Raw genomic sequence first — 63599 nt, 5'->3', positions numbered from 1 at the left:
AGGGTCTGAGGACAGAGGCTCTAAGGACAGAGGGTCTGAGGACAGAGGGTCTGAGGACAGAGGGTCTGAGGACAGAGGGTCTGAGGACAGAGGCTCTAAGGACAGAGGGTCTGAGGACAGAGGGTCTAAGGACAGAGGGTCTGAGGACAGAGGGTCTGAGGACAGAGGCTCTGAGGACAGAGGGTCTGAGGACAGAGGGTCTAAGGACAGAGGGTCTGAGGACAGAGGGTCTGAGGACAGAGGCTCTAAGGACAGAGGGTCTGAGGACAGAGGGTCTAAGGACAGAGGGTCTGAGGACAGAGGGTCTGAGGACAGAGGCTCTAAGGACAGAGGGTCTGAGGACAGAGGGTCTGAGGACAGAGGGTCTAAGGACAGAGGGTCTGAGGACAGAGGCTCTAAGGACAGAGGGTCTGAGGACAGAGGGTCTGAGGACAGAGGGTCTGAGGACAGAGGGTCTAAGGACAGAGGGTCTGAGGACAGAGGCTCTGAGGACAGAGGGTCTGAGGACAGAGGGTCTGAGGACAGAGGGTCTAAGGACAGAGGGTCTAAGGACAGAGGGTCTGAGGACAGAGTGTCTGAGGACAGAGGGTCTGAGGACAGAGGGTCTGAGGACAGAGGGTCTGAGGACAGAGGGTCTGAGGACAGATGGTCTGAGGACAGAGGGTCTAAGGACAGAGGGTCTAAGGACAGAGGCTCTAAGGACAGAGGGTCTGAGGACAGAGGCTCTAAGGACAGAGGGTCTGAGGACAGAGGGTCTGAGGACAGAGGGTCTGAGGACAGAGGGTCTAAGGACAGAGGGTCTGAGGACAGAGGGTCTGAGGACAGAAGGTCTGAGGACAGAGGGTCTAAGGACAGAGGGTCTGAGGACAGAGGGTCTGAGGACAGAGGCTCTAAGGACAGAGGGTCTAAGGACAGAGGGTCTGAGGACAGAGGCTCTGAGGACAGAGGGTCTGAGGACAGAGGGTCTGAGGACAGAGGCTCTAAGGACAGAGGGTCTGAGGACAGAGGGTCTGAGGACAGAGGGTCTGAGGACAGAGGGTCTGAGGACAGAGGGTCTGAGGACAGAGGGTCTAAGGACAGAGGGTCTGAGGACAGAGGGTCTGAGGACAGAGGGTCTGAGGACAGAGGGTCTAAGGACAGAGGGTCTGAGGACAGAGGGTCTGAGGACAGAGGGTCTGAGGACAGAGGGTCTGAGGACAGAGGGTCTAAGGACAGAGGGTCTGAGGACAGAGGCTCTAAGGACAGAGGGTCTGAGGACAGAGGGTCTGAGGACAGAGGGTCTAAGGACAGAGGGTCTAAGGACAGAGGGTCTGAGGACAGAGTGTCTGAGGACAGAGGGTCTAAGGACAGAGGGTCTGAGGACAGAGGGTCTGAGGACAGAGGGTCTGAGGACAGAGGGTCTAAGGACAGAGGGTCTAAGGACAGAGGCTCTAAGGACAGAGGGTCTGAGGACAGAGGCTCTAAGGACAGAGGGTCTGAGGACAGAGGGTCTGAGGACAGAGGGTCTGAGGACAGAGGGTCTGAGGACAGAGGCTCTAAGGACAGAGGGTCTGAGGACAGAGGGTCTAAGGACAGAGGGTCTGAGGACAGAGGGTCTGAGGACAGAGGCTCTAAGGACAGAGGGTCTGAGGACAGAGGGTCTAAGGACAGAGGGTCTGAGGACAGAGGGTCTGAGGACAGAGGCTCTAAGGACAGAGGGTCTGAGGACAGAGGGTCTAAGGACAGAGGGTCTGAGGACAGAGGGTCTGAGGACAAAGGCTCTAAGGACAGAGGGTCTGAGGACAGAGGGTCTGAGGACAGAGGGTCTGAGGACAGAGGCTCTAAGGACAGAGGGTCTGAGGACAGAGGGTCTGAGGACAGAGGGTCTAAGGACAGAGGGTCTGAGGACAGAGGGTCTGAGGACAGAGGGTCTGAGGACAGAGGGTCTGAGGACAGAGGGTGTGAGGACAGAGGGTCTGAGGACAGAGGCTCTGAGGACAGAGGGTCTGAGGACAGAGGGTCTGAGGACAGAGGGTCTGAGGACAGAGGGTCTAAGGACAGAGGGTCTGAGGACAGAGGGTCTGAGGACAGAGGGTCTGAGGACAGAGGGTCTAAGGACAGAGGGTCTGAGGACAGAGGGTCTGAGGACAGAGGGTCTGAGGACAGAGGGTCTGAGGACAGAGGGTCTGAGGACAGAGGCTCTAAGGACAGAGGCTCTAAGGACAGAGGGTCTGAGGACAGAGGCTCTAAGGACAGAGGGTCTGAGGACAGAGGGTCTAAGGACAGAGGGTCTGAGGACAGAGGGTCTGAGGACAGAAGGTCTGAGGACAGAGGGTCTAAGGACAGAGGGTCTGAGGACAGAGGGTCTGAGGACAGAGGCTCTAAGGACAGAGGGTCTGAGGACAGAGGGTCTGAGGACAGAGGCTCTGAGGACAGAGGGTCTGAGGACAGAGGGTCTGAGGACAGAGGGTCTGAGGACAGAGGGTCTGAGGACAGAGGGTCTGAGGACAGAGGGTCTGAGGACAGAGGGTCTAAGGACAGAGGGTCTGAGGACAGAGGGTCTGAGGACAGAGGGTCTGAGGACAGAGGGTCTGAGGACAGAGGGTCTGAGGACAGAGGGTCTAAGGACAGAGGGTCTGAGGACAGAGGCTCTAAGGACAGAGGGTCTGAGGACAGAGGGTCTGAGGACAGAGGGTCTAAGGACAGAGGGTCTAAGGACAGAGGGTCTGAGGACAGAGTGTCTGAGGACAGAGGGTCTAAGGACAGAGGGTCTGAGGACAGAGGGTCTGAGGACAGAGGGTCTGAGGACAGAGGGTCTGAGGACAGAGGGTCTAAGGACAGAGGGTCTAAGGACAGAGGCTCTAAGGACAGAGGGTCTGAGGACAGAGGCTCTAAGGACAGAGGGTCTGAGGACAGAGGGTCTGAGGACAGAGGGTCTGAGGACAGAGGGTCTGAGGACAGAGGCCCTGAGGACAGAGGGTCTGAGGACAGAGGGTCTAAGGACAGAGGGTCTGAGGACAGAGGGTCTGAGGACAGAGGCCCTAAGGACAGAGGGTCTGAGGACAGAGGGTCTGAGGACAGAGGGTCTGAGGACAGAGGGTCTGAGGACAGAGGCTCTAAGGACAGAGGGTCTGAGGACAGAGGGTCTAAGGACAGAGGGTCTGAGGACAGAGGGTCTGAGGACAGAGGCTCTAAGGACAGAGGGTCTGAGGACAGAGGGTCTGAGGACAGAGGGTCTGAGGACAGAGGCTCTAAGGACAGAGGGTCTGAGGACAGAGGGTCTGAGGACAGAGGGTCTAAGGACAGAGGGTCTGAGGACAGAGGGTCTGAGGACAGAGGGTCTAAGGACAGAGGGTCTGAGGACAGAGGGTCTGAGGACAGAGGGTCTAAGGACAGAGGGTCTGAGGACAGAGGGTCTGAGGACAGAGGGTGTGAGGACAGAGGGTCTGAGGACAGAGGCTCTGAGGACAGAGGGTCTAAGGACAGAGGGTCTGAGGACAGAGGGTCTGAGGACAGAGGGTCTAAGGACAGAGGGTCTGAGGACAGAGGGTCTGAGGACAGAGGCTCTAAGGACAGAGGGTCTGAGGACAGAGGGTCTAAGGACAGAGGGTCTGAGGACAGAGGGTCTGAGGACAGAGGCTCTAAGGACAGAGGGTCTGAGGACAGAGGGTCTGAGGACAGAGGGTCTGAGGACAGAGGCTCTAAGGACAGAGGGTCTGAGGACAGAGGGTCTGAGGACAGAGGGTCTAAGGACAGAGGGTCTGAGGACAGAGGGTCTGAGGACAGAGGGTCTGAGGACAGAGGGTCTAAGGACAGAGGGTCTGAGGACAGAGGGTCTGAGGACAGAGGGTCTAAGGACAGAGGGTCTGAGGACAGAGGGTCTGAGGACAGAGGGTGTGAGGACAGAGGGTCTGAGGACAGAGGCTCTGAGGACAGAGGGTCTAAGGACAGAGGGTCTGAGGACAGAGGGTCTGAGGACAGAGGGTCTAAGGACAGAGGGTCTGAGGACAGAGGGTCTGAGGACAGAGGGTCTGAGGACAGAGGGTCTGAGGACAGAGGGTGTGAGGACAGAGGGTCTGAGGACAGAGGCTCTGAGGACAGAGGGTCTAAGGACAGAGGGTCTGAGGACAGAGGGTCTGAGGACAGAGGGTCTAAGGACAGAGGGTCTGAGGACAGAGGGTCTGAGGACAGAGGGTCTGAGGACAGAGGGTCTAAGGACAGAGGGTCTGAGGACAGAGGGTCTGAGGACAGAGGGTCTAAGGACAGAGGGTCTGAGGACAGAGGGTCTGAGGACAGAGGGTGTGAGGACAGAGGGTCTGAGGACAGAGGCTCTGAGGACAGAGGGTCTGAGGACAGAGGGTCTGAGGACAGAGGGTCTAAGGACAGAGGGTCTGAGGACAGAGGGTCTGAGGACAGAGGGTCTGAGGACAGAGGGTCTGAGGACAGAGGGTCTGAGGACAGAGGCTCTAAGGACAGAGGGTCTGAGGACAGAGGGTCTAAGGACAGAGGGTCTGAGGACAGAGGGTCTGAGGACAGAGGCTCTAAGGACAGAGGGTCTGAGGACAGAGGGTCTAAGGACAGAGGGTCTGAGGACAGAGGGTCTGAGGACAGAGGCTCTAAGGACAGAGGGTCTGAGGACAGAGGGTCTGAGGACAGAGGGTCTGAGGACAGAGGCTCTAAGGACAGAGGGTCTGAGGACAGAGGGTCTGAGGACAGAGGGTCTAAGGACAGAGGGTCTGAGGACAGAGGCTCTGAGGACAGAGGGTCTAAGGACAGAGGGTCTGAGGACAGAGGGTCTGAGGACAGAGGGTCTAAGGACAGAGGGTCTGAGGACAGAGGGTCTGAGGACAGAGGGTCTGAGGACAGAGGGTCTGAGGACAGAGGGTCTGAGGACAGAGGGTCTAAGGACAGAGGGTCTGAGGACAGAGGGTCTGAGGACAGAGGGTCTGAGGACAGAGGGACTGAGGACAGAGGGACTGAGGACAGAGGGTGTCGTATTGTCATACTGATATGTATGGCTGAATTCCCATCCAATCTCTTCACATTGGTCAAAACGTGTTCCTCTGCTGACGAGTCCGAACTCAAATACCCCGCCATGTTTCCGTGTGTTGACAAAGTGAACGCATGGATGACGTCACGACCATCACGTGACTACTGGAAATGGCAAACATGGCGGCGGCCAGACGGAATATACAGGTCTTGATAAAAAAGAGCTATGAAATCATTATTTACCGGGGAACATCGCTGATTTCTTCAGGGTGTGGTTTAAACATAACGTTTCACTAAATACTGACGTTTTGATTAATTATCTAATGAGTGGAGCATTCCTTTAAAAACCATGAGTTAATAAAGCATTAATTCTGTATTTACTCCTGTCATTCAAACAAGACGCTGGAGAGGGGGCGGGCCGTATCTCCATGTAAATCCATCCGGATAAATCCATCAGGCTAAACTAACCTGTAGCTGCTCCGTCCACGCTCACAACAACGTCATACAGACAGAAATAAAGCAGCGACTGTATTCTCCATGACACAGACCGTCTGTGGTTTGTACTTGTTTAACATGTGTCCAGTTTCTGAACAGATATGAGGAGCTGTGAGCTCTGAGTGTGTGCTAACGGCTAACGGCTGATGTGTTGGGCTAATCACGAAGTGTCATTTCTTGACTGGCAGCAAAAACAACCAATCACAGCAGTGCTTCTCTGGCTGGCTCTGTCCAATCACAAACAAGAAGTGTTCTCCCTAAAGGAATACCCTTTCCGTCCAATGTGAAACGCTGTGGTGTTTTCTGAACTGCGGGGATCAGCTGCTGAACTGCTGCTGTCTTTTGCCGGCTCCGGTGAGTGGCACATCTGGGTGATGCCTTCTGATATGATGCAGCATGTTTGTGTTTCATTAGCATACCGCACCGCTGTCGAACAACGCCGACACACCGTCCTCGTCCGATCCACTAGTGATGGTGAGATGAAGCCTTATGAAGCTTTGAAGCTTTCCAGCCAATTGGTTCACAAAAGGGTTCATCTCATGAGGCCTCATCATGGGCTTCATCTGAACACAAACCCCCTGCTGGTCAAAGTGTGTACAACAGGCAGATTGGACATCTCAACAGTGTGCTCTCTCTCATACCGAGTTCCCATTGAGTAAAGCCTTAGAATAACTCTAAACAACGAACAGAAAATCATATCTTCATGTTAACAATATTGTATTTATTCCAGTTGAATGATTGTGATGGAAAAGCCTAAGGAGGCTGGTACACTTTGCAAAGAGGGATTTGTGTTCCTTAATAATATTCATAAACGTAACCATGTTGTAGCCGGAGAAAGGCTAAACCATATTAAAGATTTATTAACTACATGATCTCATTTAGCTGTAGCTTTTATAAACAACAACAAAGACGTATTGACCAGTCGTTGAACCAGAGACCCTGTGGTCACGAGTCAACTGCTTTCCAGCTGAGCCGCAGCTCACACGCTGAGGCTCCCTGAAAACACTGAACCATATGTATTCCTGTATTTATTCGTGTTTTTACTCCTACATTTATTTATGCTTGTATCTATTTATACTTATGACATGTTCCGACCTCTATAAGTGAGGGTCTGAGCTCTCTTAATCCATCGTGTCACCGGGCCCGGGTGCAGGAGGGGTAATATGTTCTTATTATACATCCATGGTGTTATGAGCGTTGTGGTTCAACGGTTCAACCGATCTGAATGGCTTCGTGAAGCAGTCACGTGGTATCGACAGGCAGCGAGGCTTCGTTTGTCATCGGTGACCTCACTGGCCCAAAACGATACAAGCCTCGATACAAGCTTCACAAAAAGCTTCGGGGATTACTCGACACACGCTCCGAGGCCTCGGCGCAATACGTAACATCACTACGATCCACCACTCGCACCATCGTTGTTGTAGTCCACAGGGACCCCGACATGTTCCCACACAGCTGATTTAAAGGAAGCCGGTGGGTTCTAGCTCCTGAGTGTGAGATCTGAAATCGCCTTACTAACTTTTCTTCTTCTTGTATTTAGTTCGTGTTGATTAGATCGATACACACTCCTGGTACCATGTTTTGTTTGTTAGTTTTTGTTGTTGTGTTTCTTCTTGTTCTTCATTTGTTGTCTAAGGGCAGCTGGCAAACAGCTTTTAGGCGCAATACCGCCCCCTGGATTATAAATAGTGTAGTGGATGCTGACCTGAATGACAGACTTTTTTCCCACTCGTAAAAAAAAAGGCGTATTCGTCGCGTGACTGCATGCGCCGAACCGTGACGGATACCGGTACACCCGCTCAGTGGAGATGTGTGTCTGCAGCGTCTCTGTGTTCATGTCCTGGCTCTGTGTCGTCTGGAAGTCTGGCAGACAGTTGTTTATGTTTTGTGGAGGCGTGAATTTCAATCAGTTTGAGAACCGGTGTGCAGCGACGCTATTTTTAGCGTTCTGCATTTCAAAAAGGCAGGAGGTGCCAAGTGGTGGCTCCAGCATCTCAGAGACAGCTCAGAGACGTCTATATGTCAGCAGGAGAGGACTCTTTAAAGTAGAGACACTACATACTGATATACACCTGAACGTCAGCAGGAGAGGACTCTTTAAAGTAGAGACACTACATACTGATACACACCTGAACATCAGCAGGAGAGGACTCTTTAAAGTAGAGACACTACATACTGATATACACCTGAACATCAGCAGGAGAGGACTCTTTAAAGTAGAGACACTACATACTGATATACACCTGAACATCAGCAGGAGAGGACTCTTTAAAGTAGAGACACTACATACTGATATACACCTGAACATCAGCAGGAGAGGACTCTTTAAAGTAGAGACACTACATACTGATATACACCTGAACATCAGCAGGAGAGGACTCTTTAAAGTAGAGACACTACATACTGATATACACCTGAACATCAGCAGGAGAGGACTCTTTAAAGTAGAGACACTACATACTGATATACACCTGAACATCAGCAGGAGAGGACTCTTTAAAGTAGAGACACTACCTACTGATATACACCTGAACATCAGCAGGAGAGGACTCTTTAAAGTAGAGACACTACATACTGATATACACCTGAACATCAGCAGGAGAGAACTCTTTAAAGTGTAAAATAAACTTGTTTGTGTATATGTTTAATTATCATTTGACGCAGGGTTGTGGCGATGAACGTGATGCGTCTGAAGCGTCAGGGCATCACTCACATCCTGAACGCCGCTGAAGGAAACTCCTTCATGCACGTCAACACCAACGCTGAGTTCTACGCCGGCACGAGCATCACGTACCACGGCGTAGCAGCCAGCGACACCGACCACTTCGACATCAGCGTTTACTTTGAGGAGGGGGCGGAGTTCATCGAGAAAGCGCTGGCGTGCAAAAATGGAAAAGGTGAGAGGATGTCAAAGACTGAATAAAACAGGAATGTTAATGAACGTAAGCTGTATCCTAAGCTTTGGTGAACGAAAGGATGTAGGGAAGGAGGGAAGGAGGGAAGGAGCAAGGGATTGTAGGTCAAAAAGATTTAGGGTGTTAGGGATGAATAGATTAAGAGAGGAATGGATGAAAGGTTGGAGGGAGGTAGGAACTAGGAAGGGTCAACGATATGTAGGAAGGGAGTGATGAAGGGAAGAAGGGTGGAAAGGAGAAAGGGAAGGAGAGATGAAGGGATAAATGAATGTAGGAAGGGAAGGATGAAAGGATTAAGGGAAGGATGAATGGGGGAGGGGTGAAGGGTCAAAGGGCTAATTAAAGAAGGGATGTAGTCAGGAAAGGAGGAGGGAGAGATGAAGGGAAGGAGGGATGAAAAGTGGAAGGGATGGACGAAGGGGTTGAATAGATGTAAGGAAAGGGGGATGAATGAAGGGAATTAGAGAAGGAGAGATGACGGGATGGAGGGAGGCGTGAGGGATCAAAGGAATCAGTAAGGAAGGGATGTAGTCAGGAAAGGAGGAGGGTGAGATGAAGGGATGAAAGGAAGGATGAATGTAAGAAGGGAACAATAAAGGGTGGAAGGGAGGAAAGGAGGATAGGGATAAAAGGGATACATGACAAGAAGGAAGGAAGGAAGCGATGGACAAAGTGGGGATAAAGGGAAATAGAGAAGTAGGGATGAAGGGAAGTTGGGATGTAGTCAGGAAAGGAGGGAGGCATGAAGGAATGTAGGGAAGGAGGGAGGAAGGGATGAGAGTTGAAGTGGTTGCATTGAGTAGAAAGGAATCGTGGGTTGAAATCGGAGACCCGAGTCCCCCTGTCTAAAGACCCTCCTCTCTGCTCCTGCAGGCAAAGTGTACGTGCACTGCAGGGAGGGCTACAGCCGCGCGCCCACTCTCGTCATCGCCTTCCTGATGCTGCGCCAGGGCATGAGCGTGCACACGGCGCTGGCCACGGTGCGACACAAACGAGAGATCGGACCCAACGACGGCTTCCTGAGGCAGCTCTGCCGACTCAACCAGAGGCTGGGAGCGGACGGAAAGATCTGGAACAAATAGACTGTCTGTAAGAGAAGAGAACGTATGCTTTGTTTCACGTGAGCAGAGATGGCAGAAGTACACACATCCTTTACTTAAATAGAAGTACAGATACTCGTGTTTAGAAGTACTCTGGTGAAAGTAGAAGTACTGACTAAACTTCTTTACTCAAGTCAAAGTAAAGAGGCTTTGAAGTGTACTTCAGTAGAAAGTACCCATAACTAGCAGCTGCTTTAAAGAGTACCTGACCTCCCTTTATATCAATAGAACAATAATGTCATTGTTAGCTAATGAATGTTTCCATGGTGACCAACGGCAACATGACAACGTTTCCATTGGTCCCTCTTCTTTAGAGAAGACCAATAATACACACAATAATACTTTTAACACGGGATATACACGTCACGTATAAACCAAGGTGCACTGTATTTACTAAATGTGTAATATTCTGAGTATTGGATTTATCATCAGATCTACGTCAACATGAATACTCAGTTTAATTTAATGTGCTTTGGTGTGTCTTCATGCTGCTCATTATTCCAGAGAACAATAGAGTGGTGTAGAAAAGACAGGTCCCATTGAACCAGATATATGCTGCCTTCAGGGTCCAAAACAGAAATAGGACATCCCAGCACCACTTTATCAGAAGAATCAGAAACAGGTTTATTAGCAGGTAGGTTGACACGTACGAGGAATTTCACTTGGTGTTTTGGTGCATACATACACATTTAAAATAAATAAAAAACAGATGTACTGTACTCAGATATTGTACTTGAGTAAAAGTAGAAGTACTTTGTGGACTTAATCCATGACAAACTGGAGTTGAGACCAGGAGGCGGAGTCGCAGTCTTACACGCTTCTCTGCGCTCTCTCCTAGGCAGTCACCCATAGGAATCCCCAACGCAATAAAATACCCAATATTAGCGGTGTGTGTGTCTGCCCAAGGGCAATTTAAGGTAAAACCTAATAGAGGTGTCATACATAATAACCTAATAAAAGTAATGTAACAACTACTACAGCCTGCCTTTGATACTGTTGACCACAACATATTGTTAGACTGTCTGAGTTTCAGCCACAGCTCTAAACTGGTTTCGCTCCTACTTAAAGGACAGAACAGACTTAGTCTCAATAGGCAATTACAAATCAACCCTGATAAATATGTCATGCGGGGTTCCTCAAGGCTCCATCTTAGGACCTTTGCTTTTTAATATTTGTATGCTACCTCTTGCTGAAATGATTAAAAACAGCGATCTAAGCTATCACATCTGTGCAGACGACACCCAGATTTATTTTAGAATCACACCAGGAGACTACTCTCCGATTAGAACACTGAGCAAGTGCATTGAGCACATCACTGACTGGATGGCTCAGAACTTTCTCCAACTGAACAAACGAAAAACTGAGATCATTGTTTTTGGAGCAAAGAAGGACCGATAAAAAGCAATCGCAGAGCTTCAGTCGGCAGACTACGAAGTAACTCACAAAGCAAGACATCTGGGTGTAGTGATGGACTCAGGCCTGCATTTCAACAGTCACATTACAACAGTTATTAGCTCTGCCTACTACCACATGAAGAACATATCTAGGATTAAAAGACTAATGTCACAGCAGGATTTGGAAAAACTTGTCCATGCCTTTATCTTCAGTAGACTGGACTACTGCAATGGTGTCTTCACAGGTCTCACTAAAACATCTATTAGGAAGCTGCAGCTGATTCAGAACGCCGCTGCTCGAGTTCTCTCTGACACTAAGAAAGTGGATCACATCCTGTTCTGAAGTCTTTACACTGGTTCCTCACTGACACTAAGAAAGAGGATCAGTCCAGTTCTGAAGTCTTTACACTGGCTTCCTGTGTGTCAAAGAATAGATTTCAAAATACTGCTGCTAGTTTTTAAATCTCTAAATGTCTTAGGACCGAGGTATACTGTATAGACGACCTCCTCCATCACTATGAAGCATCCAGGAGTCTCAGGTCCCCTGGTCGGGTCTGCTCTCTGTTCTGATAATAACCACTAAACATGGAAAAGCAGCTTTTAGTTATTATGCCCCAACAATCTGGAACAAACTGCCTAAATCGTGCACGTCCGCCGAAACACTTCCTATTTTTAAATCCCGACTAAAAACGCACCTATTTGCCGCTGCTTTTAATTGAGCTGCCCATACTCACACTACAGTGTGCCTTTTCGTCATGTATTCTGTACCTGCTGTGTTTATTTATTTATTTTATTTCATTATCTTTGCTTTTTATGCCTGTTTTTAAATGCCTTTTTAATAATGTATTTGTGCTGTATTTGTTCTTAAATGTCTTTTGCTTTTAATCTGTAAAGCACTTTGAATCGCCACGTGCTGAAAAGTGCTATATAAATAAAATCGCCTTGCCTTGCCTACAGTGCAACAAAACAGGAAGATTAAATGTGGTCTCTTAAACATAAGATCTCTAGCATCTAAAGCAATATTGGTAAATGATTTAATATCAGATTATAATATTGATATATGCTGTCTCACTGAAACTTGGTTGAGACATGAAGAATATGTCAGCATGAATGAGGCCACTCCACCCAGCCATGTCAACACTCATATTGCTCGAGGCACGGGCCGAGGAGGTGGAGTTGCAGCAATCTTTGACTCAAGTTTACTTATCAATACTAAACCAAAATTAAATTATACCTCCTTTGAAAGCCTCGTTTCTAGTCTTACGCATCCGACTTTGCAGCCAATCTTATTTGTTACAGTGTATCGTGCACCAGGTCCTTATTCAGAATTCTTATCAGAATTCTCTGAGTTTTTATCATCGTTGGTTCTTAAAACAGACAAAGTAATTATCGTAGGTAACTTTAATATTCATGTTGACGATGATAAAAATAGCCTTACTGTTGCATTTAACTCTATATTAGATTCTGTTGGTTTCTGTCAGATTGTAAATAAACCAACCCACTGCTATAATCACACTCTCGACCTTGTTCTGACTTATGGTATTGAAATTGAGCAACTATTAGTCGAACCGCATAATCCTGCTTTATCCGACCATTTCTTAGTAACTTTTGAAGTACTGTTACTAGACTACAAAGCATTAGTCAAAAGCTCCTGCAGCAGAAACCTATCTGTTAGTGCTATAGCCACATTTAAGGAAGAGATTCCACCAATACTTAACTCGATAGCATGTCTGCATGTAAGGGAGGAAATGTATACAAAATGTACACCACCCCAAATTGATCATGTTGTTGATAGTGCTATAGATGCGCTGCGAATAAAATTAGACTCTGTTGCTCCTTTGAAAAAGAAGAAAATAAAACAACATAGATTAGCTCCATGGCATAATGCCGAAACCCGCAAAATAAAGCAAAAGTCGAGACAACTTGAAAGGATATGGCGTTCAACTAAACTTGAAGAATCTCGCTTAATTTGGCATATTACTCTCAATGAATATAAGTAAGTTCTAATATTACACTAGATTAGAATGCTTTTCAGCCATAAACCTTGATCAATTAAATTCAATGATTCTCTCTTCTAAACCACCAACGTGTATATTAGACCCAATTCCAACTAAGCTGACTAAAAGCTTTAGGAATCCAAAGTACAACATATAATAAGTACCCTGTATCAAGATTGATGTCAAACAAGTGACATTTGACCTTTTTAGAGAGATTTAGCAAAAGAAACTCCACCTCTGAGGTGATTTGGGTGGAAATGGGGGTTCTGGAAATCCATTGGTCGATTTTGGTGATTGACATCTCTTTCTGACTGTTAGAGCCAATATAGTCAAAGGGGAATCTCCCCACTCACACACATGGTCAAAAAAAAGGTGGGGGCTTCGCGCACACAGTTTTGCATCAGAGTGAACCTATCTCTCGCTCTGACATCTGGAAACCGAAAAGCAGGTTTATTGCTTATGGATTATCAGAAATCATTCAAAGTGACACAGACACATTGGATTAACCTATGGATCAACTTCAGCAGCGTTTTTATCGTTTTAATGCCATTGAAGACCACTTTTGACCAGACTACGACACAGGTAAGCCATGTTAGCGTTTTTAGCTACCTAGCGCCATATGTTTTGATGTCTTTTCTTGTTATTATCTCCGAGAGTTCGTATAATTGAGTGATAATGAGGGTACCCCTCGATTCTGTGTCTCCTCACGATGTGAAACGATGGGTTGGATGTGCACCAAAGATAAATAATAAGGTTTTGTGAGTGAATTTCGGTTAAAGGAAGTTTTTCCATTATTTATTAAATATTATGAATATGTCTTTATTAATAATAATAATAATTCCTTACATTTATTATAGCGCTTTTCCAGTGCTCAAAGCGCTTTACAAATACACACATTACACATATTATTATCAGGCTATGTTCCACAATCATTCAAAGTACCAGTGATAAAACCTCTTCTTAAAAAGCACAACCTCGATCCAGAGGTTTTAGCCAACTATAGACCTATTTCTAATCTTCCGTTCCTCTCAAAGATTCTTGAGAAAGCGGTCGCAAAAACAGCTGTGTGATTACTTAAAAAACAATGATTTATTTGAAGATTTTCAGTCTGGCTTTAGAACACATCATAGCACAGAGACAGCTCTGGTTAAAGTCACAAATGACATTCTAATAGCCTCAGACAAGGGACTTGTCTCTATTCTTGTTTTGCTCGATCTCAGTGCTGCATTTGATACTATCGACCATGATATCCTATTGCAAAGACTAGAGCACTTAGTTGGCATACAGGGAACTGCTTTAGGCTGGTTTAGGTCCTATCTATCTGAACGCTCTGTGTGTACGTGTCAACGATGAATCTTCCACGCAAACCAAAGTTAGCCATGGAGTGCCACAGGGCTCAGTGCTCGGACCTATTCTGTTCACATTATATATGCTTCCGTTAGGCAATATTATAAGGAATCATTCTGTAAACTTTCATTGTTATGCGGATGATACTCAACTATATTTATCAATCAAGCCTGATGAAATTAATCATCTAAATAAAATTCAAGACGGCCTCAAGGACTGAATGACGTGGATGACCTTCACAAGTTATTGTACTCGGCCCAAAGAATCTACGAAACAAATGATCTAAAGATATACTAACTATGGATGGCATTAATTTGGCCTCCAGTGAGACTGTAAGGAATCTTGGTGTTATATTTGATCAGGATTTATCCTTTAACGCCCACATAAAATCAATCTCAAGGACCGCCTACTTCCATCTACGTAACATTGCAAAAATCAGGCATATGCAGAGAAACTAGTCCATGCATTTGTTACTTCTAGGCTGGATTATTGTTACTTTTTATTATCAGGGAGTACCAAGAAGTCAGTCAAGTGGCTTCAGCTGATTCAAAATGCTGCGGCTCGTGTACTAACCAGAGTTAGGAAAAGGGACCACATTACTCCTGTTCTGGCTGCCTTACACTGGCTCCCTATAGAACACAGGATAGAATTTAACATTCTTCTTCTCGCCTACAAGGCCCTTAACCCTTAATGGCAGGGGCGGTTCTAGGGGGGCAGTGCCCCCCTAACCCCCCTGTGGCCCCCCTAACAATGAAAAGTTGTTTTTTAAATGTATATGTTCTGGTACTCAGGATTTTGTTGCTGTAATGTGAGATTGTGCAGACACCTTGATGTAAAGTAGAGATGTAACTGTTCATTGCCTTTATTTTTATATAAATATGGTGTTAGTGCAAACATTGCACTATAACTTAAGCTGAAGCTAACAGTAATAACTATAAGATCTATCTGAAATAAATAAGTGTACTGAAACAAATACCAATAACTGTATTGCATTGTTTTCTTATGCGCAATTACTTCATACTGTCTAGTTCTCTTTTTCGTCCTGCATTTATTGCCCCCCTCAGAAGATAACTGGCCCCCCCAGTCAAATTGGTCTAGAACCGCCACTGCTTAATGGGCAGGCGCCATCTTACCTTAAAGAACTCGTTATACCCTACTGGCCTACTAGGGCATTGCGTTCCAAGAATGCAGGGCTGTTGGTTGTTCCTAGAGTCTCTGAAAGTACAATGGGAGCCAGAGCCTTTTCTTATCAAGCTCCACATTTGTGGAATCAGCTTCCAGTTTGTGTTCGGGCGGCAGACACCCTATCCGTTTTTAAGAGTGCGCTGAAGACCTTCCTTTTTGATAAAGCTTATAGTTAGGGCTGATTAGATTCAGCCCCTAGTTTTTCTGATATAGGCTTAGTTTGTCGGGGGACATCTTCCTTCTTCCTTCTCTCTGTCTCTACCTGTGTCCTCTCATGTTCCCATTAACCCAGCTTCCCCACATGTCTTTCTTTTTGGTGTCTCTATACGCCGGGATCCGGAGTCATGGATGATCCTGCGGTCCTGGGTCCTGGATCTTGAGTCGTGGCTGTGGTGCTGGATCATCGGTCCTGATGGATATCCTCGTGGATTCATCTTCCTATTATACACACATGCATTTCCAAACATCTGGACTACCTATGTTGTAAATGTATTATCTTTTCAATTTACACACGGCATCTATTGCAGTCTGTCCGTCCTGGAGAGGGATCCTCCTCTGCTGCTCTCCGTGAGGTTTCTCCATGTTCCCTTAAACTGTGGGTTTTCTCTGGAAGTGTTTCCTTGTACGATGTGAGGGTCTAAGGACAGAGGGTCTAAGGACAGAGGGTCTGAGGACAGAGGGTCTAAGGACAGAGGGTCTAAGGACAGAGGGTCTAAGGACAGAGGGTCTAAGGACAGAGGGTCTGAGGACAGAGGGTCTAAGGACAGAGGGTCTGAGGACAGAGGGTCTAAGGACAGAGGGTCTGAGGACAGAGGCTCTAAGGACAGAGGGTCTAAGGACAGAGGGTCTGAGGACAGAGGGTGTCATATTGTCATACTGATATTCTGTACAAACTGAAGTCCACTGAGACAAATGTGTGAGACAACATTTGTGATATTTGGCTATAAATAAACATTGATTGATTGAGAAGTACTCAGGACCTTGAGTAAAAGTAGAAGTACTCAGATCTTGTTCTTGAGTTAAAGTAGAAGTACTCAGATCTTGTAGTAAAAGTAGAAGTACTCAGATCTTGTACTTGAGTAAACGTAGAAGTACTCAGATCTTGTACTTGAGTGAAAGTAGAAATACTCAGATCTTGTACTTGAGTGAAAGTAGAAGTACTCAGATCTTGTACTTGAATTAAAGTAGAAGTACTCAGATCTTGTAGTTGAGTAAAAGTAGAAGTACTCAGATCTTGTTCTTGAGTGAAAGTAGAAGTACTCAGATCTTGTAGTTGAGTAAAAGTAGAAGTTCTCAGATCTTGTTCTTGAGTTAAAGTAGAAGTACTCAGATCTTGTAGTAAAAGTAGAAGTACTCAGATCTTGTACTTGAGTGAAAGTAGAAGTACTCAGATCTTGTACTTGAATTGAAGTAGAAGTACTCAGATCTTGTAGTAAAAGTAGAAGTACTCAGATCTTGTACTTGAATAAAAGTAGAAGTACTCAGATCTTGTACTTGAGTGAAAGTAGAAGTACTCAGATCTTGTACTTGAGTAAAAGTAGAAGTACTCAGATCTTGTACTTGAGTGAAAGTAGAAGTACTCAGATCTTGTTCTTGAGTTAAAGTAGAAGTACTCAGATCTTGTTCTTGAGTTAAAGTAGAAGTACTCAGATCTTGTACTTGAGTAAAAGTAGAAGTACTCAGGTCTTGTACTTGAGTAAAAGTAGAAGTACTCAGGTCTTGTACTTGAGTAAAAGTAGAAGTACTCAGATCTTGTACTAGAGTAAGAGTAGAAGTACTCAGATATTGTACTTGAGTAAAAGTAGAAGTACTCGGGTCTTGTACTTGAGTAAAAGTAGAAGTACTCGGGTCTTGTACTTGAGTAAAAGTAGAAGTACTCAAATCTGGTTCTTGAGTAGAAGTACTCGGGTCTTGTACTTGAGTAAAAGTAGAAGTACTCAGGTCTTGTACTTGAGTAAAAGTAGAAGTACTCGGGTCTTGTACTTGAATAAAAGTAGAAGTACTCAGGTCTTGTACTTGAGTAAAAGTAGAAGTACTCAGATCTTGTACTAGAGTAAGAGTAGAAGTACTCAGATATTGTACTTGAGTAAAAGTAGAAGTACTCGGGTCTTGTACTTGAATACAAGTAGAAGTACTCAGGTCTTGTACTTGAGTAAAAGTAGAAGTACTCAGATCTTGTACTAGAGTAAGAGTAGAAGTACTCAGATATTGTACTTGAGTAAAAGTAGAAGTACTCGGGTCTTGTACTTGAGTAAAAGTAGAAGTACTCAGATCTTGTACTTGAGTAAAAGTAGAAGTACTCAGATCTTGTACTTGAGTAAAAGTAGAAGTACTCAGGTCTTGATTACATTTTAAGTAGTAGGTTGTTTATTTATATTTTGTATTCTATAGATATACATCTTTATACATTGAAACTGTGAATATGTATTATATTTTAAACTCTTGTGCAATGCCTTTTTTTACAAGCTGCTGTAATCAACCAATTTGTGAAGTACAATCTCTAAAATCAAGCCATTTATTATATACCACGCCTAGCTGTAGCTCCTGTGTGTGTATTGAATGTTTACTCTGATTAATAGATTAGATTAAAGATTAAATTAGTACCAGAGTGTAGGAATACTCTGTTACAGTAAAAGCATTCAAAATGTTTCTCAAGTGAAAGTAGAAAGTATTCTCATCTAAATATAGTGAAAGACAGTGAAAGTAGTCGTTGTGCAGATTGGTCCATTTCAGAATAATATATGATATGTTTTATAATGATTGATCATGAAAGTGTTCTCAAAGCTGGTGAAGGTGCAGCTAGTCTGAAGTACTTTGTAGACTGCAGGGTAGCTGGTGAAGGTGCAGCTAGTCTGAAGTACTTTGTAGACTGCAGGGTAGCTGGTGAAGGTGCAGCTAGTCTGAAGTACTTTGTAGACTGCAGGGTAGCTGGTGAAGGTGCAGCTAGTCTGAAGTACTTTGTAGACTGCAGGGTAGCTGGTGAAGGTGCAGCTAGTCTGAAGTACTTTGTAGACTGCAGGGTAGCTGGTGAAGGTGCAGCTAGTCTGAAGTACTTTGTAGACTGCAGGGTAGCTGGTGAAGGTGCAGCTAGTCTGAAGTACTTTGTAGACTGCAGGGTAGCTGGTGAAGGAGCAGCTAGTCTGAAGTACTTTGTAGACTGCAGGGTAGCTGGTGGAGGTGCAGCTAGTCTGAAGTACTTTGTAGACTGCAGGGTAGCTGGTGAAGGTGCAGCTAGTCTGAAGTACTTTGTAGACTGCAGGGTAGCTGGTGAAGGTGCAGCTAGTCTGAAGTACTTTGTAGACTGCAGGGTAGCTGGTGGAGGTGCAGCTAGTCTGAAGTACTTTGTAGACTGCAGGGTAGCTGGTGGATTTACTCCAGGTGGAACTAAAGTCTGATTCAACACTTGGTTAGATTTCACATCATTCATCTGTGAAGTAACTGAAGGGATTAAATAACTGTAGTGGAGAAGAAGTACACAGTTTACCTCTGAGCTGTAGTGGAGAAGAAGTACACATTTTACCTCTGAGCTGTAGTGGAGAAGAAGTACACAGTTTACCTCTGAGCTGTAGTGGAGGAGAAGTACACAGTTTACCTCTGAACTGTAGTGGAGGAGAAGTACACAGTTTACCTCTGAGCTGCAGTGGAGAAGAAGTACACAGTTTACCTCTGAACTGTAGTGGAGGAGAAGTACACAGTTTACCTCTGAGCTGCAGTGGAGGAGAAGTACACAGTTTACCTCTGAGCTGCAGTGGAGGAGAAGTATTGTTTGTCCTCTAGAGGGAGCAGTAAGACTGACATAGAACTGAAATGTGAATGAGCTCTTGTGTTGCATTATGGCACATGTAGGATCTCGTGACAGGGCTTAAAAATCAGGATGTCTCTGCCAACGCAACGATTTTGTTTCATTGAATGTGTCCCAGCCGTCTGGAAATGTAATAGTCAATGTGAAAAAACCATATATAGGATATGTAGAACATCTTTAAAACCTATTTAAAAATCAATGTTTAAAATGAAATGTTTTTAATATTATGGAGGCAAACAATTAACATATCACTAAAATCAAATCACTTTTGTAACAGTATAAATCATTTTTTGAAATATGAATTATTCCAAATGAGGAATCACAAAAGGTAGAGATGATTATGATTTAAATAAAAAAAACAATACATTTAGATTAGGAGTAAGCCATCAACTAATATCATATCAGCATGACATCACATTTTAATCCATCTCCCTTTCTGTGTTTAGTATTATCCCATTTCTGTCTCATCAGTTTTGATCTAATTGTGTGTGTGTGTGTGTGTGTGTGTGTGTGTGTGTGTGTGTGTGTGTGTGTGTGTGTGTGTGTGTGTGTGTGTGTGTGTGTGTGTGTGTGTGTGTGTGTGTGTGTGTGTGTGTGTGTGTGTGTGTGTGTGTGTGTGTGTGTGTGCGCGTTTGTGTGTGTGTGCGCGTTTGTGTGTGTGTGTCCTGTCCTGACGCCATGGTTGACGCAAGGTCGTGTCGGGTAACGCTCTTACATAACATCAGTCTCCATGAATGAATCCAGGCTGGGGGTGGGGCGGCCGTGTGTGTGTGTGTGTGTGTGTGTGTGTGTGTGTGTGTGTGTGTGTGTGTGTGTGTGTGTGTGTGTGTGTGTGTGTGTGTGTGTGTGTGTGTGTGTGTGTGTGTGTGTGTGTGTGTGTGTGTGTGTGTGTGTGTGTGTGTGTGTGTGTGTGTGTGTGTGTGTGTGTGTGTGTGTGTGTGTGTGTGTGTGTGTGTGTGTCAGGTGGATGCGTGTATTGAAGTAAGACTGCTCAGTGTTTGAGTAGCTCCATTTATAGTCTCTGAAACAAAGATGTGCAGAACAGAAATCCACTCTACTCATAAAGGCTATGTTTGCATATTATCAGAATAAAAAAATGCTATAATAAAAAGTAGAATATAATTATTGATTTAAACATATGAATTTAAAGCAATAAAAACATTACAAATAATTTTAAAGACATACGACGTTAGAAGTGAAATCGGGTACAATATATATCAACAATAAATATGATAACATATACTGTGTTCGCATTAATAAAGATACTAATGCTATTCACATAATGTAAATATTATTACCTAATGAAAAGCAGTACCATGCTAACAACGTCAATGCTAACTTGCTGACGATTTGCTGGTAATGTTGGCTGTTCACCATGTTCGTTTAGCATGTTAACATTAACTAATTAGCTTACAAACAGCTAATGCTAATATTGGGCTATAAAGGAACTACAGCACGGTCACATGACTTCACGTCACCTCCGCTAAGCTAAAGGTGGCTAATGTTGGGCTATAAAGGAACTACAGCACGGTCACATGACTTCACGTCACCACCGCTAAGCTAAAGGAGGCTAATGTTGGGCTATAAAGGAACTACAGCACGGTCACATGACTTCACGTCACCACCGCTAAGCTAAAGGTGGCTAATGTTGGGCTATAAAGGAACTACAGCACGGTCACATGACTTCACGTCACCACCGCTAAGCTAAAGGAGGCTAATGTTGGGCTATAAAGGAACTACAGCTCGGTCACATGACTTCACGTCACCACCGCTAAGCTAAAGGCGGCTAATGTTGGGCTATAAAGGAACTACATCACGGTCACATGACTTCACGTCACCACCGCTAAGCTAAAGGAGGCTAATGTTGGGCTATAAAGGAACTACAGCACGGTCACATGACTTCACGTCACCACCGCTAAGCTAAAGGAGGCTAATGTTGGGCTATAAAGGAACTACAGCTCGGTCACATGACTTCACGTCACCACCGCTAAGCTAAAGGCGGCTAATGTTGGGCTATAAAGGAACTACATCACGGTCACATGACTTCACGTCACCACCGCTAAGCTAAAGGAGGCTAATGTTGGGCTATAAAGGAACTACAGCACGGTCACATGACTTCACGTCACCACCGCTAAGCTAAAGGAGGCTAATGTTGGGCTATAGAGGAACTACAGCACGGTCACATGACTTCACGTCACCTCCGCTAAGCTAAAGGAGGCTAATGTTGGGCTATAAAGGAACTACAGCACGGTCACATGACTTCACGTCACCACCGCTAAGCTAAAGGAGGCTAATGTTGGGCTATAATGGAACTACAGCACGGTCACATGACTTCACGTCACCTCCGCTAAGCTAAAGGAGGCTAATGTTGGGCTATAAAGGAACTACAGCACGGTCACATGACTTCACGTCACCACCGCTAAGCTAAAGGAGGCTAATGTTGGGCTATAATGGAACTACAGCACGGTCACATGACTTCACGTCACCACAGCTAAGCTAAAGGCGGCTAATGTTGGGCTATAAAGGAACTACAGCACGGTCACATGACTTCACGTCACCACCGCTAAGCTAAAGGAGGCTAATGTTGGGCTATAGAGGAACTACAGCACGGTCACATGACTTCACGTCACCTCCGCTAAGCTAAAGGAGGCTAATGTTGGGCTATAAAGGAACTACAGCACGGTCACATGACTTCACGTCACCACCGCTAAGCTAAAGGAGGCTAATGTTGGGCTATAATGGAACTACAGCACGGTCACATGACTTCACGTCACCACAGCTAAGCTAAAGGCGGCTAATGTTGGGCTATAAAGGAACTACAGCACAGTCACATGACTTCACGTCACCACAGCTAAGCTAAAGGCGGCTAATGTTGGCCTATAAAGGAACTACAGCACGGTCACATGACTTCACGCCACCACCGCTAAGCTAAAGGAGGCTAATGTTGGGCTATAATGGAACTACAGCACGGTCACATGACTTCACGTCACCACAGCTAAGCTAAAGGCGCCTAATGTTGGCCTATAAGGGAACTACAGCACGGTCACATGACTTCACGTCACCACAGCTAAGCTAAAGGCGGCTAATGTTGGTCTATAAAGGAACTACAGCACGGTCACATGACTTCACGTCACCACCGCTAAGCTAAAGGCGGCTAATGTTGGGCTATAAAGGAACTACAGCACGGTCACATGACTTCACGTCACCACAGCTAAGCTAAAGGCGGCTAATGTTGGGCTATAAAGGAACTACAGCAGGGTCACATGACTTCACGTCACCACAGCTAAGCTAAAGGCGGCTAATGTTGGTCTATAAAGGAACTACAGCACGGTCACATGACTTCACGTCACCACCGCTAAGCTAAAGGCGGCTAATGTTGGGCTATAAAGGAACTACAGCACGGTCACATGACTTCACGTCACCACAGCTAAGCTAAAGGCGGCTAATGTTGGTCTATAAAGGAACTACAGCACGGTCACATGACTTCACGTCACCACCGCTAAGCTAAAGGAGGCTAATGTTGGGCTATAAAGGAACTACAGCTCGGTCACATGACTTCACGTCACCACCGCTAAGCTAAAGGCGGCTAATGTTGGGCTATAAAGGAACTACAGCACGGTCACATGACTTCACGTCACCACCGCTAAGCTAAAGGAGGCTAATGTTGGGCTATAAAGGAACTACAGCACGGTCACATGACTTCACGTCACCACCGCTAAGCTAAAGGCGGCTAATGTTGGGCTATAAAGGAACTACAGCACGGTCACATGACTTCACGTCACCACCGCTAAGCTAAAGGAGGCTAATGTTGGGCTATAGAGGAACTACAGCACGGTCACATGACTTCACGTCACCTCCGCTAAGCTAAAGGAGGCTAATGTTGGGCTATAAAGGAACTACAGCACGGTCACATGACTTCACGTCACCTCCGCTAAGCTAAAGGTGGCTAATGTTGGGCTATAAAGGAACTACAGCACGGTCACATGACTTCATATCACCACCGCTAAGCTAAAGGTTGCTAATATTGGGCTATAAAGGAACTACAGCACGGTCACATGACTTCACGTCACCACCGCTAAGCTAAAGGCGGCTAATGTTGGGCTATAAAGGAACTACAGCACGGTCACATGACTTCACGTCACCACCGCTAAGCTAAAGGAGGCTAATGTTGGGCTATAGAGGAACTACAGCACGGTCACATGACTTCACGTCACCTCCGCTAAGCTAAAGGAGGCTAATGTTGGGCTATAAAGGAACTACAGCACGGTCACATGACTTCACGTCACCACCGCTAAGCTAAAGGAGGCTAATGTTGGGCTATAATGGAACTACAGCACGGTCACATGACTTCACGTCACCACAGCTAAGCTAAAGGCGGCTAATGTTGGGCTATAAAGGAACTACAGCACGGTCACATGACTTCACGTCACCACAGCTAAGCTAAAGGCGGCTAATGTTGGCCTATAAAGGAACTACAGCACGGTCACATGACTTCACGCCACCACCGCTAAGCTAAAGGTGGCTAATGTTGGGCTATAAAGGAACTACAGCACGGTCACATGACTTCATATCACCACCGCTAAGCTAAAGGTTGCTAATATTGGGCTATAAAGGAACTACAGCACGGTCACATGACTTCACGTCACCACCGCTAAGCTAAAGGCGGCTAATGTTGGGCTATAAAGGAACTACAGCACGGTCACATGACTTCACGTCACCACCGCTAAGCTAAAGGAGGCTAATGTTGGGCTATAGAGGAACTACAGCACGGTCACATGACTTCACGTCACCTACCGCTAAGCTAAAGGAGGCTAATGTTGGGCTATAAAGGAACTACAGCACGGTCACATGACTTCACGTCACCACCGCTAAGCTAAAGGAGGCTAATGTTGGGCTATAATGGAACTACAGCACGGTCACATGACTTCACGTCACCACAGCTAAGCTAAAGGCGGCTAATGTTGGGCTATAAAGGAACTACAGCACGGTCACATGACTTCACGTCACCACAGCTAAGCTAAAGGCGGCTAATGTTGGTCTATAAAGGAACTACAGCACGGTCACATGACTTCACGTCACCACCGCTAAGCTAAAGGAGGCTAATGTTGGGCTATAAAGGAACTACAGCTAGGTCACATGACTTCACGTCACCACCGCTAAGCTAAAGGCGGCTAATGTTGGGCTATAAAGGAACTACAGCACGGTCACATGACTTCACGTCACCACCGCTAAGCTAAAGGAGGCTAATGTTGGGCTATAAAGGAACTACAGCACGGTCACATGACTTCACGTCACCACCGCTAAGCTAAAGGCGGCTAATGTTGGGCTATAAAGGAACTACAGCACGGTCACATGACTTCACGTCACCACCGCTAAGCTAAAGGAGGCTAATGTTGGGCTATAGAGGAACTACAGCACGGTCACATGACTTCACGTCACCTCCGCTAAGCTAAAGGAGGCTAATGTTGGGCTATAAAGGAACTACAGCACGGTCACATGACTTCACGTCACCTCCGCTAAGCTAAAGGTGGCTAATGTTGGGCTATAAAGGAACTACAGCACGGTCACATGACTTCATATCACCACCGCTAAGCTAAAGGTTGCTAATATTGGGCTATAAAGGAACTACAGCACGGTCACATGACTTCACGTCACCACCGCTAAGCTAAAGGCGGCTAATGTTGGGCTATAAAGGAACTACAGCACGGTCACATGACTTCACGTCACCACCGCTAAGCTAAAGGAGGCTAATGTTGGGCTATAGAGGAACTACAGCACGGTCACATGACTTCACGTCACCTCCGCTAAGCTAAAGGAGGCTAATGTTGGGCTATAAAGGAACTACAGCACGGTCACATGACTTCACGTCACCACCGCTAAGCTAAAGGAGGCTAATGTTGGGCTATAATGGAACTACAGCACGGTCACATGACTTCACGTCACCACAGCTAAGCTAAAGGCGGCTAATGTTGGGCTATAAAGGAACTACAGCACGGTCACATGACTTCACGTCACCACAGCTAAGCTAAAGGCGGCTAATGTTGGCCTATAAAGGAACTACAGCACGGTCACATGACTTCACGCCACCACCGCTAAGCTAAAGGAGGCTAATGTTGGGCTATAATGGAACTACAGCACGGTCACATGACTTCACGTCACCACAGCTAAGCTAAAGGCGCCTAATGTTGGCCTATAAGGGAACTACAGCACGGTCACATGACTTCACGTCACCACAGCTAAGCTAAAGGCGGCTAATGTTGGTCTATAAAGGAACTACAGCACGGTCACATGACTTCACGTCACCACCGCTAAGCTAAAGGCGGCTAATGTTGGGCTATAAAGGAACTACAGCACGGTCACATGACTTCACGTCACCACAGCTAAGCTAAAGGCGGCTAATGTTGGTCTATAAACGAACTACAGCAGGGTCACATGACTTCACGTCACCACAGCTAAGCTAAAGGCGGCTAATGTTGGTCTATAAAGGAACTACAGCACGGTCACATGACTTCACGTCACCACCGCTAAGCTAAAGGTGGCTAATGTTGGGCTATAAAGGAACTACAGCACGGTCACATGACTTCACGTCACCACGGCTAAGCTAAAGGCGGCTAATGTTGGTCTATAAAGGAACTACAGCACGGTCACATGACTTCACGTCACCACCGCTAAGCTAAAGGAGGCTAATGTTGGGCTATAAAGGAACTACAGCTCGGTCACATGACTTCACGTCACCACCGCTAAGCTAAAGGCGGCTAATGTTGGGCTATAAAGGAACTACAGCACGGTCACATGACTTCACGTCACCACCGCTAAGCTAAAGGAGGCTAATGTTGGGCTATAAAGGAACTACAGCACGGTCACATGACTTCACGTCACCACCGCTAAGCTAAAGGCGGCTAATGTTGGGCTATAAAGGAACTACAGCACGGTCACATGACTTCACGTCACCACCGCTAAGCTAAAGGAGGCTAATGTTGGGCTATAGAGGAACTACAGCACGGTCACATGACTTCACGTCACCTCCGCTAAGCTAAAGGAGGCTAATGTTGGGCTATAAAGGAACTACAGCACGGTCACATGACTTCACGTCACCTCCGCTAAGCTAAAGGTGGCTAATGTTGGGCTATAAAGGAACTACAGCACGGTCACATGACTTCATATCACCACCGCTAAGCTAAAGGTTGCTAATATTGGGCTATAAAGGAACTACAGCACGGTCACATGACTTCACGTCACCACCGCTAAGCTAAAGGAGGCTAATGTTGGGCTATAAAGGAACTACAGCACGGTCACATGACTTCACGTCACCACCGCTAAGCTAAAGGAGGCGAATGTTGGGCTATAAAGGAACTACAGCACGGTCACATGACTTCACGTCACCACCGCTAAGCTAAAGGAGGCTAATGTTGGGCTATAATGGAACTACAGCACGGTCACATGACTTCACGTCACCACAGCTAAGCTAAAGGCGGCTAATGTTGGCCTATAAAGGAACTACAGCACGGTCACATGACTTCACGTCACCACAGCTAAGCTAAAGGCGGCTAATGTTGGTCTATAAAGGAACTACAGCACGGTCACATGACTTACCTTCACCACCGCTAAGCTAAAGGCGGCTAATGTTGGGCTATAAAGGAACTACAGCACGGTCACATGACTTCACGTCACCACAGCTAAGCTAAAGGCGGCTAATGTTGGTCTATAAAGGAACTACAGCTCGGTCACATGACTTCACGTCACCACCGCTAAGCTAAAGGCGGCTAATGTTGGGCTATAAAGGAACTACAGCACGGTCACATGACTTCACGTCACCACCGCTAAGCTAAAGGCGGCTAATGTTGGTCTATAAAGGAACTACAGCACGGTCACATGACTTCACGTCACCACCGCTAAGCTAAAGGCGGCTAATGTTGGGCTATAAAGGAACTACAGCACGGTCACATGACTTCACGTCACCACAGCTAAGCTAAAGGCGGCTAATGTTGGTCTATAAAGGAACTACAGCAGGGTCACATGACTTCACGTCACCACAGCTAAGCTAAAGGCGGCTAATGTTGGTCTATAAAGGAACTACAGCACGGTCACATGACTTCACGTCACCACCGCTAAGCTAAAGGCGGCTAATGTTGGGCTATAAAGGAACTACAGCACGGTCACATGACTTCACGTCACCACAGCTAAGCTAAAGGCGGCTAATGTTGGTCTATAAAGGAACTACAGCACGGTCACATGACTTCACGTCACCACCGCTAAGCTAAAGGAGGCTAATGTTGGGCTATAAAGGAACTACAGCTCGGTCACATGACTTCACGTCACCACCGCTAAGCTAAAGGCGGCTAATGTTGGGCTATAAAGGAACTACAGCACGGTCACATGACTTCACGTCACCACCGCTAAGCTAAAGGAGGCTAATGTTGGGCTATAAAGGAACTACAGCACGGTCACATGACTTCACGTCACCACCGCTAAGCTAAAGGCGGCTAATGTTGGGCTATAAAGGAACTACAGCACGGTCACATGACTTCACGTCACCACCGCTAAGCTAAAGGAGGCTAATGTTGGGCTATAGAGGAACTACAGCACGGTCACATGACTTCACGTCACCTCCGCTAAGCTAAAGGAGGCTAATGTTGGGCTATAAAGGAACTACAGCACGGTCACATGACTTCACGTCACCATCCGCTAAGCTAAAGGTGGCTAATGTTGGGCTATAAAGGAACTACAGCACGGTCACATGACTTCATATCACCACCGCTAAGCTAAAGGTTGCTAATATTGGGCTATAAAGGAACTACAGCACGGTCACATGACTTCACGTCACCACCGCTAAGCTAAAGGAGGCTAATGTTGGGCTATAAAGGAACTACAGCACGGTCACATGACTTCACGTCACCACCGCTAAGCTAAAGGAGGCTAATGTTGGGCTATGAAGGAACTACAGCACGGTCACATGACTTCACGTCACCACCGCTAAGCTAAAGGAGGCTAATGTTGGGCTATAGAGGAACTACAGCACGGTCACATGACTTCACGTCACCACCGCTAAGCTAAAGGAGGCTAATGTTGGGCTATAAAGGAACTACAGCACGGTCACATGACTTCACGTCACCACCGCTAAGCTAAAGGTGGCTAATGTTGGGCTATAAAGGAACTACAGCACGGTCACATGACTTCATATCACCACCGCTAAGCTAAAGGTGCTAATGTTGGGCTATAAAGGAACTACAGCACGGTCACATGACTTCACGTCACCACCGCTAAGCTAAAGGAGGCTAATGTTGGGCTATAAAGGAACTACAGCACGGTCACATGACTTCACGTCACCACCGCTAAGCTAAAGGAGGCTAATGTTGGGCTATAAGGAACTACAGCACGGTCACATGACTTCACGTCACCACCGCTAAGCTAAAGGAGGCTAATGTTGGGCTATAATGGAACTACAGCACGGTCACATGACTTCACGTCACCACAGCTAAGCTAAAGGCGGCTAATGTTGGCCTATAAAGGAACTACAGCACGGTCACATGACTTCACGTCACCACAGCTAAGCTAAAGGCGGCTAATGTTGGTCTATAAAGGAACTACAGCACGGTCACATGACTTACCTTCACCACCGCTAAGCTAAAGGCGGCTAATGTTGGGCTATAAAGGAACTACAGCACGGTCACATGACTTCACGTCACCACAGCTAAGCTAAAGGCGGCTAATGTTGGTCTATAAAGGAACTACAGCTCGGTCACATGACTTCACGTCACCACCGCTAAGCTAAAGGCGGCTAATGTTGGGCTATAAAGGAACTACAGCACGGTCACATGACTTCACGTCACCACCGCTAAGCTAAAGGAGGCTAATGTTGGGCTATAAAGGAACTACAGCACGGTCACATGACTTCACGTCACCACCGCTAAGCTAAAGGCGGCTAATGTTGGGCTATAAAGGAACTACAGCACGGTCACATGACTTCACGTCACCACCGCTAAGCTAAAGGAGGCTAATGTTGGGCTATAGAGGAACTACAGCACGGTCACATGACTTCACGTCACCTCCGCTAAGCTAAGGGTGGCTAATGTTGGGCTATAAAGGAACTACAGCACGGTCACAGGACTTCACGTCACCACCGCTAAGCTAAAGGAGGCTAATGTTGAGCGTGATGACGTTTATTCGTCTCATTTAGACACTTGTTTGCCTCAGTTTTGAAATCCACCAGTATTTGTCCCAGCAATAATCTTAAAATAATCATCTCAGACGTGTTATGTAACGAAATCATGTGCACTTCCTCATGTGTTAATGGGTGAGATGCAGACAGAGTGTGAAACAGGTGCTATTCTTTGCAAAAGGATGCAGATGATAAGGAACGTCAGTGAATCTGAACATCCTCAAAAACAATCTATTTTTTAGAGCCTCGCTGGAAGCACTTTCCCTTTTGATGAGTGGAAAAATCTGTAATGGATGTCACTGTCTGTCAATCTGTGTAGAACTCTTTGCCTCTACGTCAAACACACACACACACACACACACACACACACACACACACACACACACACACACACACACACACACACACACACACACACACACACACACACACACACACACACACACACCACACACACACACACACACACACACACACACACACACACACACACACACACACACACACACACACACACACACACACACACACACACACACACGTCAGTCTGCATGCACACAGTGTACCAGCTTTGCCCTTCTGTGTTTTTTGGAGGAAAGCAGGGGGGGTGGTGATTGTTGGAGAGCAAAGCTGCTCGTGGTTACATCATTACCTCCACAACTACTTTAAAGAGTCCTCTCCTGCTGATGTTCAGGTGTATATCAGTATGCAATGTCTCTACTTTAAAGAGTCCTCTCCTGCTGATGTTCAGGTGTATGTCAGTATGTAGTGTCTATACTTTGAAGAGTCCTCTCCTGTGCTGATGTGCAGGTGTACATCAGTAGTGTCTGTACTTTAAAGAGTCCTCTCCTGTTGATGTTCAGGTGTATATCAGTATGTAGTGTCTCTACTTTAAAGAGTCCTCTCCTGCTGATGTTCAGGTGTATATCAGTATGTAGTGTCTCTACTTTAAAGAGTCCTCTCCTGCTGATGTTCAGGTGTATATCAGTATGTAGTGTCTCTACTTTAAAGAGTCCTCTCCTGCTGATGTTCAGGTGTATATCAGTATGTAGTGTCTCTACTTTAAAGAGTCCTCTCCTGCTGATGTTCAGGTGTATATCAGTATGTAGTGTCTCTACTTTAAAGAGTTATCTCCCGCTGATGTTCAGATGTATATCAGTATGGAGTGTCTCTACTTTAAAGAGTCCTCTCCTGCTGATGTTCAGGTGTATATCAGTATGTAGTGTCTCTACTTTAAAGAGTCCTCTCCTGCTGATGTTCAGGTGTATATCAGTATGTAGTGTCTCTACTTTAAAGAGTCCTCTCCTGCTGATGTTCAGGTGTATATCAGTATGTAGTGTCTCTACTTTAAAGAGTCCTCTCCTGCTGATGTTCAGGTGTATATCAGTATGTAGTGTCTCTACTTTAAAGAGTCCTCTCCTGCTGATGTTCAGGTGTATATTAGTATGTAGTGTCTCTACTTTAAAGAGTCCTCTCCTGCTGATGTTCAGGTGTATATCAGTATGTAGTGTCTCTACTTTAAAGAGTCCTCTCCTGCTGATGTTCAGGTGTATATCAGTATGTAGTATCAGTATGTAGTGTCTCTACTTTAAAGAGTCCTCTCCTGCTGATGTTCAGGTGTATATCAGTATGTAGTGTCTCTACTTTAAAGAGTCCTCTCCTGCTGATGTTCAGGTGTATATCAGTATGTAGTGTCTCTACTTTAAAGAGTCCTCTCCTGCTGATGTTCAGGTGTATATCAGTATGTAGTGTCTCTACTTTAAAGAGTCCTCTCCTGCTGATGTTCAGGTGTTATCAGTATGTAGTGTCTCTACTTTAAAGAGTCCTCTCCTGCTGATGTTCAGGTGTATATCAGTATGTAGTGTCTCTACTTTAAAGAGTCCTCTCCTGCTGATGTTCAGGTGTATATCAGTATGTAGTATCTCTACTTTAAAGAGTCCTCTCCTGCTGATGTTCAGGTGTATATCAGTATGTAGTGTCTCTACTTTAAAGAGTCCTCTCCTACTGATGTTCAGGTGTTTATCAGTATGTAGTGTCTCTACTTTAAAGAGTCCTCTCCTGCTGATGTTCAGGTGTATATCAGAATGTAGCGTCTCTACTTTAAAGAGTCTCTCCTGCTGATGTTCAGGTGTATATCAGTATGTAGTGTCTCTACTTTAAAGAGTCCTCTCCTGCTGATGTTCAGGTGTATATTAGTATGTAGTGTCTCTACTTTAAAGAGTCCTCTCCTGCTGATGTTCAGGTGTATATCAGTATGTAGTGTCTCTACTTTAAAGAGTCCTCTCCTGCTGATGTTCAGGTGTATATCAGTATGTAGTGTCTCTACTTTAAAGAGTCCTCTCCTGCTGATGTTCAGGTGTATATCAGTATGTAGTGTCTCTACTTTAAAGAGTCCTCTCCTGCTGATGTTCAGGTGTATATCAGTATGTAGTGTCTCTACTTTAAAGAGTCCTCTCCTGCTGATGTTCAGGTGTATATCAGTATGTAGTGTCTCTACTTTAAAGAGTCCTCTCCTGCTGATGTTCAGGTGTATATCAGTATGTAGTGTCTCTACTTTAAAGAGTCCTCTCCTACTGATGTTCAGGTGTATATCAGTATGTAGTGTCTCTACTTTAAAGAGTCCTCTCCTGCTGAATGTTCAGGTGTATATCAGTATGTAGTGTCTCTACTTTAAAGAGTCCTCTCCTGCTGATGTTCAGGTGTATATCAGTATGTAGTGTCTCTACTTTAAAGAGTCCTCTCCTGCTGATGTTCAGGTGTATATTAGTATGTAGTGTCTCTACTTTAAAGAGTCCTCTCCTACTGATGTTCAGGTGTATATCAGTATGTAGTGTCTCTACTTTAAAGAGTCCTCTCCTGCTGATGTTCAGGTGTATATCAGTATGTAGAGTCTCTACTTTAAAGAGTCCTCTCCTGCTGATGTTCAGGTGTATATCAGTATGTAGTGTCTCTACTTTAAAGAGTCCTCTCCTGCTGATGCTCAGGTGTATATCAGTATGTAGTGTCTCTACTTTAAAGAGTCCTCTCCTGCTGATGTTCAGGTGTATATCAGTATGTAGTGTCTCTACTTTAAAGAGTCCTCTCCTACTGATGTTCAGGTGTATATCAGTATGTAGTGTCTCTACTTTAAAGAGTCCTCTCCTGCTTAAGTTTCAGGTGTATATCAGTATGTAGTGTCTCTACTTTAAAGAGTCCTCTCCTGCTGATGTTCAGGTGTATATCAGTATGTAGTGTCTCTACTTTAAAGAGTCCTCTCCTGCTGATGTTCAGGTGTATATCAGTATGTAGTGTCTCTACTTTAAAGAGTCCTCTCCTGCTGATGTTCAGGTGTTTATCAGTATGTAGTGTATCTACTTTAAAGAGTCCTCTCCTGCTGATGTTCAGGTGTATATCAGTATGGAGTGTCTCTACTTTAAAGAGTCCTCTCCTGCTGATGTTCAGGTGTATATCAGAATGTAGTGTCTCTACTTTAAAGAGTCCTCTCCTGCTGATGTTCAGGTGTATATCAGTATGTAGTGTCTCTACTTTAAAGAGTCCTCTCCTGCTGATGTTCAGGTGTATATCAGTATGTAGTGTATCTACTTTAAAGAGTCCTCTCCTGCTGATGTTCAGGTGTATATCAGTATGTAGTGTCTCTACTTTAAAGAGTCCTCTCCTGCTGATGTTCAGGTGTATATCAGTATGTAGTGTCTCTACTTTAAAGAGTCCTCTCCTGCTGATGTTCAGGTGTATATCAGTATGTAGTGTCTCTACTTTAAAGAGTCCTCTCCTGCTGATGTTCAGGTGTATATCAGTATGTAGTGTCTCTACTTTAAAGAGTCCTCTCCTGCTGATGTTCAGGTGTATATCAGTATGTAGTGTCTCTACTTTAAAGAGTCCTCTCCTGCTGATGTTCAGGTGTATATCAGTATGTAGTGTCTCTACTTTAAAGAGTCCTCTCCTGCTGATGTTCAGGTGTATATCAGTATGTAGTGTCTCTACTTTAAAGAGTCCTCTCCTGCTGATGTTCAGGTGTATATCAGTGTGTAGTGTCTCTACTTTAAAGAGTCCTCTCCTGCTGATGTTCAGGTGTATATCAGTATGTAGTGTATCTACTTTAAAGAGTCCTCTCCTGCTGATGTTCAGGTGTATATCAGTATGTAGTGTCTCTACTTTAAAGAGTCCTCTCCTGCTGATGTTCAGGTGTATATCAGTATGTAGTGTCTCTACTTTAAAGAGTCCTCTCCTGCTGATGTTCAGGTGTATATCAGTATGTAGTGTCTCTACTTTAAAGAGTCCTCTCCTGCTGATGTTCAGGTGTATATCAGTATGTAGTTTCTCTACTTTAAAGAGTCCTCTCCTGCTGATGTTCAGGTGTATATCAGTGTGTAGTGTCTCTACTTTAAAGAGTCCTCTCCTGCTGATGTTCAGGTATATCAGTGTGTAGTGTCTCTACTTTAAAGAGTCCTCTCCTGCTGATGTTCAGGTGTATATCAGTATGTAGTGTCTCTACTTTAAAGAGTCCTCTCCTGCTGATGTTCAGGTGTATATCAGTATGTAGTGTCTCTACTTTAAAGAGTCCTCTCCTGCTGATGTTCAGGTGTATATCAGTATGTAGTGTCTCTACTTTAAAGAGTCCTCTCCTGCTGATGTTCAGGTCTATATCAGTATGTAGTGTCTCTACTTTAAAGAGTCCTCTCCTGCTGATGTTCAGGTGTATATCAGTGTGTAGTGTCTCTACTTTAAAGAGTCCTCTCCTGCTGATGTTCAGGTATATCAGTGTGTAGTGTCTCTACTTTAAAGAGTCCTCTCCTGCTGATGTTCAGGTGTATATCAGTATGTAGTGTCTCTACTTTAAAGAGTCCTCTCCTGCTGATGTTCAGGTGTATATCAGTATGTAGTGTCTCTACTTTAAAGAGTCCTCTCCTGCTGATGTTCAGGTGTATATCAGTATGTAGTGTCTCTACTTTAAAGAGTCCTCTCCTGCTGATGTTCAGGTATATCAGTATGTAGTGTCTCTACTTTAAAGAGTCCTCTCCTGCTGATGTTCAGGTGTATATCAGTATGTAGTGTCTCTACTTTAAAGAGTCCTCTCCTGCTGATGTTCAGGTGTATAATAACAGAAACTTTAAAAAGGAATACGTTCTGAAAAAAGACAAAGAGGCAGATTTGATATCAAAGAATTGTATAATGTTTTAAAATGAACGTCACAAACACGAACAGCTGTGAGCCATTGATTCTCTGATTGTGCCATGAATGATTTGTCACAGGAAACAAGACCAACACCGACGCGCCCGTTACAAACCCACGACCATCGTTATAAAACACGCCGTGCTTCCAGCTCACTCAGATTTACATTCAACACTGTGCTGTGCCGCTGACCCGCGGCTGCTGCCTCGCCACTCTCTCAGGGAATAGCGTTTAAGTGCCGCCGCTTAAAGTCACTGCGAAGAAGAGCAAAGACAAGAGAGGACATGTTCATCACGGGGAAACTGTTTGGGAACTAAACCTCGAACACGGCACAATCTACGTCCGTGTCGTTGCATATTTGCCCTTCAGATTTGAAGAAGATTACATCCGTCTTCAAATCTCTTTTTGTCGAGGGGAGAGAACACTTTTTTAATTTTCTTTGCAATAGAGTGATACAGGAATGAACTATTTTTGAAGTTAGCATAGCAACAGCGTCCTATGGACTAAAAGCAAGTGGATTTTCTTAAATATTGCAGAAAATACCACTTTTAGGCTGTAGTGAGAATAAGAGCGCTAAAGTCAGGCTCTAAAGGAACTGCGTGGCTAAGCTAAAGGCGGCTAATGTTGGCGGGACAACGTTTCGTCGTCTCATTTAGACATTTGTTAGCATCGCCGGTTTTTAATTCTCCAGTAAGTTAAAATCTATAATCGCTAAAAACACATTCAAACAACCGTTGACTTCCGGACAGGGTGCTAAAATGGGAAAGAATCACATTAGCGAAAGGGCTTTAGCGACCACATTTATAATGACTCGAATGAAGTCTATAAACATTTGCATTAATACATTAAAAAAAATTCACAAAATTCGAAATGGCCAACTTTAAATATGTTTTCACTGACGTATTTAAGTCAGAACAAAGCGTTTATCTTCAACTTGTGTTAACCAGTGACCTTTTTTCAGGCTAACAACCAAAATCACAATCAGAAGACCATTGACCTCCAGACCAGGGGACAGTGACGCATTCCTGCACCGCTCTATTGTTTAAAACCGTCACCTAAAAGTGGCCAAACTACTCGATGCACCCTAAGTCCTGTGAAGCGTCCTCTCTTGGTTTGTCAGGGCAGAGATGGAATAAATATCTGCCAGCTTTTTGATAAGTACGCAACGCATGGCTTCATATTTCATGCTTTCAATTTCTTATAACAAAGTGCAGTCATTTTCAAACGGTTTCTTCTACAACATATCATTTAAGCATTTCTTTTCCCACCTCCTCCTTGAACACATTTTCATTTCCAATCATCCTGACGAATATACTCAAGCCCCACATTTTAGTCAAACTAATTCGGGGCCACGTTTTTATCTTCCCGAGACCCCTGTTGGGCCCTCTTCCTTTTGTTCCCAACCACTGTTGATTCTTTGCTTGAGACCGATCGCTCTCCCTCCTTTAATCTGGCACAAAGCAATGAGGTATGAATAGTTGTATAAATCTCTTTTTTTGGTTTGTATTTTGTGATTTTTTTACGTTACTTAACTCTTTTTTTATCCCCAAGCAATATTCTTATCACGACATTGAGATTAATACACGGCAGATTTGTACATTGCAAGATGAGCCCTGGTCTAAGGTCAGATTTGTGAGCAATCTAAAGGCTAAATCAGGACGTATGTTATTATTTTTTTGTTGTTTTTGTGTTTTTTCGACACAGATCAGAAGAGTGAGAGCACATAGTGAGACAGCCCAAGCAACGTTGGAAAGCAGGAATCAGGTTCATTCACTCTCAGTTCAACTCATTATAATAATAGATTTGGCAAAAATGTCATTTACAACAAACTTACAAAACACTTTCCCCAACATAATACACTATTGATGATAGTGGAAGTACAAACATACAGTATTCATCCATAGCAAGCGGTAAGGGACTGTATGAAAGGGATTTGTGGTGGGCGGAGACGAGGAAGCGTTACGTAATCTTCGTTTTTTTTGCTGGTAGTCCAAGTTTTCTTTCACATTTGAAATTGGTAATGCTTTGAGGTCTTTGGGGTAAGGTACAATAACTATTTTGATTCTTTCTTAGTTTTTCTTTATGTAAAACACAAGGTTCAACTCCCCTCCAAATGCCACTAATGTGTCTAACCCTAACAAAGGTATTACTTGTCAAAAATATTTAGTTAAACAAAATATGTTGTTGTGTAACGTCTGCAGGACATGGAGCATAACCTATACCAATATGTGCATACAGTCCCCAAGAAAATGTATTAATTGTAACAAAGTGAAATTGTTTTGTTCTGTCAGGTTTGCAATAGTTGGCCCATTGATTCACTGATATGAGAGTACTAACAGGCAGGCATTAGAGCAGTGTGCATGCGATAAGGGTTTGGGAATCAATATTTAGACATATATGTGACTAGCATTAGTCTGAGAGAGTGAACACATTGTGCTTTAGATGTATTAAACCTTCAACAAGATGCATTTTTGGAGAAATCTTGTTTGTAGAAATGCTAATTGCTTGGACGTACGAGTACACATCCTAATTTAGCTACAGCTAATCATAATCCAAAAGTAACGCACCCTGAATCTCATTTTACATTAAGTGTAATTCGTTCTGTTTATATTTCACATTTTTAAGGAATATTAGGAGCTAGTTAGCGAGTTAGCCGTTAGCGAGTTAGCCGTTAGCTGATTTGAGCTGGATTCAAGACAAGTGTTGTGTGATTGCCTACAGCTAATCATTGTCCCAAATAAATTCACCTTCAGAATGCTTGGCTTTAAGTGTGCTAATTTTATTCTGTTTAGCTATAACACGTTTATAAGGAATATTAGTGGCTAGTTAGCGAGTTAGCCGTTAGCTGCTGATCATCTGATAGCTAATATGAGCTAGATTTATGAAAGATCTTGTATCTTGGAGATCTTTAATGACATTTGAGCCGTTAAGATCATATTAAGGTCTAAAAAAAAGATGTTTACACTGTTCAGGCTAGCATATGTAGCCGTGGTGGAAGCTAACAAAAAAGGCGGGAAAACCGAAATGATAGCTAAAAAACTTGAAAATGTGTTTTTCTGAAAACTCAACAGTATGGGTCCAAACCATAATGCCTTGTTATGTTATTATAAAGGTTATACTCTGAATAATCCAAGTCATCTATGAGAACAAAGCATATTTTAAAGTGCTACCGTACACAAAGCTAGCTCTGATGCTAAAACGCTCATCAGATATAGTAATGAACCAATGGGCCTACTCCTTTAAATGAATGTCATAATGTTATTACAGATGTTTAACACATTTCATCACAGATTATAAAAACAGAATAAGGCAACTAACACTTTTTTAATGCTAAATCCGATCACATGTCCCAGAAGTTGAATAGCAGGCTGTTGAACTGAAGGTGATGTGAACCCTGGCCCTAAGGTGACGTTTGAGCGCTAGATACTGCACCAACGATGGTCTGAAAGTGCATATACAGCCATTTTATCACAGTAAAGCATCAACACAGATAGACAGACATTCACTTACCAAGAAAATCAGATGCAAATTGATAACGACATTAAAAGAATAATCATAAAAAAAGATTTTCTCTATCCAAAACAAAGTCACTTCATCTCTTGCTTCAGAGGTTTTCAATTCCTCACACCACAGGTCCTTTATAAACATACCAAAGAATAAAAAGGACATTTCATTAGCAATCTTTCACACGATGGAGGTTTTACCCCGCTTGCTTTCAACCTTAGATTTAAGAGCAACAACGAACACTTGGTGCACAACGAAAGCAACATCAACAACATCAAAAACAACATGAGTGTGGATCTTCACACAGTGTCTTTAATCGTACAATTTCAGTATTTTACATTCCACATATTCCTGCAGGGACTGTCGACCATGTCCACAAAAGAGTGCTAGAATGAGCTGGGGTAGGTTCCTGTGAGGAAAGGGAAGTAGGTGCATACTAAGAGGACAGAGTGAAATAAATATTGGATTGTAAATTGGGGTGTTGGAAGGACGGGAGAAGATGTGAGGAAAAGATGCTGACTTACAGATGTTTCCCTGGGTAAGTAAGTTATCTGTTGTAAGAAGTTGCATGATCTGCTTCTGAGTGTTGTAGTTTGTGCTTCGCTGCAGCAGCACAGCTTAGCATCAAGTTCACATTTGTAGCTTATTGTAAACGTAACATAAACCTTGACTTTGATCGGAGAGACAGTTAAAAGAGAGACGTAGACTTTTCGCTTATATATTGCAAAAGGTGGAGACGACAGACGAAGCCTTGAAATAACTGCTTTTGTATGTAGGACTGTTGAATCAATGTAGAAATGATTCCGGCAGGACTACCATACGTTGGATGTCTAGGTTAGAAAGTTAGTCAAACTTTAAAAAAAAAAATGGAGGTCTTTAAAAAGAATTATAAAAAAGTCTAACATTGGCATAAAGTCAAAAGAATCCCAAAAAAGGTCATACAAAAAAAAGTTTAATAAATCTTTAGAAGACAGAACTGTGAAAGTAATTTAGAGATTTGAAAAATGTCAGATTTAAAAATAGTTACAATTTCCAAAAAAAAGTCAAACAATCTGAAAAGTAAAAAGTATATATATATAAAAAAGAAAATCTAAATGAAAAGCTAAATGTCGAAATCCTAATAATAAGAGTCATGAATTTTAAAAAGTCATACGTTTCATGCGGTTTATTGTGAATGAAATTGTTCGTGCATTTCGAGTCACGAACAATTAGCCTAGCTTTAGCATGTCCAGGTAAAAATGGAGATCTAGGGTGTTGGAGGACGGTGACTAACGTCTGTCTCTGCTATGCTGGTGCAACTGATCGTGGCGGAAGGCAGTGTGCTCTGTGGTGCTGGTGTGTGTGGGGGGAAGGGAGGATTACCCCAGTGATCCTTTGGCTGAGAGAAAGAGAGACGGCTGCCAGTTCAAATCCTAAATCTAAGATGAGTGTGCTCCCGTGCGAGGAGGAGAAAGAGATGTGTTTCTGCTTAAGGTACTTCTTGTTTTGTGCTGTATGACGTGACTTTCGAGGTATGCAAGAGGTGGGTAAACTTCCAAGGTTAGCTGGTGATGACGACAAGGCAAACAAACATCATATGACTGCAATCATGCATACATATCATTTATATATTCTTCTATGAACCCTCTGCTACAACAACGGATGCGTGATTTGAGCTGGCAGCCAACCAATGCTCGATTGCCCCATATAATAACTGTAACATTTATATATATAAATATATGCTTCTGTATACTGTATATTTGTATTGGCGACCTCTGTGAGGCACATGTAGAGTTACAGAGCCAGCGATTCCCAGTCGGAGTTTCTTCACAGTGATAGTGAGCACATGGAGACGGCTGCTGAGACGCTGACCATCCTATTGCTGTGTGTGTGTGTGTGTGTGTGTGTGTGTGTGTGTGTGTGTGTGTGTGTGTGTGTGTGTGTGTGTGTGTGTGTGTGTGTGTGTGTGTGTGTGTGTGTGTGTGTGTGTGTGTGTGTGTGTGTGTGTGTGTGTGTGTGTGTGTGTGTGTGTGTGTGTGTGTGTGTGTGTGTGTGTGTGTGTGTGTATAATCAGTGCTTACGGTTCTATTTTAATACCCTGCAACGTAGATTAGTAACACTGATGGCGCATCCTGAAGCCGTGTCACAGATCCTGCTGCTGTCAACAGGTCAGCCAGAGATATATACCGGAGTGTGTGTGTGTGTGTGTGTGTGTGTGTGTGTGTCAGAGAGCGTGTGCAGGGATGTCATGTTTCCGTAGTGGACCCTGAATGCAGCATCTTCCTGGGTCCCTCCAGAAAAAAACAACTGCCGTTTTTAAGCTAAGCTAAAGGCTAAGCTAAAGGTGGCTAATGTTGGGCGGGATGATGTTTAATCATCTCATTTAGACACTTGTTAGCAACCGCTGTTTTTAAATCCAGGGGGGGGGGGGGTAAAGGGAAGGGTACTAAGGGATACAGACATTGTGGTTTTAGTGCAACAGAAAAAAACCTGATAGTTATTTTTTATAGTGGATGGCATTTTGGGATTTGATTGGTGGAGCTTGTTTTTCAGCAGTGTTGATCTCATGGTTTCCGGGATGGGAAGGTCGCTCAGAGTCCATTTCTGCTGCGACGGCGAGACGAGGGTCTGTTTCTGAGTGGCGTTCTTTTGTTTTTATTGGAGTCGCCATTCCCCTCCCCCCCTCGGCCATAGGGGTGACTCACTTCATCTCCCGGTCACCACCCACAATTGTCCGTTTGGTCTGATCCAATCGGGCCAAAATGGCTTCCACTGGAGTCCCAGCTTGACAGTTTCCTTTCTAATCGGCACACTGTGATTCCAGAAATTAAACCACCCCCCCGCCGCCTCGTTGTCATTGCAGATTCCTAAAAAAAAAAGAAAAAAAAAAAAAAAAGTTGGTCCCTCGTGTTGGTTGATTTGGGAGAAACACGGCCCGAGAACAGGTCCACATTGGCCACCTGTGCACTGAGTGTGTGTGTGTGTGTGTGTGTGTGTGTGTGTGTGTGTGTGTGTGTGTGTGTGTGTGTGTGTGTGTGTGTGTGTGCGTGTGTGTGTGTGTGTGTGTGTCGCAGACAGAAGGGCAGCTCCACGGAGATGACAGGTGAGGTAGAATCTGTCGGTACAGGTGAATGGGGGGAGGGGCTTGCAGAGTTTAGCGACATCACTATCTGCCAGCGATGGACCAATCAGAAGACAACACTAAACACATGAGGTAATCCATAAAAATAAAAACAACGGTGTGTAATATTCATGAGTGTGAGGTAATGAAGGAGGTTTGAGGCGGAGAGGTATTGTGTTAATATATATATTCATATATTTGATGTATTATTTGTTAGTGTTATTAAGTAGCATGATGCAGATGTAGCATTTAAATAAAGTAACCTAGCTATATTGTTAAGTACAGTAAGTGATACCGTACGATAAAAGCAGTGGAAACACTTCATACTTAGCCTTTAGCTACAATGCACTTTATTCTGAAAAGGCTGATAATGTATAATTACATGTTAGCATATTGATAATAATCTAAAAAAATGATGTAACACTTCAAATGCTGAAGTTTACCAATATGTCTGCAGTTGTACGACATAAGGATGCATCTCAATGTGTCCTGCAGTCATGAAAGCATAAATAGTTGGCGCTGTCCATTCTTAATCGAGTGTTTTGATGCTAATAGGATTTTGTTGACCGTGTGACTCTGCTGCCACCAAAAGGACCAACCCTCCACTGTAGATAAAGGCTTCATACCAGTGTTCCCACTCGCGTCTCCTAACACCAGCATTAACTGAAGACTCAGTCATGTGGAAATACATCTGACTACATCATGAGGTAAGACTGTTGGATGTGTTCCAGACGGAGGTCAGTGTGTGGGGGGGAGGTAGGTAGACTCATACTGGGGGAGATGGATGACGCCATTAAGGAGTGTTGATGGTCAGGTCCCAGAGATAAAACACTTTGCTGTGGTTGAGGTGGGAGACGGGCGGTTGCATTATCGAGAGTGCAGCTGCTAGTCCACACAGGTGCAACAGGAGACAACTGAGGAGGCTGGAGTTTGCATATATCTGCACTGTACGGTCCTGGCAGTGTGTTAGGAATCGTATGATAGAGTGGTGCAGGGATGTCCAATTTCCCCTGAAGGCAGCATCTCCTGTGGTCCAATGGGATTACTAAAATCTCTGATGCTTACGGCTAATATGAGGACGTTTTAAAGTCTCATTTAGACACTTATTAGCAACCGCCGTTTTTAAGCTAAGCTAAAGGCTAAGCTAAATGCTAAGCTAAAGGCGGCTAATGTTGGGCGTGATGACGTATCGTCGTCTCATTTAGACACTTGTTAGCCACCTCCGTTTTTAAATCCACCAGAGGGGTATTTACTGATATGTGTCGTAGAGTAAACATCTCTTCAGCTTCTACAGACCTTATATCAGGATGAGAACCAATAACACATTCAGGAAACCGTTGACTTCCAAGTAGAGGGAACGAGAAGTGCGAAAATGCCGATTCATTCCAGGGAGTATCGGACTCATTCCTGCACCACTCTATTAACTGTGTGTGTGTACCTGTCGGTGTGTATTTCGCTCAAGTGAAGTCGATGTGATTTTGCTGGTGGCAGGTGCTGGGTTTTGTGACAAAAAAAGGACAACAAAACGAAGTTCACAAGGTACGTTTCCACTGAAAAAAAAAAAAGGTCAATTCCAGTTTTTGTCCTACTTCTGTTGCTCTTTCACCGCAGCTCACCCCCCCTTAAATGTATTTCCTTCCATGTTTAGGGTTCTTTTTAAAGGGGGTGTTGTGGTGGAAACGTTCCTAAAGTCACACTTCCTGTTCCTCGAAGACCTCCAGGAAGAGAGGGGGGAAGAGTTCGTTGGGACACTCCACCTTCATGTGCAGGAAGCGGCTGGCGTGGCACGCTCCGATCATCCGAAGGTCCGTCACCTTCATCAGAAGCTTGGGCCAGAAGTGGGGAATGTTGTGCTTCCTGTAGTTGATGTAGTGTTCGAAGGCCAGCAGGTACGCCTCCTGACACTGCTCGATCTTCTCTATGTTGGTGAGTCCTGAGCGGTCTGCGGGGGGAGGGAGGGTACATTACAGTTGCCTTAAAACGAGTTAGGATGAGTGCGTTCAAACACGCTTTGAATTCTGGGTTTTTCATGGAAATTCTGACGTTTTTCAGAAAATCTTAAAATTCTGACTTTTTTCAGAAAATCTTAAAATTCTGACTTTTTTCAGAAAAATCGTAAAATTCTGACTTTTATCAGAAAATATCAGAATTCTAGCTATTTTCTGAAAATCTGAAAAGCAAGAAAGGATGTAAGTAAGGATTCAAAACACGCTTTGAATTCTGGGTTTTTCGAAAAATTCTGATATTTTTTTAGAAAATCTCATAATTCAGATTTTTTTCTAGTAAATTCTGACTTTTCTCTGAAAATCTTAAAATTCTGACTTTTTTCTCAAAATTCTGACTTTTCAGATTTTTTTTTGGTTTCATACATATTGACATCTCTACATGCAGAACATACTAACTCATTATAAGGATATACAACTCCTTCCTGACCTGAGCTCATGAGCAGCACGGCCTGCATCAGCGCCACCTCCGAGTCGTCCAGGTTGAACTGAGCCAGGCTTTTGCCCAAATCAAAGATGGCGTCCGACACCACGCCCAGCCCTCCGTTCTTCAGCTGCTCTCGCTTCACCGCCATCTCTCCGTTCAGTGTCAGCGTCTCGCTCTCCGGGTCGTAGCGCACGGCGGCGCGCAGAGACATGATCTCCATACAGCCGCCCTTCAGCAGGATGATCTGGTCCTCACAGGACAGCTGAAACACATCAATCTTTAAATTCAGAGACATGATCTCCATGCAGCCACCCTTCAGCGGGATGATCTGGTCCTCACAGGACAGCTGAAACACATCGATATTATTACATTTAATAACAGTCTTTATATTCAGAGACATGATCTCCATGCAGCCGCCCTTCAGCAGGATGATCTGGTCCTCACAGGACAGCTGAAACACATCAATATTATTACATTTAATAACAGTCTTTATATTCAGAGACATGATCTCCATGCAGCCGCCCTTCAGCAGGATGACCCTCACAGGACAGCTGAAACACATCGATATTATTACATTTAATAACAGTCTTTATATTCAGAGACATGATCTCCATGCAGCCGCCCTTCAGCGGGATGACCCTCACAGGACGGCTGAAACACATCATCAGAAAGAACATCAACCGGTCGGCATATTTCATTTGAAAGAAGTCTGTCGTAAATGTAAGCAGATGTTTGCCTCTTTTAAATGGATGATCTTATTTTTGAAAAGTAAGGAAGGTTTTCGGATAAGATAAGATAAGATATTCTCTATTGAACCCAAATTGGGAAATGTTTTTGTTGCAGCAGAATGTAAAACAAAGTCTTGCACACAAGTCACTTTTCAAAAAATAAGCAATTTTTTAAAAATAAGCTTGTTTTACAATAATTAAGTATTTTCAAACATTTCGTTATTTTAGAAAAATTTAAAGATTTCAGTAATTTTCTTTTTCAAAAAAATTTCTTTTTGTTATCATACATTTTAAAAGTAAGGTGAGTTTTTCAAATATTGAATCAATTAAAAAATATATGTTTCCAGAAAATAAGACATTTTTCAAAAGGTAATTAAAAAATATTAAGCCTTTTTTTCAAATAATTGAGTCATTTTTTAGATATTGACAAAGTCGTTTTAAAAATAACAAAAATCTTTAACAAATTGAAAAAGAAAATTCAATTAACGTGATGCGTCAGTCTGACTGTAAATGAGTTTCGTCCGCCCCCAAAGTGTCCAAACTGAAATCAATGAATATGTCCATGTTGTTTTCTTTCTGCTCGGAGGTTTCCAACAAACGAGCGTTGGAGGATTTTCTAAATAAATGCCGATGTCGTCCTGCTTGTGTTGCCGGATGTAAAAACAGACCGCTGTTTGCTAACCAGCATATCACGTTATCAGGGATACACACTGTACATGTGTGTGTGTGTGTGTGTGTGTGTGTGTTTACAGATGGCCGTGTGGCCCAAAAAAGTGGTTTTACTTTGTCTTTTGTTCTATTTAATAAAGTAATAAAGAAAGTCAATATAAAGTGAAGTGGATCTGGAAGCAGAGCAGCTCCCCCTCAGAGAGAGAGAGGCTCTGTGTGGTCATGAGAGGAACAGCTGCTCCTCCTTCCCGCCGTCACACCGTTAACGCCCTCGTCCTTCATCCACCTTTTACTTCCTTTGCCCTCCTGACGTGTAAATGCTTAACATGCGTCTCTGTTAACACATACAAGACTCAACATGCAGTTCAGAAGGCAGTCGGGGGATGAGACGATATGTTGGACACGGCAGCACGTACCTCTGAGAACATGGGTAGTTTCTTGGCGAAGTCCACCACGCGTGTGATGGCGGGGGTCATGATCTTCGTAAACTCGCTGAAGGCTTCCAGGTCCACCTTGTCTCCGTCTGAAGTGGGAATGATGGGACCCTGCCCGATATCATCCGACTGGAAACAAGACAGCATACACGGTTACCGGAGACATTCAGCCAGATGTTCCTGATGTTCAGGTGTATATCAGTATGTAGTGTCTCTACTTTAAAGAGTCCTCTCCTGCTGATGCTCAGGTGTATATCAGTATGTAGTGTCTCTACTTTAAAGAGTCCTCTCCTGCTGATGTTCAGGTGTATATCAGTGTGTAGCGTCTCTACTTTAAAGAGTCCTCTCCTGCTGATGCTCAGGTGTATATCAGTGTGTAGTGTCTCTACTTTAAAGAGTCCTCTCCTGCTGATGTTCAGGTGTATATCAGTATGTAGCGTCTCTACTTTAAAGAGTCCTCTCCTGCTGATGTTCAGGTGTATATCAGTATGTAGTGTCTCTACTTTAAAGAGTCCTCTCCTGCTGATGCTCAGGTGTATATCAGTGTGTAGTGTCTCTACTTTAAAGAGTCCTCTCCTGCTGATGTTCAGGTGTATATAAGTATGTAGTGTCTCTACTTTAAAGAGTCCTCTCCTGCTGATGTTCAGGTGTTTATCAGTGTGTAGTGTCTCTACTTTAAAGAGTCCTCTCCTGCTGGTGTTCAGGTGTATATCAGTATGTAGTGTCTCTACTTTAAAGAGTCCTCTCCTGCTGATGTTCAGGTGTATATAAGTATGTAGTGTCTCTACTTTAAAGAGTCCTCTCCTGCTGATGTTCAGGTGTATATCAGTATGTAGCGTCTCTACTTTAAAGAGTCCTCTCCTGCTGGTGTTCAGGTGTATATCAGTATGTAGTGTCTCTACTTTAAAGAGTCCTCTCTTGCTGATGTTCAGGTGTATATCAGTATGTAGTGTCTCTACTTTAAAGAGTCCTCTCCTGTTGATGTTCAGGTGTATATCAGTATGTAGTGTCTCTACTTTAAAGAGTCCTCTCCTGCTGATGTTCAGGTGTATATCAGTATGTAGTGTCTCTACTTTAAAGAGTCCTCTCCTGCTGATGTTCAGGTGTATATCAGTAAGTAGTGTCTCTACTTTAAAGAGTCCTCTCCTGCTGATGTTCAGGTGTATATCAGAATGTAGTGTCTCTACTTTAAAGAGTCCTCTCCTGCTGATGTTCAGGTGTATATCAGTATGTAATGTCTCTACTTTAAAGAGTCCTCTCCTGCTGATGTTCAGGTGTATATCAGAATGTAGTGTCTCTACTTTAAAGAGTCCTCTCCTGCTGCTGTTCAGGTGTATATCAGTATGTAGTGTCTCTACAGACAGAGAATCAGCACTTTGGAAACAGGGCTGAAACAGAGCATTATGGGTAATGCTGCAATGATCTGTTTGGTGTTTCAGCCAATCAGAGACAGGCTCTGGATATATCTGAGACCTGTGATATACTGATGAAGAGGATGATGATAGGGGACCTTTAAGTGAAAATGAATACTTAAATCCACCCCCACTCAATGTGAGGTTCTTTGTCTTGGCCTTAAAGCCGGGTTGTGAACAAATTGGGGACTCTTCCGGGATTCGACCTCTCGCGACCCAAGCGAGAATCGCACCCCTCGACCTTTGCATTTCTATAATGACTTCCATCTCAACGTTGTTCAAGTTCCCCATCAGCTGTGGAGACATCTGCTCGCGCTCCTGCCTCCCTGGATTATCGCCACAGATTGAGTCGCGGATGAAAGGCAGAGCTGTCAAATCGGTTTCTTTTGAAAAATGGAGCGAAGTCGTTGCCTTTCATGTTGGAGTGGAAATGTGCGTTCTGCGGGTGGAGGACTCGGGATTAACGAGCAGCAGCACATGAAAGCAGGAATGAACTTCTGTGTGTACCGCAAGTTATTACTACAAATCAGAAGGACGGGTTCACAGAGTGTGAGGGATTACACGCCGTGATCCTAAACAGACGGCTGTTAATGAAAATATGACATATATTATATTGCTTGGGTAAATGTTACATTGTGCTTTCATGGATTATGTCGAGTCCATTTGGCGAGAGCTCAAAAGCCAGCGAGGAGTTGAGCCTTCTGTCGATCTGACATACCACGGCTTTAGTTTCTCGCTTGACTTTGAAAATAGTTGTCATATGTGATTATATTTTACTCTCACATATTCATATTTTGTGTAAATATTGTCCTTATTTTTTATTTGTTACAATCGTCTTGAAAACGTTTTTGAAATAGCTTTTGTAATAGTACTATGGTTTGATACGTGCTCTGTGCCTTTGTACGCATCACTAGCACCACAGAAAGTACCTCATGTGTTCACTTGCTTGTTTCTGGACGACCATGCAGTAGATCAAATGAAAACACTCTGGGCCGCCCTCAAAGCAAAGGCTAGTGAATCTTCAAATATATGTTTCTTTCTTTCTTTCTTCTGTCTTTGAAAGCTTACTAGACCTTCCAGAAAAACGCGGACTAAAATCCTTGATCATGCGATTAAGCATGCGGGGGGGTTTATGTGATTTTATGCGCTGAAATATGCGCAAAGTTGCGAAATATGCTAAATATATATTTTTAAATATTGGGCACACACACACACACACACACACACACACACACACACACACACACACACACACACACACACACACACACACACACACACACACACACACACACACACACACACACACACACACACACACACACACACACACACACACACACACACACACACACACACACACACACACACACACACTTCTCCGCCTCATTCTGTTTTCATTCATTTACTCGTTATCTGATCAGCTTCAGTCTGGTAGGCTTCTCATCTCGTTCCTTGCAGCCTCTAAAGGGTGTTGGAGGTCGATGCCTCGGTGAACGCGAGTTGTTTGGCTTTCTTGTAGCAGCAGCAGAAAGCATGTTTGAATGTTTGAATGAATCAAAGTGCGTCGTCACCGTCGATGTTCTTTTATGCTCCAACACACAGTTGCACGGGGTGCAGAATAGTTTCCCCCCACTTTCGTGCGAGACATCGGGGAACTGCTTTGCCCGGTCTTTAGCAGAAATGTTCGTCGGTAAATGAGATGGATTAGATTTTTTCATCTTGGTGTTTTCTCTCTCGTGTGAGCTCCACACGTTCACTCTACGGCAGGGGTGTCGAACTCAATTTCATCTCGGGCCACATCAGCATCATGGTCGCACTCAAAGGGCCGGTTTTATATACATACAAAAAATACATATATAAATATTTAATATATTTAAAAGAATGTATTATATTACATTATTGCCGTCTGCATTGGATTATTATCGGATAGGGTAATAACTTAAGTCTCTTCAGTGAGAATGTCACAAAATGATTTCAAAAGAAAAGCCAAATTCTGGAAAAAAAGTCAAAATAAAATAACTGACATTTTGAAAAAAAAGTCCGATTCTGAGAAGAAAAGTCAAACTTGAAATGCATTGTGGGACATGTAGTTTATGGGCAACGTGCTTCTGTAAAGTGGCATGTAACTGTATAGTAAACATATTATATTCTTTGCAGGCTCTTGTGGGGCCGCATGAAATGAAGTCACGGGCCGGATTTGGCCCCCGGGCCTTGAGTTTGACACCCCTGCTCTACGGTGTTGTTTACCTTCTGTGATGTGCGAGCTGATGACGTCGCGTCGTCGTCGTCATCATCATCATCATCATCATCATCATCATCATCATCATCATCATCATCATCATCATCATCATCATCATCATCATCATCATCATCATCATCATCATCATCATCATCATCATCATCATCATCACGTCAAAACGAGTTAACTTTTTTTCCCCTCAACTTTGTGTGGAATAATGCGGGGATTATGCGGCCTTTTGATAAATCTGCGGCCTTTTGATAACTCTGCGGCCTTTTGATAAATCTGCGGCCTTTTGATAAATCTGCGGCCTTTTGATAACTCTGCGGCCTTTTGATAAATCTGCGGCCTTTTGATAACTCTGCGGCCTTTTGATAACTCTGCGGCCTTTTGATAAATCTGCGGCCTTTTGATAACTCTGCGGCCTTTTGATAAATCTGCGGCCTTTTGATAACTCTGCGGCCTTTTGATAAATCTGCGGCCTTTTGATAAATCTGCGGCCTTTTGATAAATCTGCGGCCTTTTGATAACTCTGCGGCCTTTTGATAACTCTGCGGCCTTTTGATAAATCTGCGGCCTTTTGATAAATCTGCGGCCTTTTGATAACTCTGCGGCCTTTTGATAAATCTGCGGCCTTTTGATAAATCTGCGGCCTTTTGCCGATTATGCGGTAAATTCTGCGATCGCAGAATCTCGTTTTTCTGGAGGGTCGAGCTCACACTGTATTTTGTGGGTGGATTGGCGCCATTTGAAGTTTGTGCTATTAGCAGTTCCTGTTTGCATTGTACCCAGTTCAACATACAACTATTACTGGATCACTGTTGAAATGAAGATAAGGTTCAAATGGGATGATTCTCAGGCAAGTTCCAGGGTTTGAAGTTTGAAGTTGTAGAGGTTTAAATGCCTCTGTGTGAGTATGGATGCCGAGAAGGTTTCTAGAGCATTCTTAGATTAAAAGCAAATCTGTTAACGGGCTCGGATCAAAAACCTATAAGAGCTCTAAGAAACATTTTTATATCAAACGGGTGTTTTCAAACTGAAATCTCACCAGGAAGGAATCTTCTGCTTCCATGCGGCCCCCCGGTGATAACCAGTTATTCTGAGTAATAATAACACATTTCATTTCTATAGCACGCTTCAAAAACAACGTCATCTTAAGGTGCTTCACAATACTATGAGATTACAAGATGGTGATATATCAAACTGAAATCTCACTTCAAGCCATTTAAGAATTGTAATAATGGGCGGCTGTGGCTCAGTGGCTAGAGTGCTGGACATCGAATCAAGGGGTAGCAAGTTTGAGTCCCACTGCACCATCTGGCCCCCCCCTACCTCACTGACCTCCTCACCCTCTACCAACCCCCCCGGTCCCTCAGATCCTCCTCAGCCGGTTTGCTTTCAATCCCCAAGGCCAAACTCCGGAGCTTCGGGGACAGAGCCTTCTCTGTGGCAGCCCCGAAGCTCTGGAGCTCCCTCCCCCAAGACCTCCGTGAGTCTGAGTCCCTCCCCCTGTTCCAGTCCCGCCTCAAAACCCACCTCTTCAACTCTCTATCCATAAGCCCCGCCCCCTCTCAACCAACTTCCTCCTGACTGCTTTTCTGTTGTGTTTTGTTTCTTTTTGGTTCTGTCTTTGTTTTGTTTGTCTCCCCTCCCTCCCAAATGTAAAGCGTCTTTGGGTTCAGAAAAGCGCTATATACAATTGATATATTATTATTATTATTGCAGTCAGCATGTATCCCTGAGACGCTTCACCCACATTGCTGTATGTAAGTCGCTTTGGATGAAAGCGACTTACAAGTAATGATAATGATAATGCTTGCCCAAGGTGACATATATGTCACTTTTCAGATCTCTGACACACGGGGGTTAATTGTCAGAAATGTGGTCAATCAATCTAAATGATGTTCCCCATCACTTTCCCAAGAGTAGAACTGGGTCCGGTTCCTATGGGTGGAACACGGGTTATTGCGGTGATAACTATTTAGATATCAAACGGGTATTTTTGAACGGAAGCGCTCACCAGGAACTTGCGCTTCTGCTTCCATGCGGCCCCCTGGGCGTTGGTGTGCCGGTGCGCCTCCGTCACCATGCGGATCAGGTCCCACTCGGGGGAGTCGGGCTCCGGCCGGGTCTGAAGGGTCCGGACCATCTCCTCCCTCTTCCTCTTCTGACGGTTCTCCTCGATCAGACGACGCTTCGCCACGCGCTTAGAGTCGTCCAGCACCACTGAGAGGAGGGGAGACGTAGCGGGGTTAATGCTACATGCTACGAGCTAAGTGCCATCATGCACGTGACTGGAGGACTGTTGAGATATCGGAGGACCTGGATCCTATAACTTCAGAATGCCTCTCGTCCCTCTGAGGGGGATGTGTTGCACAGTAAAGAAAGACAGCTGACTGTTACCTAAGGACACACGTTATATTTAACATGTAATCACCTGAACCTCACATTTCCTGCAGAAACAAAACCGTGTCACCGAATTTCACAACAAAAGAGCAGATTTATAAAAAAAATAGATATTCAACATTCTTAGAACTAAGAAGATATATTTTCTTACATGTTTGTATTTATGTTTCTGTCATTCCCTTCTTTCTTTACTTTCCTATTTCATTTCCCTCTCTTCGACATTTCTTTTGTATTTATTTCATTTTTTTTTTTTTTTCACAAACATATTTTATTTCTGTAAAACTTTCTTTATTAATTTCTTCAGACTCACACACTGCACTGCAGGGAATTACAGACAGCTACAAGGACATACCAATTAGGTTGCTTTACATTAAATGCATGTACACACACACACACACACACACACACACACACACACACACACACACACACACACACACACACACACACACACACACACACACACACACACACACACACACACACACACACACACACACACACACACACACACACACACACACACACACACACACACACACACACACTCTATAGTTAATAAAAAGCTGTGTGTTTTGTATTTGGACATTCGTTCCGTCCCGTGATCGGAAAGCATTTCCTTTCAGGCGCAGCTGTACTGCTGAATTAATTTAATATCATCCTGACCATGAAATGAGATTATATGTGTGTGTTCTCTGTTGGCCCCCTCTCTAAATAGGCAACCATGTGTGTGTGTGTGTGTGTGTGTGTGTGTGTGTGTGTGTGTGTGTGTGTGTGTGTGTGTGTGTGTGTGTGTGTGTGTGTGTGTACATCTGTGAGCACACACAATACACACTAATGTGATACCTGCTGCACAAGATGTCGCTTTGACATGAGCAGCACTCCTTCAGAGGCCTCCGATGAGTGTGTATTAATAGCACGGTCACGCCCACGCGAACCTTTCAAAGTCGCAGTTAGGATTAAAAAGTGCGACGCGACAAAAACCCAAAATCTAAGCAAGTGAACTTTAGACTCGATATAAGACCTCGTAACTGGAGGAGCAGCAAGCAGCGAGATGTAGGCTCTTGTTTTTAGACAATGCATCCTTTGGTCAGACACTTCACTTTTGGAAACCACCACCACTTTGCACAACGATTGCGTGCACTAAGACTTGTACACTTTGAAAAAGGTTTATCTGCAGATTAGTCATGACTGAAAAGAGAAGATCTTTGCAGCCGCGTGGTTACTGACGAGCTGGTAAGTAAAGTATTGTATGTTTGTTTACCGTATGTGTATGTGTCGTCTGAGGGGGCGCTTAACGCGGTATAGAGCGCTGCAGGGACGAGTCCTACAACCAGGAAGTGAGTCAGCATTTCTCCACTTCCTGTTCCCTGGTCTCTGAGCCAATGGGATCTCTCCGTAGGGGTTAGGAAACTATCTGAACTAAGGTCTGAGGTCGAGACGCGTTGAAGAGACGGATCACGTTTTGTTCGAGGACATTAAACCATCAGCAGAGTGGACGTGTCTGAGAAACGATGGTTGTTACCGAGCGGCTGAACAGGACTATGGAAGTCGTGGAGGCCGTCGTACGTCATTACGCCGAACACGTGAACACTCCTCTGAGTTAGTTTCTGCTTGAAAGCCAGTCCCTGCCTCCTGCAGAGTGTTCCAACAAACGCTTCAACTCGTTCCATCTAGAATCTGTGTCTGACTCTGGATCTGAAGTCGGCGAGACGTTGAAGTCGTGCGGCTGGACTCGCTGTAGCTCCTTTGTAGCATCACGTTAGCATGTAGCTTCTGGACGTTAGAGTTATGATTGGAACGTTATGAAAGTAGACGTGTGGAGATTATCCTGAACACAACGTGCGTTCATCAAACAGGTTCCTTTCCTAAGACCTTTTCCTAAGTCCTCTGGAGAGACCCGTCGCTTTAGTCGAGGGAGCGGCAGCTTCCTGCCGGGCGAACACGTCCTCCCTGCACCGCTCTCCATTAGTTGTTATTGTACCCACTAATCTAATTATCTCTGTAAGTATATAAACACATAATAATCTAAATGTGATTAAATGAAAGCCATGCAATCTTTTGTTCTTTTGGAAAACGGATGTTCTTTCTAGAAGCGTATCTCGACCACTTGACGTTTATGAACATTGCTGGATCCCAGGAATCAAAGTTCATTAGCGCTGATTGAGCTAACTGCTAACATGCTAACATCTGCCTTCTCACATGCTCAAAGCGACATGCTATCAGAACATCAGCCCATCAGAAGACAGGAAGCCTTTGAGCATCCTGGCTTCCTTCGTGTCCCAGCCCGTCCCGGTCAAACATAGCTCAACCGTTTCCCAGCTAAATGAAGCTCAGCGGAAAGTCTTTCAGGAAGACGCGTTCCCAGTCTCCCTCACGCACTCGCCGCCTTTCTCAATTAGCAAAGGCGCAAGTCACCCCAGCTAAACCAATCGGCTGCGTCTCATTTCCCACAGCCAATCAGCACACCGGGCAAGACGTTGAAATCTGCTCTTCTCTCCCCGTCAGCATCGCTCAGGAGAACTGACCCTCCTCCCCCTCCAGCTGTTCAGGGCAGGGCAGCCCAGAAGCACCCTCATCACTCCGGGTTAGTATCCACCACCCCCAGTGTCTCGACCCGGGGGGGGGGGGGGGGCTCTTTAGTCGGCTTCCCCTCCCCCTCATCACAGTATGATGGAGTCTAATATCCAAAAACACTACTGCACACACGGCAATACAAATGTTATCAACTCCAACTAAGTCTCTCCTGATTGACAAGATGAGATTTATCTAAATGTCCGTCTCATCTCGAGAAGTCTCACCAAGACAGTGTTTGCTTTGTCCCTTGCTTTGGAGCAGCGTCTCACGACAGATCGCTCCGTAACGTGGAGACAAGAGTACTTCTCTGAGCTCGTTGAAGGCCTAACGGCCCGTCTACACTACAGCGTCGAAAACTCCAATCTGCCCATTCACTTTCAATGGGGTGACGTCACGTAGCCTCGCTTTTTCGCCGAACTGAATTGTGGGTAGCAGAGCGGTCCGTCTCCGGCGTCAGAAGTTGAACAATGTTCAACTTCTGTCGCCTGAGACGCCGGAGTAGCCAGCGCCAGCCAATCAAATCCCGTTTCTGAAAATCTGACAGCTGAAGCCGTAGCCAATCAAACCGCGTCTAAGCTGGGAGAGATATCCCGCCGTTCATTTCTATATTTCAAAAAAAGTCGGAGGAGAAACTAATTATCGGCGTAGCAACCACCCGGTTTAGTATGACCAGACCCTCTTCACCTACCGGGACACAAACCGGAGGAACCAGCGTGGAGGGAGGTGGCAGAGACAGTGGGGGAAACTGGTAGGTTTTCACCTGTTTGGGGAGTTTATATATATATATATATATATATTTATATATATATATATATATATTTATATATATATATAAATATTGCTCCCATAAAATCCCGGGGGTTTTTGCTTTGTATGTCGGGGGCGGGAGATTCATGTGATTGGTTGTTGGCCGTGTTGCTTGAATAAAATCCCCAAGCTCCAGACACGCCCAGCTCCAAGCTATTTTCGAAGCTGTAGTGTGGACGCTCCGTAACTCTGCATATGACACATGTTCGGCGTTTTGACAGATCTCACGACAGATCGGTCCGTAACAAAAGTTCCTTCTGGATGCTTTGTTGACCTCCTGACCCCCATATGTCTCTGTATATATGACCAATACTCACAGTCCCACAGCTAATTACAAGATCTGATTTATCTAAACATCCGTCTTAACTCAAGAACTGATTTCAAGTGAGAACACCTTGTTTGACAGACGTGTCCGTAGCGTGGAAACAACAGCAAGTCTCTGAGCTCTTTGAAGGCCTAACCTCCTGTATCTCTGTTCACATGACACATGTTCAGCGTTCTGACGGATCTCACGGCAGACGTGTCCGTAACTTGGTACACGTGCTGCTTCTGGATGCTCCAACAGCCCAACCTCCTGCTCATATGACCGGGGAGACTCACAGTCCATGGCCATGCCCACGGCGATGCACTTCTTGAAGCGGCACAGCTGGCACTGGTTGCGCGTGATCTTGTCGATGATACAGCAGCCCTCATATTTACAGGAGTAGGCCGGGTGCAGGTTCTTCTGGATGGTTCTGCGGAAGAAGCCCTGCAGAGAGGAGAGGAAGAGGAGGAAGAACGACGAAGAACAGAGACATAGGAAGTTATAGAAACATAAAGGAAATAAATGGAGCTGAAGAAAACTGAACGGAGAAGCATTCAGATTGGATCAGGATATCGTTCACCACGAAACTCTAAAGCAGGGGTGGGGAACCTTTTTCCTCTCAAGGGCCATTTCAATTTGTACAATATCCTCAGAGGGCCGTACAAGTTATTGACCTCTGCTTAAAAAAACTAAAATCACAGCCCATTCATTTAATTCTGTGCAAAGAAAAAGCAACCTCTCAATCCAGATATCTCACCATGACTCGCGCATGCATGCATGCACGTGCACGGTGTGGCATGCATGCACGTGCACGGTGTGGCGTGACCACCAACACAGAAAGATATGGACACAAGATGTGTGCAAATGTATTTAGTTTCCTATCCATGTGAACATGATTTAAGTGTGGGGGGGGGGTCCTCACCTCCTCTAGGGGGGACCTAACCTCCTCTAGGGGGGACCTAACCTCCTCTAGGGGGGTCCTCACCTCCTCTAGGGGGGACCTAACCTCCTCTAGGGGGGTCCTCACCTCCTCTAGGGGGTAGGGGGGTCCTCACCTCCTCTAGGGGGGACCTAACCTCCTCTAGGGGGGTCCTAACCTCCTCTAGGGGGGACCTCACCTCCTCTAGGGGGGTCCTCACCTCCTCTAGGGGGGACCTAACCTCCTCTAGGGGGGACCTAACCTCCTCTAGGGGGGTCCTAACCTCCTCTAGGGGGGACCTCACCTCCTCTAGGGGGGACCTAACACCCTCTAGGGGGGTCCTCACCTCCTCTAGGGGGGTCCTAACCTCCTCTAGGGGGGACCTAACCTCCTCTAGGGGGGACCTAACCTCCTCTAGGGGGGTCCTAACCTCCTCTAGGGGGGTCCTCACCTCCTCTAGGGGGTAGGGGGGTCCTCACCTCCTCTAGGGGGGACCTAACCTCCTCTAGGGGGGTCCTAACCTCCTCTAGGGGGGACCTCACCTCCTCTAGGGGGGTCCTCACCTCCTCTAGGGGGGACCTAACCTCCTCTAGGGGGGTCCTAACCTCCTCTAGGGGGGACCTCACCTCCTCTAGGGGGGACCTAACCTCCTCTAGGGGGGTCCTCACCTCCTCTAGGGGGGTCCTAACCTCCTCTAGGGGGGACCTAACCTCCTCTAGGGGGGACCTAACCTCCTCTAGGGGGGTCCTAACCTCCTCTAGGGGGGACCTCACCTCCTCTAGGGGGGACCTAACCTCCTCTAGGGGGGTCCTCACCTCCTCTAGGGGGGTCCTAACCTCCTCTAGGGGGGACCTCACCTCCTCTAGGGGGGACCTAACCTCCTCTAGGGGGGACCTAACCTCCTCTAGGGGGGACCTAACCTCCTCTAGGGGGGACCTCACCTCCTCTAGGGGGGACCTAACCTCCTCTAGGGGGGTCCTCACCTCCTCTAGGGGGGTCCTAACCTCCTCTAGGGGGGACCTCACCTCCTCTAGGGGGGACCTAACCTCCTCTAGGGGGGTCCTAACCTCCTCTAGGGGGGACCTAACCTCCTCTAGGGGGGACCTAACCTCCTCTAGGGGGGTCCTAACCTCCTCTAGGGGGGTCCTAACCTCCTCTAGGGGGGACCTCACCTCCTCTAGGGGGGACCTAACCTCCTCTAGGGGGGTCCTCACCTCCTCTAGGGGGGTCCTAACCTCCTCTAGGGGGGACCTAACCTCCTCTAGGGGGGACCTAACCTCCTCTAGGGGGGTCCTAACCTCCTCTAGGGGGGTCCTCACCTCCTCTAGGGGGGACCTAACCTCCTCTAGGGGGGTCCTCACCTCCTCTAGGGGGGGTCCTAACCTCCTCTAGGGGGGACCTCACCTCCTCTAGGGGGGACCTAACCTCCTCTAGGGGGGACCTAACCTCCTCTAGGGGGGTCCTAACCTCCTCTAGGGGGGACCTCACCTCCTCTAGGGGGGACCTAACCTCCTCTAGGGGGGTCCTCACCTCCTCTAGGGGGGTCCTAACCTCCTCTAGGGGGGTCCTAACCTCCTCTAGGGGGGACCTAACCTCCTCTAGGGGGGACCTCACCTCCTCTAGGGGGGTCCGGGGGCATGCTCCCCCGGGAAGATTTTTTTTTTTTTAAATATTGAAGTTAAAAGCATCAATCTGGTGCACTTTGAGAGCAACATTAGAGATCTATGGATACATCTATCAACACCAGATGAAACAGAACAGTAAGCAGATTTAATATAAATATTTAATTTTAATTTATGGATATTTTACAAATCACTCTCCTTTCAAACTGTATTATTTTATTAATAACAACTTGTTTTTACTGTCATATAGTATTTTATACCTGTTTACTTTATTCTCTTATTTTTTTATAACTGTAATGATCATATAAAGATGTGCCTTTACCTCACTGGCTGGAGAAAAAGCTTCTTATATTCGTTAGCATAGCTAGCTAACCAGATGCTAATAACAACACAGTTATTGACTGTCAGTGTGACAGATCGCCACTGGGATTTCAGCTGAAGACACAGACACGCAGAAACTGCGGCATGTGTACGGACTTATCGGTACTGCAATTTCTGAAGTGCTGGAGTGGCGTTCTGGTGCTCTCCGGGCCGGAGGTTCCCCACCCCTGCTCCAAATCTTACCCAGTATATTTTTCTAATATCCAGTCAGACTATGTCTCTACTCCTGATATAAGAAGTAAGACAACGCATCATCGTGTTCAGTCAGAACATCTTACTTTGAGTTGTATCTCCTATTTATTAGGAAATCACGAACATCAGAAAACAGAACGCCTTTGAGCGTTTGCTGCTCACATTGTAACACAGCACGAGTTCTCCAGCTGATGACAAGATGTGATTTATCCAAACACCCCGTCGTATTCAAGTTCTCTCACCAGGCTGATGTTCACTTGTTCTATTGGAAGATCTTTGGACTTGTTTCAGGTGGAAACAGCTTGTTTTCATTATTGTGTAACTTGTTGTTGGAGCAGCACTTCTTTCCACTGCAGGTGGGTTTCATACGTAAGGGATGAAGAACAGCGACAGGCCGATCAGGAGGCGGAGGGATCTGGATCGGCATGAAGGTTATAATCCGCTTATCACACGGCCACATTCTCAACAAAGTAACGACATGACTCCCAATATTAATTGAAATGCTTTTATGGATTTAGAAAATGATTTTATTGATTTAAAAAAGAGTTTTATGTATTGATTTAAATTGACACGCATCCGCTAAGAAAAGTAGTCCGTTGTTACCGTTTGAACTAACGTAGCAACGGCAGGAACTGCTTCGATGGCGCTTTTGAGGAGCTTTTTGATTTACAGATTTGAAAACATCGCTCCTTGCTTTAAAAGTCGCACACTTCATGATGTCAGACCTTGGAGAGTATCTAGATATCCCGCCCTGATGCCAGAGGAACCGCTCACTGAATATGTGTCGCCGTCTGATGTCTACGTCTGGACCGCTGCGTAACAAGGAGGGTTTCTGCCCCGTTACTTCTCCGCTGCTTTCTTGTCGCTCTTGTCTCGTCAGTTAGAAAAACAAACAGTTCAATCGAACGGACTTCTTTGTACAGATGTGAGCGTCCTTAACAACGGTCAATAAATCGTGTTCTGAATTGACCAATCAGAATCGAGTATTCAACTAAGCCATGTAATAAGTATATTTAAATCTCTCCTTGGGCTGGTTCCCTCTCATATTTGAAACGTCTTGGGAAGTCTGACCTCCCGAGACTTCATTCAGATGCCGGTTCCTAAAGCGAGAACTCGGGAACAAAGCTTTTGATACGCCGCTTTGTCCCCGAAAGCACGATGCATTTCATTAAAGCTAATCACGACCTCTTGGTCCGTCTGTATCAACACTGAGAGCCAGTTCACGCTCAACTCTCGACTGCTTTCTGCACTTTCAATATAATACACTTTTCCATTTACTCATTGTCTTAAGTGTTTCAGTTTGTTAGCTTTTAAGGTTATTTGTATAGTTACATTCGGAGTAAATACTTGTCTTTATCGTCCTTGTTAATGCTAAATCTCAATGAGACGTTTTACCGGGTAAATAAAGCATATTGAATAGAGATGTCCCGATCCGATCACGTGATCGGGGATCGGAGCCGATCACGTGATTTTCAAAAGATCGGAATCGGGAGAAAAAAATCGGGGATCGGGATTATTTATTTATTTTATTTTTTTATAAAATATTTTTATTTTATTTAATGTTACAAAACAAAAATGAGCATGTCCACGTCTTAAAGTCATCCTGAAGCCTTAGCTTTGGTTTAAAATTACACAACATCATGTATGTGTTGCTTTCTTTGGGCTTGTTTTCAGACCTGCTCATTCCTCTCAAAGCAACAGAGTGGGCGCAGTGTCTCATAGCAGCAGCAAGCTAACGAGAGGCTACGTTCAGCTGGTGACTCGGGAGGACAGAGAAAATGTCAGGAGTTTGGAAGTATTATGAAATTGAAAGCGAAGGCAGTGTAACAGCCAGATGCAATGTTTGCAAGGTGGTGGAAAGAACAGAGCTACGTTCAACACGACCAATCTAATACGCCACCTGAGAAACAAACACCAACAACAACACGGCGAGTACACAGCGGCCACTCGGGTAACGGCACGGAAACAACCGACACTTTCAGAGGCTTTCAAAAGGAAAGAGAAACTGCCCCAGAACAGAGACAAGGCCACGAAGATAACAGCCAAGATAGCTGAACTCATCGCGTTGGATGACCAGCCGTTATCTGTGACCTTTTCTTTATCTTAATGCATTGCATAAAGATCGGATCGGGAAAAATCGGTATCGGCAGATTGTCAAAAATCTAATGATCGGAATCGGATCGGGAGCAAAAAAAGGTGATCGGGACATCCCTAGTATTAAGCCCTCGTTTGCACTTCATCTTTTTTTTGTACATGATTGAGAGTTCTTGCATTTCGAGGTGTGAGTGTTTTAGACCTCGGGAAACAGTATTTAATCTTTCTGCGTGGACAAGCATATGACTTGACTTTGATAACCTCAAATAAAATACAGCAAATAAATGTTAAAGAAGTGGATTGAACGCGTCTCCTGTCTCGTGAGGTCTCTCCGAAGGCATATCCGAGCAATGACACACTCATCTAGAGATAAGTGAAGGCTCTCGACTCTCGTGGAGGTGACTAAGGATTTCAGCGCGCCTCATTTCCAACGGGAGGCCGAGCTTCGAAGAACGAGCCTCTCGTCGTCCCGTTTTGTATTCTGCATTTTATACACGCGTACCATCAAGCCATTATTGAAGCTCGGCGTCGACATCGACTCTGTTCCTGGTATTCAAGGTGTCAAAGGAGACGAGGACGTAATCCAAGTGTAACTGACCGCAAAGGGCTTTTGTGGGAGCCTTTAATTGGTTAATTGAACCATGAAAATGATGCGAGACGCGAACGAGAGACGACAGGAAGCCTCGGGCAGCTGACTCCTGGCCAGAGGTCGCGTTCACCCAATATTCTCCGGACAAATCTGAAAGCAGTCCGTCATCTTGACAGATTAGAACAAACACGGCGCATGTGAACTGCCCCCCCCCCCCCGTCAGAGTTGTGTAAAGGCCGACGGGTAATTCTGGATTGATCTGGATCTGATAAGAGGCTGTGAGGCGTTCAGGGGCACCAGCTGGCTCTGATAACAGGCTGTGAGGCGTTCAGGGACACTAGCTGCCTCTGATAACAGGCTGTGAGGCGTTCAGGGACACTAGCTGCCTCTGATAACAGGCGGTGAGGCGTTCAGGGACACTAGCTGGCTCTGATAACAGGCGGTGAGGCGTTCAGGGGCACTAGCTGGCTCTGATAACAGGCTGTGAGGCGTTCAGGGACACTAGCTGCCTCTGATAACAGGCTGTGAGGCGTTCAGGGACACTAGCTGGCTCTGATAACAGGCGGTGAGGCGTTCAGGGGCACCAGCTGGATCTGATAACAGGCTGTGAGGCGTTCAGGGACACTAGCTGGCTCTGATAACAGGCTGTGAGGCGTTCAGGGACACTAGCTGCCTCTGATAACAGGCTGTGAGGCGTTCAGGGACACTAGCTGCCTCTGATAACAGGCTGTGAGGCGTTCAGGGACACCAGCTGGATCTGATAACAGGCTGTGAGGCGTTCAGGGACACTAGCTGGCTCTGATAACAGGCGGTGAGGCGTTCAGGGACACTAGCTGGCTCTGATAACAGGCTGTGAGGCGTTCAGGGACACTAGCTGGCTCTGATAACAGGCTGTGAGGCGTTCAGGGACACTAGCTGCCTCTGATAACAGGCTGTGAGGCGTTCAGGGACACCAGCTGGCTCTGATAACAGGCTGTGAGGCGTTCAGGGACACTAGCTGCCTCTGATAACAGGCGGTGAGGCGTTCAGGGACACTAGCTGGCTCTGATAACAGGCTGTGAGGCGTTCAGGGACACTAGCTGCCTCTGATAACAGGCGGTGAGGCGTTCAGGGACACTAGCTGCCTCTGATAACAGGCTGTGAGGCGTTCAGGGACACTAGCTGGCTCTGATAACAGGCTGTGAGGCGTTCAGGGACACTAGCTGCCTCTGATAACAGGCTGTGAGGCGTTCAGGGACACCAGCTGGCTCTGATAACAGGCTGTGAGGCGTTCAGGGACACCAGCTGGCTCTGATAACAGGCTGTGAGGCGTTCAGGGACACTAGCTGCCTCTGATAACAGGCTGTGAGGCGTTCAGGGACACTAGCTGCCTCTGATAACAGGCTGTGAGGCGTTCAGGGACACCAGCTGGATCTGATAACAGGCTGTGAGGCGTTCAGGGACACTAGCTGGCTCTGATAACAGGCGGTGAGGTGTTCAGGGACACTAGCTGGCTCTGATAACAGGCTGTGAGGCGTTCAGGGACACTAGCTGGCTCTGATAACAGGCTGTGAGGCGTTCAGGGACACTAGCTGCCTCTGATAACAGGCTGTGAGGCGTTCAGGGACACTAGCTGGCTCTGATAACAGGCTGTGAGGCGTTCAGGGACACTAGCTGCCTCTGATAACAGGCGGTGAGGCGTTCAGGGACACTAGCTGCCTCTGATAACAGGCTGTGAGGCATTCAGGGACACTAGCTGGCTCTGATAACAGGCTGTGAGGCGTTCAGGGACACTAGCTGCCTCTGATAACAGGCTGTGAGGCGTTCAGGGACACCAGCTGGCTCTGATAACAGGCTGTGAGGCGTTCAGGGACACCAGCTGGCTCTGATAACAGGCTGTGAGGCGTTCAGGGACACTAGCTGCCTCTGATAACAGGCGGTGAGGCGTTCAGGGACACTAGCTGCCTCTGATAACAGGCTGTGAGGCATTCAGGGACACTAGCTGGCTCTGATAACAGGCTGTGAGGCGTTCAGGGACACTAGCTGCCTCTGATAACAGGCGGTGAGGCGTTCAGGGACACTAGCTGCCTCTGATAACAGGCTGTGAGGCGTTCAGGGACACTAGCTGGCTCTGATAACAGGCTGTGAGGCGTTCAGGGACACTAGCTGCCTCTGATAACAGGCTGTGAGGCGTTCAGGGACACTAGCTGGCTCTGATAACAGGCGGTGAGGCGTTCAGGGACACTAGCTGGCTCTGATAACAGGCGGTGAGGCGTTCAGGGACACTAGCTGCCTCTGATAACAGGCGGTGAGGCGTTCAGGGACACTAGCTGCCTCTGATAACAGGCGGTGAGGCGTTCAGGGACACTAGCTGGCTCTGATAACAGGCGGTGAGGCGTTCAGGGACACTAGCTGCCTCTGATAACAGGCGGTGAGGCGTTCAGGGACACTAGCTGCCTCTGATAACAGGCGGTGAGGCGTTCAGGGACACTAGCTGCCTCTGATAACAGGCGGTGAGGCGTTCAGGGACACTAGCTGCCTCTGATAACAGGCGGTGAGGCGTTCAGGGACACTAGCTGCCTCTGATAACAGGCGGTGAGGCGTTCAGGTACCTTGCAGCCCTCGCAGGTGATGCAGCGGTAGTGGTAGCCCGTGGCCTTGTCTCCACACACCACGCAG

At 45.4% G+C, this 63599-nt stretch overlaps 2 protein-coding genes and 1 long non-coding RNA gene across 3 annotated transcripts; 1 reads left to right on the top strand and 2 right to left on the bottom strand.

The window, feature by feature from the left end:
- Positions 1-8133: 8133 nt before the first annotated feature.
- Positions 8134-12245, top strand: LOC117444620 (dual specificity protein phosphatase 3-like). Its single transcript, XM_034080064.2, has 2 exons — positions 8134-8360; positions 9252-12245. Exons 1-2 carry the CDS (start codon positions 8138-8140, stop codon positions 9458-9460), a joined length of 432 nt encoding a protein of 143 aa, XP_033935955.2. The 5' UTR covers positions 8134-8137; the 3' UTR covers positions 9461-12245.
- A 22264-nt stretch (positions 12246-34509) lies between these two features.
- On the bottom strand, positions 34510-39937 carry LOC117444619 (uncharacterized). The gene is made up of 2 exons (XR_004551828.2): positions 37850-39937; positions 34510-34785 (listed from the first exon to the last, which is right to left on the bottom strand). It is a non-coding gene; the product is annotated as an uncharacterized lncRNA (long non-coding RNA).
- Positions 39938-41305: 1368 nt separating this feature from the next.
- Positions 41306-63593, bottom strand: LOC117444618 (thyroid hormone receptor alpha). The gene is made up of 6 exons (XM_034080063.1): positions 63533-63593; positions 55441-55588; positions 51071-51276; positions 45379-45525; positions 43569-43827; positions 41306-43077 (listed from the first exon to the last, which is right to left on the bottom strand). The coding sequence occupies exons 2-6, from the start codon at positions 55451-55453 to the stop codon at positions 42827-42829; spliced, it is 876 nt and encodes a 291-aa protein (XP_033935954.1). The 5' UTR covers positions 55454-55588; positions 63533-63593; the 3' UTR covers positions 41306-42826.
- Between the last annotated feature and the right edge of the window lie 6 nt (positions 63594-63599).

The sequence above is a fragment of the Pseudochaenichthys georgianus genome, unplaced genomic scaffold (genome assembly GCF_902827115.2).
Source record: "Pseudochaenichthys georgianus unplaced genomic scaffold, fPseGeo1.2 scaffold_856_arrow_ctg1, whole genome shotgun sequence".
NCBI lineage: Eukaryota > Metazoa > Chordata > Actinopteri > Perciformes > Channichthyidae > Pseudochaenichthys > Pseudochaenichthys georgianus.
This window is presented reverse-complemented; position numbering and strand designations above follow the sequence as displayed.

What these genes read in the sequence shown, in the direction of transcription:
- LOC117444620 (XM_034080064.2), top strand. Translation starts at nt 8,138, where the DNA reads ATGAACGTGATGCGTCTGAAGCGTCAGGGCATCACTCACATCCTGAAC. An exon ending in GGCGTGCAAAAATGGAAAAG is followed by an intron (nt 8,361 to 9,251) that starts GTGAGAGGATGT and finishes CTGCTCCTGCAG; the next exon opens with GCAAAGTGTACGTGCACTGC.
- LOC117444618 (XM_034080063.1), bottom strand. An exon ending in AGCAGAAGCGCAAGTTCCTG is followed by an intron (nt 45,526 to 51,070) that starts GTGAGCGCTTCC and finishes TCTTGTTTCCAG; the next exon opens with TCGGATGATATCGGGCAGGG. An exon ending in CGTGCTGCTCATGAGCTCAG is followed by an intron (nt 43,078 to 43,568) that starts GTCAGGAAGGAG and finishes CTCCCCCCGCAG; the next exon opens with ACCGCTCAGGACTCACCAAC.